We start from the raw sequence: 72,089 nt of genomic DNA, 5'->3' as shown, positions 1-72,089 counted from the left end.
GTCTTCCACGTGAATCCTTCTCCTCCAATCATTTCTATCCAATGCCATGTCCTCGGTGAGGTTCAAAGCATTCATATCCTTTCCTATCATCTCCATCCAAGTCTTTCTAGGCCTACCCCGACCTCTTTTAACTAATATATTTTCCCATTTCTCCATCCTTCTAACTGGAGCATCATTAGGCCTTCGCCGAATATGTCCAAACCACCGTAAACGATTCTCTCTCATCTTATTTTCAATGGGTGCAACGTTTACCTTCTTACGTATCTCCTCGTTCTGAATATTATCTTTTATTGTATTTCCACACATCCATCTAAGCATACGCATCTCAGCTACACTCATTTTTTGAATATGATGTCTCTTAGCAGCCCAACATTTTGTACCATATAGTAAAGCGGGTCTAATAGTCGTCCTATAAAACTTTCCCTTTTACCGCATTGGCATTCTACGATCGCACAGCACTCCAGTTGCACTTTTCCATTTCATCCACGATATATAGGATATATAAATTATTTCACTCGATAATAGATAATGAAACCTCATAAATGCATGAAATATTTTAAAAAATGGCTGACTGAATGAAGAACCACATAGATCAGAAAACCAAAGTTTGTGAAAAACTTGGGAATATATTTAATAAGGCTTCGTTTGGGAGCCGGAGATGGAAGGGAGGATGTTATTTAATGAGGGTTTAATTAATACCACCTACCCCCACAACCACAAGTGTTTGGGAACTCTGTTTTGGGAGATGAGAATGGTGTTGAGAGTGGAGAAGCGGGGTGGGGATGGGGCATTTTTAACTACATCCTCACAAGGAGGATGTTATTTAATGAGGGTTTAATTAATACCACCTACCCCCACAACCACAAGTGTTTGGGAACTCTGTTTTGGGAGATGAGAATGGTGTTGAGAGTGGAGAAGCGGGTGGGGATGGGGCATTTTTAACTACATCCTCACAAGGATGCAATTGACAACTCCAGCCTCATCTCCCATTTTCTTATCCACTCCCATCAGCCCTCTCATCTCCTTTGCAACACCGGCTCCCAAACAGAGTCTAAATGTGATACTGCAACAAGCATTTTCTCACACAAGTATCACAATATTCTTCATAAATTTCATAAGAAATATATGAAAAATGCTGCAATAATTAGGGATTTCTTTGCACACTTGTCAACACTCTTAAAGATCTTCATCTACAAATCCTATGCTAAAGAACTCGCTCACCTAAACTTACATTCAAAGTCTTAAGACAAAAATCCAAACAATGCAGTTCTTCCACTTAAAAGAATAACCAAAACCAACACTTTCTTATTTTAAAACCACATCAATGTTTATGAAACCTACTTCAAAAAAAACTTTTGTAGCCACATGAGCCAGCTAACATCCAACACTATAAAGTAACTTGAATGTCAGGGAACAGGTAGGCCTCTCAAGATTTACTCAAATCCTAACAATGAACATCTCACTCGTTGCAAGCTGACATCCCCCTTTTCTATCCTAAGCATGCATTTATTTAATGATGATGAAGGAAACATCTTCAGGAAAGAAAAAACAGAAATTTGTAATGGTGTTAGATAAGAATTAATGGCATTAGTATAACTGGCTCCATCAAGTTAGAATAAGAAAACATAAAACATCAATCAGGGAAATTAAATGCCACTCAATAAAGTTCAAAACTTTTGAGTTGATCGATTGGAATCTCGGAAATCAATCTACTTCAGTTATCATGATGGTAAGTTCAACTGGTTATTTGCAATCACTCTCCCATTATTTTACATAGCCTTGGACTGTGTATACCTTCGACTGGTTATCTGCAATCACTCTTACATTGTTTTACATGTAGTTAGACTCTGTACTTCTTTAATGATGTTTGCCAACTGTGATCAAATGACAAACCACACAAGAGGGGTGCTCTCTATTTCAAAGATCTTAGGTATCAAAAGCACATACGAAGTTGTTAACACAGTTAAGTTGCAGTTAAGAACAGCTCGGCTGATTAATACTTTTAATGAATCAATTTTGATTACATGTAATTTAAAGAGACCACATCGTGAAAAAGGCATACAGCAACATCTAAATTTCTACTCAACAAACTGGTGTTTCTAATACAAGTTCATCGAGGGAAAATGATCCATCAATCATCAAAGCGACCATTGATGTTTTGTGAAAGAAGGAACGAAGAATGCCCAATCTAGATGACAGATCCGAAGGATTCAAATTTTCCATAGCTCACCGGAAAAAAAAAGAAAGAAAACATCCAGTTCAACAGAAGACGGGTAGTTCTATACAATAAAACCCCATTGAATTGAAGTAAAAAAAAACAACAGAAAAAGGACAAAAAAAGGGACTAAATTCACACATCGCATTGTGCTAAATGAAAGAGATTAATAGCCACAATTGAACCAATTCCGTACATTTTAATCGATCTTCCCGTCACGCTTGCATCTCCTTGGCGAACGATTTCATCTGGACGTGGTTCGCATCCGCGGCCGCCGAGGTGGTCGGCAGCGCCTCGTAGGGTCCGAATCTCCTGATCCCGACCACCTTCACCACCAACGCGTAGGCCGCGACCACGACGACCAGAACGAAGATAATATGGAACACGAAGACGAGATCGAGCAGGGCGAGGGCGCGCAGCCTCGAGTCCTCGAGATCGCAGGTGGTCGAGCCCTCAACGCCGGGCGCAACATCCAGGAGGCGGTGGCACCCTTCAGGGATGAACGCCTCGACGTAGAGGGAGAGGCCGGTCTGGAGGACCCAGAGGCCCTGGAGGCAGAGGGAGGCGCCTAGGGCGAGGTCGGCGACGAAGAGCCTGGGGTTGCAGGCGAGGGCGAGGGAGAGGACGGCGGAGGCGGCGGAGACGTCGGAGGCGAGGGACTCGCACTTGCCCTGGATGCCGGACGTGAGGGAGGAGGAGCTTCGGAGGACGGAGGAGCGGAGGGCGAAGCCGGCGGCGGCGACGAGGAAGAAGAACTCGGGGGGGAAGGGGAAGAGGGAGGTGGCCTCAGAGAGGAGGAGGGAGAGGGATAGGACGAGGAAGAAGAGGAGGACGGCGGCGGACTGCAGAGAGGAGAAGCGGTAGACGGGGGTGCTTCCCTTCACGAGTGGGTCGGGGTCCGCGGAGGTGAGAAGGGCGTGGAGGATGGCGACGGAGAGGAAGGCGAGGAGGAGGTGCAGTTGGAGGAGGCGGATGCGAGGGGAGAAGGGGAAGGGGTGCCAGGGCCGGGAGACGAACTCACGAGGGGACCGCTGCTGGTTCCGGCAGGAGCAGACGAGGTGCCAGAGACCCAGAGAGAAGACCGACGACGACGACAGGATGTGGCTGAGCAGCGACGCCATCCTTCCGCTCCTCTCCTTCTTCCTTCTTGTTTTCTTGAATGCAGATTGCAGAGAGAGGGAGGGGGGTGGGGAAGAGAAGGGAAAGTCTTTTCCTTTAGGCTTCTGTCTGTTTCAAAGTCATAGGTCGTTTGGCCATTGGCTCCGGTCCATGAAAATTCAAGCTAAACGAGTCGAGCACTTGATCCACCCGAAGTCATCAGGGGCGACTCGATTAGGTTATTCGGGTCTCCTCGTGTGGGTTCAAATCCAATTGGCATTGATTCCTCAAGAGGGTTGGCGGCGTAGTGGGGCCTTGGCTGCTAGACAGAGTGAGTCAAGGTTCGATTTTCATGGGTGTTGCTCCTCTGCGCAAGCCAAAGCTTAGCCATAAGTCCCAGAAGCTTAAAATTTTATGCTGCCAGCACAACGACGGTACTGACCCAATGCCACCAGGTCTTCATGCCCGGTACGGTTTCTTCAGATTATAAATCCAGAAAACTGACATTGCCGACGCTGAGGAAATATATCATGAGACCTTGGATACGTGCTGAGCACTTGATCCACCCGAACTCATCTTATTTAAATGTGGATGCAATAAACGGTTGGGATTTGGTCCTGATGGGCGCCAGGATAGGTAAGTCCAATCTAATTTCATGTTGCATAAATGAATCTGGATTAGAGGCACCATTTCCAGCATTGGCGTCCGATGTTATCTGAATCGGTGAATCGTTTATATATATATATGTATATATTTGTTCCTTTTATGGACTTCATATTTGCCTATTCAACTATGTTTACCCAACTCCCTCCTTGGACGAGCACTTTGGATGTAGAACCGGGTTGTGCTGCTTGATGCTCCGATAAAAAACAAATCCATGGGGCTATGTCGGTATGACAAAATATGCGATAGAAAGGTCAATCCCTGTCCCCTACTACACCAAAAGACCGGGCCGAACTCCTCACCCGGCCGGTTCCATAGAACAATATGTGGCAACATAGACCTAGTTGGGATATTTGATCCTGGGGAACCATCACAAGTACGGCCCTCCTATATTTGAACTTAGAAGGTGACTCAGAGCTTATAAGAAGTTGCACTCGTGCAGTTAGCTGACTCCTTTTCAATAGAAAGGAATAGCCAAAGCAACCAGTTGGCTGGTCAATCTCAGTGAACTTATCAGCTGGCAAACCGGATACGGACGACCACGTTGTTCCCGACATTACCAGCATTGGAGGATTACTAATCAATGAACCCATATTTCTGAGGTGACATTCAAGAATTTAGAGTATTTTCATCAGTTTTTCTGGTCTCGTGTTTGATGCTGATTGTTATGTTTTGGCAGTCCAGTAGTGTTCGTAATGAAAGAAAGAAAAAATATAAGATGCCTTATGGGCTTACAAGAACACAATGACCACTTGTAGGTCAATACATAAGCTCGTGCACAAGCCACTAATGGGCTGAATCACAAGTAAAAAAATAAAGAATATTATTGAGTGAGAAGGTGCTTGAGAAAGCCTAAACCTTATATGGGGTAACACCCCTTTATATGCAAGTAGGAGCACACATATATAGAGCCGTTCCCAATGGCTATAAATATAGCTGTGCTTTTTATCAAAAAACCCAACTTGAAATCTTTAAAATACAAAACAGGAAAATAAAGAAAATGAAAAGTATAAAATGGTTGATGCGCCCTTAATAGGCAGTAGGTACAGCCTATTACTGATACATGAAAAGGCAAAAATACCCCTGATTGGTATTAGCTATATATATATATATATAACTTAACAATGTTCAGTATATGAATAAATGTTTGGTACATGAATAGAAAGTTTTGACATTTCAGAATCATCAATTGCTCAATTTAGCCTTTGCTACTAGTAGTTTTGCTGATTAACTGATGCAACATCTCCCCGCCCAGTTGGATGATTCATTGTCAAAACTCATTGATCTGTGCCATAGTATAAATTTTTTTTATGTTATCTCGGCTCCTTGAGGTGTTGCAATAAAGCTTCTGATAAAGCGTTTAGGTGCCTTCAATGTATTTTAACTATTATATTAATATTTCTGAAAAATTAGTGATGTAAGGAACAAGTCTTGTTGATTATTTTGGGTGCCTGAAAGGTAACATATTCTGGGTGTGGTTTTGTGGATTTCTTCAACCTCGATGAGAACTCTTTAATTCAAAGTAGTTATTTGGTTCCTATTCTCTTGTCATTTGTATCACGTTCATTCGTTCATTGTAAAGAGAGGCTGTAATAGGATTTTGCATGTGGATTCTCATCCTGAAAAAGAAGATTTTATTGAAATTTCAGAATTGCAATGCATTTGTGTAAGATGAAATTCGTGGAGGATTGTGTTGTTGGTTCCAAGTGTAGTGGTCGAATGTGTTCTGGTTACAGTCTAGGTCAAATTGTTTCAGGCAAACCTGAAGGTAGTGTTTTAACAATCCGATATCAACTTTGGATCTAAGATCTGAGGGTCAGAAATGTGTATTTGTAGCTCACGAAACTCTTCCCTTGAGATATGTTAATATTATGAATTTTGATTGAACATCTATAAGTCATCTACTTGATTTCTGTATTTTTCTTGTTTTAGACAAGTTTTTTGAATTTATTTTATTATTTTTAAAGTTTTTTAAAATAAAAAAATAAATAGATCTACTAAATCCTATTCAGACTGACCTTTTCAATTTTTTTTAAGAATGATTCGGATCCCAGAGCACCCCCCACGCCACGCACATGAACTACGGATCCAGTCCTTTGACATAAGATGGCTTTCATCTTACATTTAATCCTACTTCTCCAATCAACGGTTAGAATTGGTTCACATTTCACCTGAATGTGTACTAATTTTAGCCCTTCAGATCTTCAAATGGACCGTTAGGATCAACATCAAAGGACTGGATCCTTTGCTTTTTTAAAAGAATGATTAAAAACAAAAGGGGGTTTTATAAAACCAATGTTGTCAGTATCGGCCCTGAATGGTTGGGCCATGGATTCAGAATCCTTTTGTATCGTCTCTGAAACAATAAAAATATATTATATGTCAATCATAACTAGACATGTGTTACAATCATTAAAATAATATTTAAAATTTACTTTTTGATATTTTTTTTACATTTATTAAAAAATAACCTATTCAGGGCTTGCAGCAATACAATAAGATACACACCGATATTGATAACAATGGGTAGAACCAGAGAGAAATCTGAGACATGCACGTCACTTTTTATTGAATATTTCTTTTCATTGTTTTCACCGGCTCCTAGAGTTCTTGTAAGACTAGGGCTATCAATGGATCGGGTATAACCCAATTTTGACCTGTACCGGTTTCTATAATCTCAGGATTTGGTTACAAATAAGAGGTCTGATTAACTATCGGTGCCCAACCCATGAGGTTTGTTTATTAAATGGGTCAGGTATGGTTTATAAAATTTTAGTCTGACCCAAGTATCAATCAAGATCCACTATTTTTCAATATATTATTTTAGTAGGTGTAGGTGTGGACCGAGTCTGGTTTATGTAATTCTTTACGAATCCGGGTATGGGCTTTTATATAAAAAATCCGGTTAGACCTAAATCCAGATCCATCACTTAGTCAGATCTGGGTTTGGAGCCACCCATTTTACCCAGGGTTCAGCCTGTCGACACCCCTATAATATCAGACCACTAATTTTTTTATTTACATAGACCTGCCTCACTTTTGAGCTATTTACAAAGACTGTCTAACTTTTAAAGATTTTTACAAATTGACACCTAAGTTAACAAAATAATCTACAAAATCATGCCTAGGTTGTAAAAACAAGAAGTATCAAAAAGTCGTGATATAGGACAGTATATGCCTACACTATAAGAAATCTGTGAATTACACCGTCGTAAATTCGTCGTTGAACAATTTAGCAATGGATAACTTTCATCGCAATTTCCTAGTCGCTAATTAGCGATGGAAAATATATGCCCTACTTTTGTCGCTAATTTACGATGAATTAGCGAATGCCATGATTCATCGCAAGGTCGTCGTTAATCCACAGAGATTTGGTTTTGTGGCAGATACACATCTGTCGTTAATGTAGCGATAGAATTGCGACGGATTAAAATTCATCGCAAAACATCAACCGATTCAGTTTTCTGACAGACAAATATCCATCCCTAATCCATCGCTAAATTGGAGGACGATACTAATTAGCGACAGATATTATCCGTCGCTAATCCATCGCAAAAATTAAAAATTATTTGAAATATAAATATCGAGAAAAATTTTCTCATTATACAATTTATATATCATGTGTATAAAAAACAAAGTACATATAAAATATATATATATATACAAAGCAGCTTAAACAATTTATCGATCCACTATAATCCTTGCCAAGTTCTAATTATTTACAAGTGAATATTTACAAAGAGTTTCTTTTGAAACAACAAGAAGGTACAATAAATTCAACACATGAATCTAATCATCGCCAAGATTCTGAGCATCATCTTCTTCATTGTCTCGATCTGCCCCTTCATCCATACCTCCATCAGCTCCTCTACGTTGATTATCTTCAGCATCCTACAAGAGAAAAGAAAGGTTAGTATTGATAAACAAAATATAATGAAATAAATTATATGCAATGCACCTAATCTAAGGCAATCAATCTTCTTCATTGTCTCGATCTGCCCATTCATCCAAAACTCCATCAGCTCATCTACGTTGATTATCTTCAGCATCCTACAAGAGAAAAGAAAGGTTAGTATTGATAAACAAAATATAATGAAATAAATTATATGCAATGCACCTAATCTAAGGCAATCAAAGTAACATGAATGAATTACACATATACTAGCTAGCAATAAAGTGAAGGACATTAACAGAAATCAGATATGTGTTCTAAGGCTGACAAAAAAAATTATAATGATTCAATCATGCAGATATGTGTTTTAAGGTTGTCAAAAAAATATCATAATGATTCAAGCATGCATATATGTGTTATAAGGCTGTCAAATAAATGTCTTTTGTATTACAATCATGCTTATATGTGTTCTAATGTTGTCAAAAAACTCTCATAGTGATTCAATTATGCATATATGTGTTCTAAGGTTGTTAAAAAACTTTCATAGTGATTCAAGCATGCTTATATGTGTTCTAAGGCAGTCAAACAATTTTATAGTGATGAAATCATGCTTATATATGTGTTATAAGGCAGTCAAAAAACTTTCATAGTGATGAAATCATGCTTATATGTGCTCTAATGTTGTCAAAAAACTTTCATAGTGATTCAATCATGCATATATGTGTTATAAGGCAGTCAAAAACTTTGATAGTGATGAAATCATGCTTATATATGTTCTAATGTTGTGAAAAAACTTTCATAGTGATTCAATCATACATATATATGTTATAAGGCAGTCAAAAACTTTCATAGTGATGAAATCATGCTTATATGTGTTCTAATGTTGTCAAAAAACTCTCGTAGTGCTTCAAGCATGCATATATGTGTTCAAAGGTTGTCAAAAACTTTCATAGTGATGAAATCATGCATATATGTGTTATAAGGCAGTCAAATAACTTTCATAGTGATGGAATCATGCTTATATATGTTCTAATGTTGTGAAAAAACTTTCATAGTGATTCAATCATACATATATATGTTATAAGGCAGTCAAAAACTTTCATAGTGATGAAATCATGCTTATATGTGTTCTAATGTTGTCAAAAAACTCTCGTAGTGCTTCAAGCATGCATATTTGTGTTCTAAGGTTGTCAAAAACTTTTATAGTGATGAAATCATGCTTATATGTGTTCTAATGTTGTCAAAAAACTCTCATAGTGATTCAATCATGCATATATGTGTTTAAAGGTTGTCAAAAAACTTTCATAGTGATTCAATCATGCATATATGTGTTCTAATGTTGTCAAAAAACTTTCATAGTGATTCAATCATGCATATATGTGTTATAAGGTAGTCAAAAACTTTCATAGTGATGAAATCATGCCTATATGTGTTCTAATGTTGTCAAAAAAATCTCATAGTGCTTCAAGCATGCATATTTGTGTTCTAAGGTTGTCAAAAACTTTCATAGTGATGAAATCATGCTTATATGTGTTCTAATGTTGTCAAAAAACTCATAGTGATTCAATCATGCATATATGTGTTCAAAGGTGTCAAAAAACTTTCATAGTGATTCAATCATGCATATATGTGTTATAATATTGTCAAAAAACTTTTATAGTGATTCAGTCATGCGTATATGTATTATAAGGCAGTCAAAAACTTTCATAGTGATGAAATCATGCTCATATTTGATGAAATCATGCATATACTAGCTTGAAATCTAACGACATGAAACAAGTTACATGAAACTTTCATACCTGACAGGCAGTTGCAGATGAAGTTTCCTTGTCCCGAAAAAAGTTGCACAACTCATTACAAACAACATCAGAAATTGCTTCATGTAAATGGTCACGCATTATGTCCTTAATAAGCTGGCAGACATCATCCCAAGAATTAGTCGGGTCAATCAGATGCTTGGAGTTGATGCTGGTGGAAGAACTCTGAGAGCCCTGGCTGGAGGAAGCAAAAACTGGTGTGGTGTTCATATTACTCTCAAACCCAAACACGCGACCCTTTTTGGGTTCACCGGTTGCAGTCATCTATACTGCAGGATCAAAAGGCGGATGCTGAGTGAAGTCATCGCCATATCGCTCTACCATCTGTTGCTCGTATGACTCCTACAAAGTAATGATTACAGTATAAATTAATAATTAAGAATTACAATGTTCATGGCAACTTGTATATTACAATGTTTATTAATACAATAAATACATACCATTGTTGTTCTCGCCTTCTTTAATATGAACTCTCTCGTGCTCTTACGTTTATGTGTTTCAACAAACACATCCTCGTAAGGCACAATGCCTCCTTTTTCTGCTTTCTGTGAGGTTAAATGATAAAAAAATCATTTAATAAGTATGGAATAATACTTATATATATATATTGATGAGTTACCATTTTCTTCAGGTGGCTCCCAAAAGTCCTAGATACACCTATGTGTAGATGGGCATCGAGCATTTTTGCTTAGTTTTGTGCAGCCTTTGTTGAGCGGTTTCGAAATTCATGCCCCACCCAATTGTTGCACATTGCATCCCAAAAATCTGACCTGATAGTAGGAGGGTCATGGCTCTTCCACTACAGTGGACCATCTATCTCACCAGATGCTTTTATTGATGCAGTCTTCATATTGTGCAACATGTCTCCAAATCGATTGACAGCCACCTTCTGTCACACCCACCTCGCGTCCTGCTCCTCTATCGCAGTCGCGAAACGATTCGAAACCTACAAATAATTTCAGAAAGTAAGTAGACATGACTATAACAAAAAATTAAATATGAAACATATTAGCTATAATAAATGATTGTATACCATGAATGAGGACAGTAATCTGTCCAACACCTCATTCGAGTACTCTTTTCATTGAGCGACCGGTCCTGGTAGATATTGAACTAGTGACTGCCTAATCTCTCGTATTACTTCTTGTAGCTTGAACCTCTTGTTGTATATGAATTGGTACACATTAACTATCGATATACACTATTTATAAGATAAATATTGGATAAGTGAAAATGAAATATTTACGATCAATTATCGATATATACTATTTGAATGAGTCATCGTGTGTCAGACTGAGAAGACCCTGGATGCAGTGTTGTCTCGTGACGTGTATGAATAGCTGGTATAGGTGGGTCATGTGCAGACGAAACATCATCTATAGAAAAATGAGTTAGAAATTCACATAATGCATATTTAAACAAATCAAGTATACAATTAGTTAAATGATATACCTATTGAAGCAGCCCGTGAAGATGAAGGCTGAGACTGGCTACCACTGGGTGCTCGACCACTGTGACCTCCACGAACCATATTTTAACAAATAAAAATTTTATTTGGATCAGTTACACAACTCTATATTTTCATGGATACATAATCAAATAAAAAATAACTTCATGCAATACATTCAAACATTGCAATACATTCAAATCATTCAAATCATTGCAATACATTCAAATCATTCACATCAAACATTGCAATACATTAAAACATAAGATATGACATCACTTGCTAATCATGGATAACTTATCATTAACTTGCAATACAATTGGATCAGTTACACAACTCTAAAAAATTATAATACATTCAAATATAAGGTATGTATTACAAGATATATTTCACTAGCTCGAGTATGCTTCCTCATCACTTGTTTGACTTTCATGTTCTTCTTCTTTCTCCTCCTCCTCTTCGTCATCTTCTTTTTCTTTATTGGGCGCTCATTCACTTGGTATATCATTTGGATCACATTCTTTCATACGTGTGTCATCGGACAATGGAGATATGACATGCATACCATGTGCGATATCGTGACCATAAGAGAAGTCATATATATCATCTGATTGATAGTAATCACCATCTTGAGCAATCTTGTTTTTCTGTAACTGATCATACTCGGGGTATAGTTTAGACTTCACCTTGCAAACTGCTCACCATTCATTTCTATTTGACTTCCTTGTATTCGGATATGAAGTATAGTAAACTTGTTGAGCTTGTGAGGCTAATATGAATGGTTTATATGTTCCAAACCTTGATTTATGATTCATCTCTACAATGCCTGAGGTTTTGTTGACTCTTGTTGTTGTGGGATCAAACCAATGATACTTGAATAAAGTTACCCTATTATTTATGCCTAAGTAAATCAACTCCATTATTTTTGCTATAATATCGTAGTAGTCATGTTCATTTTCATCGTAGCTGCTATCCTTGACACACACACACCACTATTCATCGTTGAATTATTTACACAGTAGTCTTTTATATAAAATCGATAACCATTTACGATGTACCCATTGTAACATTGCACAACTTTGGTCAAACCATTTTATAAATCACATATTCCTTGGTCATTAACATCATCATGTCGGACCTACAAGCATAAACAATGACTGTGATCATGACTAATTAAGTAACTTATTGTTGTTTACACGGATAGAATGTATGTCATCGTCATTACCAACTCTTTCAACCATGCTACAAACTTATTTTAACATTCTTTCTGTACTTCTAAATCAGTGAGATGTAAAAGTTCTCTTCACAACTCCAGATCAAATCGTCTGTACTTAACAAATATTTATATTATCGAACCATGTACGCACGTATAGAACTTAGTGTTATATATTAAATATACTTACTCGATGTAGGGGTCGATCGTTGAGCAATTAAAAAGAATATAGATTTGTGTTGCTTCTTGATCTCGATCTTCCAAGAGTCTTGATCGACAACTACCAAAGGTAGGCCCAAGTGGTTAAAATATCGGCAGTTTGTCAACTACAGTAAATTGTTCTCCATCATCATTACGAGGTAGGCAAGTGTAACGTGTTGGAATATGAGGTTCAAAGTACATAGATGAGAAATTTGAAATCTCTTCTAAAGTGTATGCCTCACAAATAGAACTCTTCACTCTTGCTTTATTCTGAACCTTTTTTTTTAGGTCAAACAATCATCTGTCAATAATATACATCTCGTAATACAATAATTTTCCAATAGCATTGAAGAGAAAAATATAAAAAAAATATATACCCTTCAAATAGGTACATCCACCAATATCGCATAAGACCACCAACCCTAAGTTCATATGGCAAATATATGGTCACATGTTCCATAACATCAAAAAATGCTAGCAGAAATATCTTCTCTAGCTGACAAATAGTAGTGACGACAGAATCTACGGGATTCTTTACCTCAGTTACTACAACTCTCGATGCGCACAATGTTCTAAAAAATCTACTCAACTCGGATAATACCCCTCATATAGGTTTGTCTAACATATCATAGAATGCTAGGCGAATCAACTGTTGCATAATGACATGACAATCATGGCTCTTCAACCCATATAATTGTCCCTCGTCTATCTTCACAGCCCGAGCAATGTTAGAGACGTATCCATCTGGAAATCTCAATTGTCTCAACCATTGACATACATGTTTTACTTGATCTGGTCCAATCACGTACATTATCTTTGGTTTCACTACTTTGCTATTGTACTATTTGAGTTCAAATTCTAGTCTTTTACACAGTACTTTTAAATCCATACGGGCCTGCGGATTATCCTTCGTTTTCCTTTTGACATTCATTACCGTATTGAAGACGTTATCAAACACGTTTTTCTCCACAAACATCACATCCAAATTATATCATATCAATAAAGACGGACAATATGGTAGTTCCCAAAATATAGATTTTTGTCTAATTGTGATCCTTCCCAAATCCAAGGAAGGACGTTGAACTATAGGCATCTGTCAATTCATATGAAAAGTATCGCAATCGACTTAAAATTTCTATGCCAGACAACCTTATAGGTGGACCTTCCATTTCAGTTGTGCCTTCTCAGAACACATTCCTTTGTCGTCGGAACGGATGGTCGCTGGGTAGAAATCGACGGTGACAATCAAACCAGCATGGCTTCCTTTCATGTGTCAATCTAAAATATTTTGTATCCTCTATGCAGTACGGACATGCCAACCTCCAATGTGTGCTCCAACCAGATAATATATTAAATATAGGGAAGTCACTGATTGTCCATAGAACAACATCCTTCATATTGAAGTTTTATTTTTTGTGGGCATCGTATGTGAGAACACCGTTATCCTACAGTATTTTCAGTTCATCAATCAATGACCTTAAATATACATCAAGATTTTGGCCTAGAGAGGTCGGACCAAGGATTAATAGAGGCAAGAAAAGATTTTGACGCTTCATACACAAGCTTGGAGGAAATCATATCTCTTTTGGACACCACATTTCTTTCAAACAATTGATCGAACATTTGGTGTGCAATTCCAACTTTCCCTGCTTTCAGATACAAATCTAAAATGGCATTCCAGGAAATCACATCTCTCTGAGGCATTTCATCGAACAAACTACGTGCAGCTTCAATCTCCCCCAATTTGCTATAACCTGCAATAAGCATATTCCAGGAGCACACTATTCTCTCAGAACTCCGATCAAACACTTGGCGTGCAACACCCATATTTCCAACCGAAGCGTAAAAATGCATCAACGAATTCAGAACAAACACATCCTTATCGAGCCTCAGCTTAATCGCTCTACAATGAACGTGCATCCCTTCTTCCACCGCGTTGAGCTCAATGCAACTCTTCAACATAAGTGGGTACGTGTAATTATCACCCACCACACCACTGCCCAAAATTCTAAGAAAGAAATCGAAGGCTTCTTTAGGGAGGCCGTGCTTCACGAACCCTCCGAGCATGGCGTTCCAAATGAAGGAATTGGGCTCTTCGACGCCTGAGAATACGGACCTCGCGTAGTCGAGGCTGCCGGTGGTTGCAGAGAAAACGATGACCCTGCTGGCTGCAAAAGCGTCGCGTCCGAGGCCGGTTTTGATCATTCGGGCGTGCACCTGGCGAAGCTCCGCCATGGTGGTGCACATCTCCAAGAGGCAGAGGCTCGGGTTTCGACATATCGACCTGTTGCTCTCCTGCAGATTGGTGGTTGGACAGCAGTTCGAGCACGGAGATACTATGGCGGCCATGGGGCTGTCCCAGTGTGTGGGGAGCGATTGGATCCAGATGTGATGGTGAAGTAAGTGTCATTCTAAAATGATTCATCTCTTCGAACATAAGACATTTCTTTAGAAGATATTGTGATAAAATAACGATATTTTAAAAATATGACTTAACGAGTAGAAAACATTGGGACATGCCAAACGTTGCTGGTAGGTTACGATTTGGGGTTTAACCGGGTCGGGTTTTGTCAGACTCGATTCTGAATCGGGTCTAAAAGTAACACCCAAACCGAACTCATTCTAATTTGAGTTCGGGTACGAATAAAAATTTTGGACCCATATGGGTAAATGAGTTTGAGTGGGTCAGGTTTTTAGTAGACTCGTTTTGATTTGGATTGGGTTTGGTTATGAGTATGACTAAAAATGTAGATTTATATAGGTTGACGGGTTCGAGTTTCAGCTTGAGTCTTGATATGATGGGTGCCTAAGAAGGAGTTCATGAAGAAGATTATATTATAACAAAATAGAAGTTTAATAATTATTCTAAATAATGTCAAAATTTAATTATAAAAATAATATATCCACACCAACCAAACACTTTAAAACAAAAGAAAGAATGATACACAAGATGTATCAATGCCTTCTCCCATTGTATCAAAATCAAGACAATGATGGGCAATCCAATGAAAAATCCATACATGCTTTTAAGAAAACACATAGAAGAGAACATGACTACGTACGTCCACCTAAAAAAAAAGATGGAGCAGCGGAAGCCAAAGCCGAAGACGGTGAAGAAGAATTATTGTTGTTGTTGTTGATCTTCAGTTGAGAGTAGTAACTAAGGGTGCCATATACCGCCTAAACTATCGACAGTGTAAAACCACCCGATGAAAGCGTTGGGTGAGGAAAGTTAAAAAGAAAAAATTAAGGAAAGATGGTTCTTTCATTTTCGAGAACTTCCATTCTCATTATAGTACGAAGAGGATAAGGATAAACCTCACCCCCTCACGATTAGGGGTGGCAATCGGGTCGGGTTGGCGGGTTCGCGTGTCAGCATACCTCAACCCGAACCCGACCCGTTTATTAAACGGGTCGTCTGTGGCAAACACGAACCCGACCCGTTTAATAAACGGGTAACCCGACACGACCCGCCAACCCATTTAATAAATGGGTTGGGTCGGGTGAACGGGTTTTCAGGTTCGCGGGTCGGGTTGGCGGGTTGACCCACCCGCCTAACCCGTTTATTAAACGGGTCAGCCGGGTTGGCAAACCCCCAACCCGAACCCGACCTGTTTAATAAACGGGTTACACGGGTCGACCCGTTTATTAAACGGGTTGGCTTAAGCCCAACCCGAACCTGCCTAAGAGGCGGGTTGGCGGGTCGGGTTGGCGGATCGTGTCAGAAATTGCAACCCCTACTCATGATTGACGGGTGGAGTGAGGTTTATCCTCACCCACCGTGAGGGCCCTGTAAAGAACCCTTAGAGTGAGCCCTCTACCCCATCAATACATAAAGCGAGAGAGAGAAAGCGTGAAAAAAAGAATGAGAAGGAATGGCAGAGGGAGAGAGGCTTACTGGAATCACCGTCGGCGACACCACAGGTATCTCATCTTTTCTCTCCTTTTCCTTTTCCGGTCGATCAGATGGCTGATAGCCATGGCTGCCAGCAAGTTGCAAAAAACCCTCAAAAAATAAGCCGACAACCATGGTTGTTGGCCTTGTTGGAGCGTGCGAGCGCGCGCGCGCGCGCGCGCGAGAGAGAGAGAGAGAGAGAGAGAGAGAGAGAGAGAGAGAGAGAGAGAGAGAGGATCAACTCTAGTTGTCGGCCCCTCTCCAACAGAGAGGAATAATTGAAAGGGATTGTGCCTCTTTCGCCCTTTTTTTTAATGACAGACTTGTGTTGGTCTAGGTGTGACCCAGACTGAACCAGGCGGTATGGGTCGCACCCACACTGAACTAGGTAAACAAAAAAAAATTTGTACCAGACTAAATCAGTCCAAACTAGACCAGTCCAACTCGATCATATCGAATCAGACCGACTCAATCTGACCTAACTGGTCTAGGTGTGAACCAAATCGATTTGGATCTAATTGGGTCTCGGTTCTCCGTTTGGATCTGGTTTTATTTAGAGCAAACTGAATTTGTGTTCAATTCGATCCAGTCAATCAAGACCAATCTAAATTGAATTGGATCCAAACAAATTTGGGTCTGGATCCTGTTTGACAAATCTAAATTCAAATCAGAACTGGATTTGATTCGGATTAATGTTGGATCTAGATAAGAACTGAATTTGGTTCGGATTAGTGCTAGATCCGGATCAAAACTAGGTCGAGGTTGCACAATGAGTTCATTGTTCCAGATCCATTATGAAAAATATAGGTGCTACAACATATCGGTTGATATTACCCTCATCACTGTTCAGGATGCACAATGTATTTCATGTATCTATGTTAAGGAAATATCTGTCAGATCCTTCGCACATACTAGACACAGTCAAATCAGTGCTAGATATCGAAGAAGACTTAAGTATCAATGAAGAACCAATAGATATTTTAAAATTCAAGGATCATAAACTGAGAAAAAAGGTTATTCTGATGGTTCTGGTAAGATGAAAGCATCATAACAAGAATGAGGCTACGTAGGAGAGTAAGGCAGACATTTACGCACAATTTCTCCAGTTATTTTCAGGTAAGATTCAGGATGAATCCTCTTTTAAAGGAGGTGAAATTATAATGCCGACCAGGTAAGCGTAACCCCTACCTAGGTCGGTTATGGTGAGGAAAGGGTCAAACCCCTCTTTCTCGCTCTCCCATTAAATGGGTAATGGGGAGAAGAAGGAGCATGCCTTATCCTTATACCGACATTACACCTCTCTCTCTCCCATGTGGGGGAGACAAAAATGGGAAACACCTCTTAATGAGGCAAGAGCGGGGTGAAGGTAACACCCCTCACCATGGCTAAAAAAAGCTATGGGTCCCCTCTCTCACCCTGTCAATTTTGGCAAAGAGAGGAAGAGAGAGGGGTCACACAGAGAAAGATTGGAAGAGATTGAGAGAAAGAGGGAAGAGGAGAAGCAGGAGACGACAAGGAGCGCTACCGTCGATAGACTAGGTAAGGCTTCCCCTATCTTCTTAAAAACAATGTCAACTGTGTGGTTGCTGATGACTATAGAAGGGTAGGGATAGGGAGGCAATATCATCCCTACTGCCCAAAATGGTGAGGCATGGAAGGGGTTCCTTTATCCCCACAGCCGCCAACCTGCAGGTTGCCAGCGACAGAAAAAAAAAATTAGCGGGACGGACGTTAAACCTTACCTCCAGCAGCTTGAATGGGGGGAGACATAGAGGGGATCGTGCCCTTTGCCCTCACAGTTGGAAACTGCATTGTCGGCGGCTTGCAATTTAAAAAAAAAAAAGGAACGTCGGACATATAGCCGTTGGCGATCATCGATTGCCGACAGCATCGCCGCGCTCAAAGTGGAAGGCGGGGGAGGGGTTTGCCCTGCCCCAGCTGCCGAAAACCCTGAGGTTGCCGGAGGTAGTCGTAGCAAAGAAAAAGGGGAGAAAGAGAGTTTTGACTCTCTGTTTCGACCCCGAGTGACTAGGGCAGACTCAGTCTACACAAAATGGCAAACCAAGTCATCCAGGCCACTCAATCTTGGCAAGAACCAGACCAGGCTGGGCCAGCAGCAAACTAGATTGACTCGGTCTGGGCATGCCCAGACCAACTCAAAATGAATAGACCATCCAACTAGGTCTGGCAATGGTTCAGACCGACTCGGGCAAGAGAAAAAAAATGACAGACCGAGTTAGGTCTGTTTTTTGGCAGACCGAGTCTGCCTTGTTTTTGGCAAACTGACTTACTTTGGACAGATTGAGCCGGGTCTATTTTTTTTCGACAGACCGAGTCAAGTCTAGTTTTTTGGCAATCTGGCTCGGTATGAACAGTCCGAGTCGGGTCTGTTTTCGGTGAACTGACTCGATGCAGAATATAAAACTCTGACTGGTCTTGTATCTGAATTAACTTGGGTGAGCTATCTGTTGCAAGAATTTCACATTGAGCAACAAGAACCACCAATTATATGGTACGATAATCTTGGAGCTACTTATATGGCTGCTAACCTTGTTTTTCATGCTTCAAATGAAGTACATTGAAATAGATTTTTACTTTGTGCGGGTAAAAGACAAGAAAAAGAAGCTTGATGTCAGATTCATAAAATCATAATAACAACTTGTAAATATTCTAACTAAGCTTCTGCATACTGGATGTTTTGAAGCTATAAGAACCAAGCTTAATCTCACCTCCGGAGAGATGAACTTGCATGGGATGTTGAAAGACAAGACTCTAAGGTGACCAAGGACTCCTCCTAAGGGCTGGACAGTTCTGGAGAATCCAAGGAAGTCAAGGACTCCTCCCAAGGGCTGGATGATTCTAGAAAGTTCAAGATTGGCGTTCACAAAGGCTCTCGTTGCAAGAGTCCTATTGCTTCAAGAGTTCCTAATGAAAAGAAGATTGCATATCAAGGAAGAGCATTGTTTAAAAGAAGTTACTGTAAAACTGGAAAACAGTTAAAGATGTATTGCAACAGGAAACCTTAAGTTCCATAATTCCTATTGTATCCAATTAACAAAGGTTATGAATAAACATCTCCTCCTCTCTAAAAAAATAGTTGAAGAGAGAGAGAGAGAGTTACTAGTGGATGTAAGCAAGCCCCAGCCGAACCACCTTAAACCATGTCTTCCCTTTTATGATTGTGCATGTGTTCGTTCTCCCCACTCTCACGTCAAACCCAAATTTATCAATAACTAAATATTCTTAATGCCATTTTGATTGAATATGTGCACATCACCAGAAATCCAAGCATGAACAAGATCCACTCTTGAAATGGTGGAAGCGGCTTTGGTCTCTCACAACAATTTCTCTCTCATAAATTTCAGAGATTAGCTTCATCACGGAATGACAATCGCTACATATACGGAGATTCTTCACTATTCTCACAGTTGTATTTGGACTGGTGTTTATCAAAGTAAAAGCAAGTGCTAATCTCTCACTATGATAAGAAGTGATCTTTTCACCATTTATCTCTGGCTTGCGGCCAACCAACTTAAGTTTTGAGTCCATTTCTTCCAACATTGATGAGAGCTCCTTGTTTCGAAGGTTGGAGCTGCTCTTTGCAATAAACTCGTGAACCCCGCCATTCAATTCAACTGAACTACAACCGGGATCTTTCCTCACATTTCTCCTAATCATCTCCTTCCTTACCTTAATAGCATCCTTTGATAGGCCACAATCAGTATAAATGTTCGATAGAACCACGTAAGCAGCACTGTTACAAGGATCCAATTCAGTCAATCTTGTAGCTGCATATTTTCCCAATTCAAGATTTCCATGATTCCTACAAGAACCAAGCAAGGATCCCCATATAGCTACATCGACCTCCATGGGCATGCTATTTATAAGTTCCAATGCCTTGTCAAAGAGTCCTGCACGGCCTAGTAGATCAACCATACACCCATAGTGCTTAATATTTGGTGCCACACAAAATTCTTGATTCATCAGGTTAAAATATAGAAGGCCTTCATCCACTAGGCCTGAATGGCTGCAAGCACTTAAAACACCGATAAAAGTGTTTGCATCCGGCCTTAAGCCTAGCCTTTGCATTGACAGAAACACTTCAATTGCCTCCTTTCCACGTCCATGCATTGCCAGTCCAGCAATCTTGGCATTCCATGTGATGGTTGTAGGTTCTTGAATGCCCTCATATGTCTCGAGGGCTTTCTCTATATCCCCACATCGTGAATACATGTCGGCAAGAGCAGAAGCCAATACAGAATCCAATTCAACATTGTGCTTACGAATATAACCATGGATCCATCTCCCTTGATCAAGCGTTCCTAAATGCGCTACAGCAGGAAGAACACTCACCAATGCAACCTTGTTGGGATTCACCTTTGCATTTTGCATTGCATGAAACAACTGCAATGCCTCTTTATAATCTCCACACTGCACGTAACCTGATATCATGGAGGTCCAAGACACCACATTTCTTTCAGACATTTGATCGAACATTTGGCGTGCAATTCCAACTTTCCCTGCTTTCAGATACAAATCTAAAATGGCATTCCAGGAAATCACATCTCTCTGAGGCATTTCATCGAACAAACTACGTGCAGCTTCAATCTCCCCCAATTTGCTATAACCTGCAATAAGCGTATTCCAGGAGCTCACTATTCTCTCGGAACTCCGATCAAACATTTGGCGCGCAACACCCATATTTCCAACCGAAGCGTAAAAATGCATCAACGAATTCAGAACAAACACATCCTTATCGAGCCTCAGCTTAATCGCTCTACAATGAACCTGCCTCCCTTCTTCCACCGCGTTGAGCTCAATGCAACTCTTCAACATAAGTGGGTACGTGTAATTATCACCCACCACACCACTGCCCAAAATTCTAAGAAAGAAATCGAAGGCTTCTTCAGGGAGGCCGTGCTTCACGAACCCTCCGAGCATGGCGTTCCAAATGAAGGAATTGGGCTCTTCGACGCCTGAGAATACGGACCTCGCGTAGTCGAGGCTGCCGGTGGTTGCAGAGAAAACGATGACCCTGCTGGCTGCAAAAGCGTCGCGTCCGAGGCCGGTTTTGATCATTCGGGCGTGCACCTGGCGAAGCTCCGCCATGGTGGTGCACATCTCCAAGAGGCAGAGGCTCGGGTTTCGCCATATCGACCTGTTGCGCTCCTGCAGATTGGTAGTTGGACAGCAGTTCGAGCACGGAGATACTATGGCGGCCATGGGGCTGTCCCTGTGTGTGGGGAGCGATTGGATCCAGATGTGATGGTGAAGTGTCATTCTAAAATGATTCTTCTCTTCGAACATAAGACGTTTCTTTAGAAGATATTGTGATAAAATAACGATATTTTAAAAATATGACTTAACGAGTAGAAAACATTGGGACATGCCAAACGTTGCTGGTAGGTTATGATTTGGGGTTTAACCGGGTCGGGTTTTGTCAGACTCGATTCTGAATCGGGTCTAAAAGTAACACCCAAACCGAACTCATTCTAATTTGAGTTCGGGTACGAATAAAAATTTTGGACCCATATGGGTAAATGAGTTTGAGTGGGTCAGGTTTTTAGTAGACCCGTTTTGATTTGGATTGGGTTTGGTTATGAGTGACTAAAAATGTAGATTTATATAGGTTGACGGGTTCGAGTTTCAGCTCGAGTCTTGATATGATGGGTGCCTAAGAAGGAGTTCATGAAGAAGATTATATTATAACAAAATAGAAGTTTAATAATTATTCTAAATAATGTCAAAATTTAATTATAAAAATAATATATCCACACCAACCAAACACTTTAAAACAAAAGAAAGAATGATACACAAGATGTATCAATGCCTTCTCCCATTGTATCAAAATCAAGACAATGATGGGCAATCCAATGAAAAATCCATACATGCTTTTAAAAAAACACGTAGAACAGAACATGACTACGTACGTCCACCTAAAAAAAAAAGATGGAGCAGCGGAAGCCAAAGCCGAAGACGGTGAAGAAGAATTATTGCTGTTGTTGTTGATCTTCAGTTGAGAGTAGTAACTAAAGGTGCCATACACCGCCTAAACTATCGACAGTGTAAAACCACCCGATGAAAGAAAGCGTTGGGTGAGAAAAGTTAAAAAAAAAAGAAGAAAAAATTAAGGCAAGATGGTTCTTTCATTTTCGAGAACTTCCTTTCTCATTATCGTACGAAGAGGACAAGGATAAACCTCACCCCCTCACGATTGACGGGTGGAGTGAGGTTTATCCTCAACCACTGTGAGGGCCCTGTAAAGAACCCTCAGAGTGAGCCCTCTACCCCATCAATACACAAAGCGAGAGAGAAAGCATGAAAAAAAATGAGAAGGAATGGCAGAGGGAGAGAGGCTTACTGGAATCACCGTCGGCGACACCACAGGTATGTCATCTTTTCTCTCCTTTTCCTTTTCCGGTCGATCAGATGGCCGATAGCCATGGCTGCTAGCAAGTTGCAGAAAAACCCTCAAAAAATAAGCCGACAACCATGGTTGCTGGCCTTGTTGGAGCGTGCGCGCGCACGAGAGAGAGAGAGAGAGAGAGAGAGAGAGAGAGAGAGAGAGAGAGAGAGGATCAACTCTAGTTGTCGGCCCCTCTCCAACAGAGAGGAATAATTGAAAGGGATTGTGCCTCTTTCGCCCTTTTTTTTAATGACAGACTTGTGTTGGTCTAGGTGTGACCCAGACCGAACCAGGCGGTCTGGGTCGCACCCCGACCGAACCAGGTAAACAAAAAAAAAGTGTACCAGACTGAATCAGTCCAAACTAAACCAGTCCAACTCGATCATATCGAATCAGACCGACTCAATTTGACCTAACCGGTCTAGGTGTGAACCAAATCAATTTGGATCTAATTGGGTCTCAGTTCTCCGTTTGGATCTGGTTTTATTTGGAGCAAACTGAATCTGTGTTCAGTTCGATCCAGTCAATCAAGACCAATCTAAATTGAATTGGATCCAAACAAATTTGGGTCTGGATCCTATTTGACAAATCTAAATTCAAATTAGAACTGGATTTGGTTCAGATTAATGTTGGATCTAGATCAGAATTGAATCTGGTTCGGATCAGTGTTAAATTTGGATCAAAACTGGGTCTAGGTTGCAAAATGTGTTCATTGTTCCAAATCCATTATGAAAAATATAGGTGCTACAACATATCGGTTGATATTACCCTCATCAATGTTCAGGATGCACAATGTATTTCATGTATCTATATTAAGAAAGTATCTGTCAGATCCTTCGCACATACTAGACACAGTCGAATCAGTGCTAGATATCGAAGAAGACTTAAGTATCATGAAGAACCAATTGATATTTTAGAATTCAAGGATGATAAACTGGGAAATAAGGTTATTCTGATGGTTCTGGTAAGATGAAAACATCATAACAAGAATGAAGCTACGTAGGAGAGTAAGGCATACATTTATGCACAATTTCTCTAGTTATTTTCAGGTAAGATTCAGGATGAATCCTCTTTTAAAGGGGTGAAATTATAATGCCGACTAGGTAGGCGTAACCCCTACCTGGGTCGATTATGGTGAGGAAAGGGCCAAACCCCTCTTTCTCTCTCTCCCATTAAATGGGTAATGGGGAGAGGAAGGAGCATGCCTTATCCTTATACCAACATTACACCTCTCTCTCTCTCCCATGTATGGAAAGTGGGGGAGACAAAAATGGGAAACACCTCTTAATGAGGCAAGAGTGGGGTGAAGGTAACACCCCTCACCATGGCTAAAAAAAGCTATGGGTCCCCTCTCTCACCCTGTCAATTTTGGCAAAGAGAGGAAGAGAGAGGGGACACGCAGAGAAAGATTGGAAGAGATTGAGAGAAATAAGGAAGAGGAGGAGAGGAGAAGCAGGAGACGACAAGGAGTGCTACCGTCGATAGACTAGGTAAGGCTTCCCCTATCTTCTTAAAAACAATGTCAACTGTGTGGTTGCCGACGACTATAGAAGGGTAGGGATAGGGAGGCAATATCATCCCTACTACCCAAAATGGTGAGGCACGGAGGGGGTTCCTTTATCCCCACAGCTGCCAACCTGCGGGTTGCCAGCGACAGAAAAAAAAAATTGGCAGGACGGAGGTCAAACCTTACCTCCAGCAGCTTGAATGGGGGGAGACATAGAGGGGATCACGCCCTTTGCCCTCACAGTTGGAAACTGCATTGTCGGCGGCTTGCAATTTCAAAATAAAAAAAAGGAACGTCGGACATATAGCCGCTGGCGATCATCGATTGCCGACAGCATCGCCGTGCTCATAGTGCAAGGCGAGGGAGGGGTTTGCCCTGCCTCAGCTGCCGAAAACCCTGAAAGGTTGCAGGAGGTAGTCGTAGCAAAGAAAAGGGGGAGAAAGAGAGTTTTGACTCTCTGTCTCGACCCCGAGTGACTAGGGCAGACTCAGTCTACACAAAATGGCAGACCAAGTCATCCAGGCCACTCGATCTTGGCAAGACCCAGACTAGGTTGGGCCAGCAGCAAACCAGATTGACTCGGTCTGGGCATGCCCAAACCAACTCAAAATGAATAGACCATCCAACTAGGTCTGGCAATGGTCCAGACCGACTTGGTCAAGAGTCAAGTCTAGTTTTTTGGCAATCTGACTCGGTATGAATAGTCCGAGTTGGGTCTGTTTTCGGTAGACTGACTCGATGCAGACCGAATCAGGTGAGCTTTTGGACAGACCTACTCGGTTTAGATCAGGTCGGCCATGTTTTAGAAAAAATAAAAATATAAAATTTTTGTCTATATATATATAGTGCATAAGCGGAGCCAAAAACGAGATGGTGAAGACCTCGATTTTCCAAGACAAGTCAGATATGGGTTTGGATCTAAATTGGATCCAAACTCAAATCGGATCTTGTGTACATAAAATGGATCAAAAAAAAATTGGATCCAGTTAGGTTTAGTTCAAACTCATGTCCTTTCTATCATTGATGCCACACTTGTACCAAACTTATTACGGAAAGATTTGGATTAGTCTTACCGGATGCAGGATCCAATCAGGTTTATAGTTAAAAAAACTTGAAGCATCCGCTTTAGAATAAAAGTGGATATGGATTCGAAAATCAATCAATAGATCCATTTAAATTAAATTTGAACTATAGTGAATGCGAATTAGGTGTGGTATAAAGACAAAATGAATTTAGAAAAAATTACATGAACCCAGGGATGGTCAAAAAGTAAAAAGATCATTTGCCCTTGATATGCCTGATTAGTAAATGCGACATAACTTTTCACCTTGATATCAGATTCAAGTATTTTTTGGATCCTTGAATTCTTCTGTTTGAGTAGGATCCATGAGTAGGGAATATGATAACAAACTTTGAAAAAATGGAGTCAGTTTGGCATAAAAGCTTAGGGTATTTTTATAATTTTTTACAAAGACGAGACTTTAAATGATAATACGAGATTTTTGTCTATTTCATATCAGAATATGCATGAAGACTAAGGTTATTCCTTAGAATTTGAAAATTAAGCATTCTAGGTAAGTGAACATTTGCAAATTTCTTCTTAATTAAATAAAATACATGCTTATTAGTTTAGGCATATTGCAATGCAATTTTATGTATTATAAGTATGCTAGTTTTCTCTTATTTTGAATAGAACAATTGTTTAGCATGCTTAAGAATTCATAACCTTGATGTTCAGTATGATGCTTAAATATGATTATACATGTTACACGTTTCTTGATTTATGACATGATTTAAATTATGAATGTATCCTCTGCAGAGATAATCATGACATTAATGCATGTAAAATGTTGTTGAAGGTTGATGTATGACTTTAAGAAATGAGTGTAGAGTTTCAAGATAGGATCTGTCTTGAGAATATCATGCATATGTCTTGAGAGGGGCAGTATAAGTGTTATAACTTAATGAGTTGACTCTGTGGTGGGATGTTATCTTTAGATATACGACATGTGTCTACATGTTAAAAGTAGTTAGTGGACAAACATTAAAGATTGTATAAAACACTAACGTCAAGAAATGAAAGTTGAAACAATAACGTGCATAGGATAACAATACAAAGCATGATAAGGAACTCTACTAGGTGAAACATGGTCTAACACATTGTTTGAGATGTGTACCTTGTTCGTACATCAGAATTTGCTCAAAAATTTTTATGTGAACCTTAGAGGTTAAAAACATTTTTCACTAAATACATGTAGGATGTAGCATGAACTATAAAAGCTCGGAGGCAGGTATAGCTCATCGATACCTTGGAGGTAGGTATAGCTCTTTGAGTTTATTGGGTTGTCGTATAGCCTCTCGAGCTCTTCAGTTAGCTACCGATAAGCACTTTGTGGCTCCCAACGAGCAGTTGCAGCACTTGTGAGTCCATAGTCTGGGTCGATTTGGGCTATATTGCTGTAAGTGGTTCATATATCTAGCCAACACTATAGATTATGAGTTGTCTACATGGGTTGCTACGCCCAAAAAGGCTATATACTGAATAGTCGATTATAGTAGAATGTCAATGTCTACTTTAAGAATTATGATAGAAAAACAATAAAGAGGACAAAATCTATAAATAAAATATGTGTTTAGTTTACAAACTAAACTAAGATTAGGGGTTTAGAGTTCACTATAGTTATAACGATCGTATCTAATTTGTAAATGAAAATTTACTGAGCTCCCTCTTGGTTATAACTGTAGGTTCAGGGATGGCTGACAATCGAAGGAATTGACTGTAGACTTAGACTCGACTACTACCAGATTTCTCGACACTTGGACTATTTTTTCATCTTGCTTTTTTCTTTCATTCTGAATACGTAATTTGGATGGTAATAGTTGTTGATAGATGTAAGAACTTTTAATACTTATGAAAAAAAAATTGACATGGCTTTTGAGGTTATTTTTTGTAATTTCTCATTGAAAACCACTAACTCGGGCTCGAAAGGATCCGATTTGAGCCCTTACAGTATCAAAATCAAGACAAGACAATGATGGGCAATCCAATAAAAAAATAACCTGCCACACAAACTGAAGAAAACACACAGAACAAAGCAGGATTACGTACGTCCACCTAAAAAAAAGATGGGGCAGATGAAGCCAAAGCCGAAGACGATGAAGTAGAATTATTGCTGTTGTTGTTGGTGTTCAGTTGAGAGTAATAACTAAGGGCGCCGTATATCGCCTGAGCCACGGACAACCCCAGAAGGACAACGGCGGCAACCAGAGAGACGATGGCCCAGGGGTTCCTGAAGTAGGTGTGCATGAGATTGGCTCGCCACACGTGATGCCGCTTTATGGAGTACTCACCCACCCTCCTGTAAACCTCGCTAAGCTTGGACCGAGGGTCGATGGTCACGTCCCGGCACAGGTCGTTGAAAAGCTTGGCCACGGTCTTGTCGCTCCCGAGCGCGTTCACCACGATCCCCTTCCACTCCAGCATCGTCACGTCCTTGGCGCTATCGATGAGCATATGCATGAATGCAACGTACGAGCTCACCTCGCTTCCCGTGCTGTCATGCAGCCGCTCGAACGCCATCATGTTCAGCATCATCGACTCGGTGGTGTCGTCTATTTATGATGCAAGGAAGGCTCAGCACCCCGTCCTTGAAGTCGATGTCCCTCAAGCTACCCGTCTTGCTCTTCCTGAAGCGTATCCCTGCTTCGTACAGCTCCACCACGCTTCTCACGACCACGTTCGGCTTCTTCACCTTAACGACACTAAAGAGAGGCAGGTGGACCGGCCCTCGGGTGATGCTCTTCCTAAACACGTCCAGAACGTGCAGCCCAAGGTCGTCTTCGTCCATCATCATCGTGCCTTGGTTGGGAGAGAAGAAATCAACCACCAATTTGTTGATGTAACCATGAGCTTTGGGCTTGTCCGTCTCCACGGCCGCTAACCTGTCGAGCACGAGGAGGGGGATCTGGTTCTCCAGCATCAGCATGTCGCGTTGGATGTAAGGCAACGCGTACAGCATGCCGTGATCGCTGAAGACAGGGTCGTTTTTAGGGTAGTCCTCCGGCATCGTCTCCACCGTAGTGCGTAGGATCTCCAGCAAGAAGCAACCATCGACCATCATCATCTTGAGGAAAGAGCTGGGATCGCCTACCGACTCGTCGTAGTGGCCTACGAGTGTTTGCTCCACTTGTTTTAAGGAGTGTAGGATGGTCCGCAGGGACAGGGAGGTCCGCCTGAGAAAATGGAGGAGGGCTCTCTGCTTGTGCTCCTCCATGGGGATCAGGTGCCGTCGGCCGTGGTGATAAGGACCAAAGGAAACCATTTGGGGAGTGTAGGGTTTTGTCTTGATGAGCTCGCTCAGGTTGGAGGGCACTCGGTAGATCGATCGGCTCTTCCACGCCGTGGACAGTCGGGCTGGGTCGTAGCTCTCGAGTTTTGTTGCTATGTCCACAACCCAACTCGGTTCCTCCCCCATTTCCTTACCTTATTTGGTTCACACCGAATGGCTTCGTTGCCGTTTTGCAGGCCGATGTGTATCTTACAATTGTTCAAAGCAGTGATTTCAGTACATTTGGCAGATCCAAGGAAGGTGGTATTGAACGTCCTTCTTCTCAGCTTTCCGAACACGTATCCCATCATTTGAAATAAGAAGGGTTTCATTATACATTAAATCCTAGCCATCCAGTTGAACCATCTAACCTTTGATTGAATGGTGAGGATTGAATGTATGATTGGACCCATCTTATATTTCAAATGATGGGATCAGTGTTCCAGCTTTACTTGTTTAGGTTCTTGGTACTTTTGTCCGAGTTGTTAACGCTTGTAAAAGAAAAGAAAAGAAAAAAAAGTGCAACTTTTGCTTGAGAGAGAAGGCAGGTATCGGAGAGCAGTCACCGGCCGTTCGCATTGCATATGACGCTAAATTCCATCTCCTCAGCTTTCCTACTTTGATGATGCGGTTACGGCAGACCCAATAGAACCAGGTACCCACACTACAAAGTTAGATCCAGTGATAAAGGAGTACGTGGACCCCACTTTCACATATCTAAACTAAACTATTTATGCAAATTGGTTCCTCGATTCATGAAACTAAACTAAACTATATGAATTAACTATGAACTGAAAGTTCAATTAATCAAAAGAAATAATTGTAACAAAGAAGTAAGAGCAAGTAGGAAAAAGGAAAGGAAAAAGAGAAAGGGTTTATGGAAGAAAAACATAAAGACTGAGACCCAATCGAACCAGCTACCCACACTACAAAGTCGGATCCAGTGAGTCCAAACCAGATCTGACCCGTTGACACCCCTAGATAAAGGAGGAGTACTTGGACCCGGCTTTCACATATCTGATGGTTCTCATGTGAGATGTCCAGCAAGCTGTTATATTGATGCAAATTGGTTCCCCGATTCATGAAACTAAACTATATGAATTAACTATGAAACTGAAATTTCAATTAATCAAAAGAAATAACTGTAACAATTAAGTAATTTTGTGTAGAAAACCAAGAGAATGATCCAACTTCAGTTAGGCTCCGCTTGAAAACTGGTAGTTCGAGGGAGTTTATGCATTTGAAAGCCAAACCCTGGATTTTGATTGCTGATTACTAAATCCACAATTTGGTGCAAATAGGAAAAGGAGAGGTTCCATCTTCCTCTCCCCAAATGCATAAACTCCCATCCCATTCACCAATTCCTAAACATGGCCTTAATGAGACCATGACAACTGTAGCATTTGTCTAAGATCCAGCATCAAAGTTCCAGATTAACCAAAATCAGTGGGTTGGAGTCTAAAAAAATACTAGGCAAGAGATGGAGTTGGGAGTGTTTTCAGATAGAAACAACCGTGCCTATCGTGTCTTGTTGGACATGGATAAGGCCACTCACTGTTGATCTCAATTCACCTTGGACTGGTAGGCTATGAGTCAAGAAGACCGACGCCAAGTTCTTATTCACTCCCATACATTGGTCCATCAAATTAAAGAATAATTCAGGCTTTCACTAAGGAGACCGCTCTTATTTTTTCACACAGCCGGGCTGCTAAAACTCGCAAGAAACAATTGACAAATTCTAACAAGAGTTAGTTTTTTTTTTGTCGAAAGGCAAGCCGGGATTAGGCAGACCCCTACCAGTTATACAACTACTATACCATTGAGTTTTGAACCTGCAACGTCCCAACGCAAGGTGACGTGTATTAGCTGCTCCTACCAGACAAGCGGAGGCCCCTTTGGTACTAATAAGAATTAGTGATGCGCCACATGCCTAATATTGGAGCCAAGAAATTGATAATTGAGTCGTTGCAGGAAAGGGCAAATTAACCTGTAAAATTATCAGCGCATTTTTGGATTTTCTTTCATTAGAAAAGAGAATTAGCACCCAAATTTGTTTTCCTCATGTATATATAAATTATCCCAAGGCTGCAGGAAATTCTAAGCCCGACAAAAGAGAACATAGCTTGAAATACCACCACAAAACTCGCACTGGAGTTTCTGCAAAAGGAAAGAGAAACGTTCTGGTTGCTACCTTAAAATTTTATACAACGTTTGATGATTGATCATCATACTTTACAACTTGAATGCTGAATTCGATCCAATTTCATAATTCCAAAGGCTGACTGGAAACCGCTAGAATGCACAGACTGCACTCAAACCCTCAGTTCAACTAGAAATTGCTTATGTACAACAGAGCCAAATGATGGTTAGACATGAGTAGACTGCAAGAAGGCTTAACTCAACCTAGTGATCCGGAAATTTACAGGAATAACACTTTTTTTTCCTTTTTGGTTTTTGAGTTGGGGGTTGGTTTTGGTTGGATCAGTTGGGCAGGCAGGTATAGTTAGGCGAAGGCTGGAACAATGCAGTGAGACTTGGAATTGCCGGCAGCGAAGCCCTCGATCCTCACCATGGGCTTCCCTCCAAATGAGCCACCGCATGACGAGGAGCAGCTCTCCACTCTGGTTGAAGGTCTTCCAAGAGAACTTCCACATGGTGCGTGATATACTGATGCCTGGTTCGCAAATTGCACATCATGAACCATTGGGTTGTTTGTTCGGGCAGGAGGTGAACCACAGAAGTAGCTTGTCAAACTGCTCCCTTCATAATCATCTCGATCATTCTGAAAACGTAACAAAAATATCATTATAGAATTGATGCTTGGCATGATCGTGCAAACACACACACACACACACAAACACATACCTTAGTCAAGATTATATCAAGTATCTCAAAACTAGCATCATCTTTCAGGTCAGCCGAATTTCTGCAATGCAGGAAAACATGATTTCAGAAACTCATATTAACACAAAAACCAATCTGCTTACGTATATACTTGGAAGGTAGGGGAAGAAAGAAAAAAACAAATTAGTCTTTTTGGTCAAAGATAACAGTAAATAAACGAAACATCCAAGATGAAAGATGCAGCCTTATTGAAACTCAGGTAATGCTTGAGAGAACATGGGACAGAGAAGAACTTGAGCAAAATCTATTATTATTTCTGAAGGGCCATGTTCTCATTGTAGATCAGATTAAGAACAGACATAAAATCAAAGGCGAGACTAGTGGACCATGTGCAGGAACACAGTCAGGTATGACAGATTATATCAGAAACACGCCAATGGAGAAGAAAGAACGAAGAAATGGCTCCAACAAATTGGCAGAATATGTGAAGAAAAATAACTGGAAACCTTAAGTTTGGTAAAAGAACCTGTAAGCATATGTATATATTACATTAATATCTTCCAGCAAAATGTTCAAGGATTAAGTCTAATGCTCGGAGGAGTATTTACAGGACCCAAAGCATACATGCAGAATAGGAATTGCAGATGGAGATTCCCCACAAAAAGGCAGATTACAGGCGTGGAGGACCCAGTTTTTCTTCGGGGACCCTGTGACCAAAACTATGTATATGTTGCAGACAGAAGTTCAGCTGTAATAGAATGTGTTCTTCTCGTGAAAAGAAAGTGACTCATGCTCAACTGCCATTAAGTTCGTGGGAAATGCAAGCAGAAAGTGTGTTAAAAACATCATACAGCAGATAATTTTTCTCTTTTTTCTTTTTCTTGTGGAGTGCAAAGCTGCCTTCAGAATGTTAGTTGTATTGCACAGCAAACATAACCTCTTTTGGTTCCTTTAATATTTTTCCAATTGGATATTCACAAAACATGAGAGATGGCATAAGCATTAAACTCTATATCATGCTTTTTGAGATAGGTTCCCAATTGGACTAAGGTCAGATAAACGAGGATATGGTGGAACAAGACCCAAACCGGCCCTGGCTGGGGCCTTATGTGTGCCTGTTTTCTTGAGCTCTTTTCTGTCTGTATGTTAACAGACCGCAGTAAAAGTTGGGATCAATCTAACCTAGCCTTAGCTAGGGCCGTCAGCTACCACACGGGCATTCTTAATCGAGATTTTCATAATTAGAAGTCAAATGAGCTGAGAAAAGACAGTTATTTAAGAAAGGTAATGGGCTAGAGAGAGAGGATCAGGTAGTGCATCCTTTTTACCTGATCCACTCTCATCAGCTAGATGAGGGAAGGGGGGGGGGGGGGGGGAAACAAACTTACACCATTCACCTACTGCACATTTAGAAATACAAACATTGCGCACACAAATGAAATGGCTCAGGTCAAACCTTTGTGACTTGCAGCGATATCTATCATAATGATTCAAAATAAATGATGCAGGAGCAGCACGGCGAGGTTCTGGGCGGATAATTTGCTCCGGGCATGGATCAAGCTGAATTCCACTCTGTCTTCCCCTTGCACTCATATCTGATATACATTCCAGTGCATTTACTGTAGCAAACTGATGTACGCTAACATATCTCCTCGGGAAGCATTCCATCTTAACTGTTTCTGCACAACATGAAACAAAGGTTTTTACTTCTCCCATGTAGTTGATGCAAGACTTTTACTTAACAGTTTCAGCATGCACATTCATGCATACTCACACATGCCCCCATGTACACCCACACACAAACACACAAGAAATGAAGGAATAGAAAAATAGAAAGACAAGATAGAGAAGAATCTTGATATGGATAACAATCAAGTAAATAGAAAGTATTGATATCTAAAGACATAAGAAGAAGAAGCTTAGAGACCAGCACAATGAACAAAATAAACCACACAATCGTCCAATAAGGTGAATCTGCACTGCATGCCTATTCCTTAGAACCAAGTCCAAACCACTTAATTAGGCCAGTGTTGAAACGATTATCATCCAACTTGTTTTCTGCATTTCTCTAATATCTTGGAGGTAAGTACCACTAAATCTAACACCAACCACCTAGCAAGAAAGGAAGTAGGTGGCGCAGTGGAACTGGAATTCATTTTTTGTTTTGAAACAAGAGGCGGACAACTGAATAACAGCAATTCAACTGTCTGAGTTCATGAGTGGCTAGCAGTTCAGCCAGTTCCTATAGTCTTTAGCAGTGTTTTGCTTTTGTAACAAAAACCATAAGAATAACAACCGTCAGTGGTAAAGGACAAATATAAGATCATTTTCCTCCCCCAGCATTTATAGCTTATTTATCCTTTTACTTATTTAGATACAATCACAATGAGAAGCTTTATCCCACAAGCAAATGCATCATGTTTGCAAAATTCCATAATTTGAGAAACAGAAGAGTGAAGTTTCACATGTGTCACTTTACAAGCACAAGCATAATCAGGGAAGATCTACAAAAGTTTCCCATGTTGTGGCGCATGCAGAGGCCCACAACAAGGAAATAGTTCTTGATTATCGCAGATCTATATTGTTGATTAGACTTCCTACATGTAATTCTCCTGTGTCTAGTCTTCCAACGTTGATCAGAACATGCCTTAAAACCATTGACGCAGAAGTTACAAATCCCAAAACATATTACTTTCTATTGTTAAGAGACTATTACAACCCAAGAAGCCATGGTAAAGATCTAGTACTTTCTATTTGAATCCACAGCCATAACGCCCAACTAAGAGCTCCCAAACCCATTAGTTCCCTTTCTTTGTGGGGCGGACGGGATCTGAATCAGAGATGCTTTGTTTGCCACGTAAAATTCGTATAAAAGAACTTGTACATCCAACTAAATAATCTATTGTCCAAGAATTTCAAAGGTCGTCCAAAGCCAGAACAAAGTAAATCACAAATAAGGCCTTCTTTTCTACAACGGAGAAGAACGAGGGCAAGTGCACAATACATACACAAGCAAACGGGAAAAAAAAAAAAGGAAAGAGGGAAAAGAGAAAGCCCGTCTTTTCCTACATACGGATCCCCAGGGAAGGAAGTATAAGACGAAGCTCATAAGCTACACGTGCTCCCCAAAACAAATTTGGTCCAAATTATTTTTCAAACGAGGAATCACAGAAAAAAATTCAGTAGTAAACGCTAAGCAAACGGTCGCTGTTTTGCAAAAGAGGACTGCCAATTGTCATCTGTCATGACTCAACAACAGTCCAAACAAGAGATGTAATGATAGGATCCAGATGCATACCCTAAAGAAGGAGAGTTTAAAAAAGCCTTAGCAACGGGAAAATTCTCTTCACTAATGAACCCTAAGTGGTACGCCTCTCAACATTCAGTAATTCCTACAAGCGAAATCTCCAGAAATGCCCCAAAAATCGCCGAAACAAGAGAAGTAATGGCCGGATCTACATCTAAACCCTGATAACGAGGGAAGAAGCGTGCCTTCTGAACGCAAATCCTCTTGAAAGTTGCAAAACCTCGCCTTTTCCAGAAAGGCAGAAACTTCAACGTCGAACGAGAAAACTGGCACCAGAAAAAGGAAAAAAAAAACAAACAAACGATTTTACTTTGTTTTCATCCCAAAAAACTCATCAAAAAAAAGAAAAAAAAAACTACACGATTTTCTCATCCAGACCAAATCCGCCAACAAATCGGGCCAGGAAAAACCCCGACGTCAAGAAATAGTCTTTTTACACAGCACGTTTACATCCAAAAACTAGATCTCAGCAAAAAAAGAAGAAACTAAAAACAAAAACACCGATTTCTCACATACATACAGAAATCATCAGGAAAAACTAGTTAAACAAGACATATCCGCCTCGAACAACACAGGACAGAGAGGGGGGGGGGGAGAATATACATCGGACTCGAACAACGCAAGTCAGAGATAGAGAGAGAGAGAGATCTTACCGTGAGGATCAACAAGAAGGACGAAAAAATCAACCTTCTGGTTCAGCACGCTAGCAAGCGAGCGAGTGAGACGGGCGGAAAGGCAGGGGAAGCAGGTGAAAAAGAGAGTCTGGAAGAGATAAAAAAGAGAGAGGAGGAATCGAATTAGCAGAAGAAGCAGCAGCACGGTGATGTCCAAGAGTGATCAACGAACAGCGGGCTGCCTGCTGCCTCTCCCCTCCCTCTTCGCTCCTTCCCTCCTTTCCCTTCCCCCTTTCTTTTTCTCCCGATCCCTCCTCCTCGCAACTAACCGAGCGAGACGCGGCCCTTTTAACTCTCTCTCTCTCTCTCTCTCTCTCTCTCTCTTTCTCTCTCTCTCTCTCTCTAACGCTTGTCCGAAAAAACCCCTCTCTCTCTCTCTCTCTCTCTCTAACGCTTGTCCGAAAAAACCCCTCTCTCTCTCTCTCTCTCTCTCTCTCTCTCTAACGCTTGTCCGAAAAAACCCCTCTCTCTCTCTCTCTAACGCTTGTCCGAAAATAACACCATCCTCTCTCTCTCGGCCATTTAACTTATAGTCGTCGCCTTGATGACAAGACCATTAGTACGGATTAATGCAGATCTGATTAAATTCCCGTAATGCCGAAACTACCCCGATTAAATAGGCGGCTTCCTCAATGGATCGGATTCGATTATAAAACGGATTATCCATATCCAGTTAGCTCCGTACCACCATCAATAGTTTAGTCATCTTTTCGTTTGTTTTTTCCAAATTGCCAAACTGGGAGATCACTTCAAATTGGATCCCAAATTTCATCAACTTAGCCGATCGGATCACGATCCACCTGCAGCATTTTGGATGTAGACTTAAACCCAAGTCTGAGGCTGATTAGCCCATATTATCTGATTAGGTGATATTTATTAACGAGTACCTGAAGCGGGTGTGACCTGTTGGCTTCCCTACCAACCCCTCGTTTCTAACTAAACGGATTTGGTTCAACCGGCTCTTCCACTGAGTGCATCTAGAGAGCCGTGGACGGTAAAAAAAGTGCAGAGTAAGGGTGTTTTCGTTGATTGTATATATATATATATATATTCTTTTTTTACTTTGGACCGAACTACAGTGTGAACTAAGCATTTTTCATGTTTTTGATGCAAATTCAACCTTACTTATGTGTTTGGCATAGCTCATTGGTTTAGAATTGGGTGACGGATCTTGCAATTTTGACCAAAAAAAATTATATGATTTTTGGACACTTGAATATTTGCATCACAATTGGATGATTCAAAGGCAGTCGCCATTTTTAACAAGAATCAACGGTTGGAGCTTTGCATTTTTTACACGAATCATTATAAACTGTGTTTAAATTCATCAAGAAAGTCCCAACTAGGCCCATCTCCACAATACCTATATACATTATACTAAGGAAATTGGCTGGATTCAATTGATGCTACATATCCAGTTACAACCCAGATCCAAATGACATTGAACAGAGCAAATCAAGAAGGATTCAGGATTGGGTCCTCACTTGAAAGGACCCAGATCCAAGAAAGACATCAAAAGGCCAGCTAGCCCTAGGGGAGCTCACATCGAGGCCAACCTCCCCTTGGGCTGAGCCTTGGTAGGCATGTAGAGGAAGTGAAGAAGGTTAAAATTAGGTTCTTCTAAATTATAGTTAAGTCAACAAGGTAGTACCTAAGCTTGAAGGTCCTACCTATTCTTGGATAGGAGTTTGTAAGGTGTTACTTATATTTAAGTTTTGGTCAAGCATTCTCTTCTTATTTTTTAGAGTCTTTTATTATAAGATTGTAACTTGCTTAGAAGTTTTAATACCTCCCTACACTCTATATAAACCCCTCTTATAAGGTGCTTTGAAATTATGAAATGAATTGAAACTTGAATTTCTTCTTCTCTCAAAATTGTTTCTCTCTCATGTTTTTCTTTTGTTGGACCAACCTCAGACCTCTAATAGGTCAGGAAATTGGAAACTTTATCCAATCCAACTGTAGTGAACTTAAGCTCAACGGTGGACAAACCCTTATTGCACCATCTTGCATCCAAATGACCCCCGACCTGGAACTTTGTAGTAGAACTTCTTAAGAGTCTATTATGTTCCTATAAATTAAATCAACCATCACCTTATCCCAAACCCACGTCTATATTCACTTGACTCAAATTGATTTTAAAAAACCAACATATTTTGCATGTTGTGGATTGTAGAATCTAACCTAACTTTTCTGAGTCATATCTTTGATTTAAGCCTCAAATTTTAATCATAAGTGCTCTCACGTGTCCCCAATCAACCCTTCAAAAATCAGCCTCAAATCTTAAACTAGTAGAGACAATCAATTTTTTTAATGAACCCTACTTAATCCAAAACTCAATCCAGACCCAGTCTAAACCCACCTTCTGACAACCTGATGACCAGCTTCTAAACCCCGAAACGAAAAAAGTTTGGTACCAAGACCTACTTTCACGTTTCCTAAGCCTCTTTCTAAAATTGCAGCATTTTATCGATTGTATTTTGGGTGCTGTCTTTTTTCCTAAAACCTGTATGAACCCAAACATAAACTAACCCTATTTTTAACCTAAACCTACCCTTGAACCCAGACCTACCACTTGGTTCCGCGACCTTAACAATTTTTAACAAAACAAACATGTTTTTTGGATACTTGAATATTTATGAAAATTTTAAGCCATTGTCTTTCAAGACTTAAAAAATCCTACTTATGCATATCAATCGGATGATTCATGAACCAGACCCTATAAAACCAATCTTGTAAATCACATTTGTATGGTTATATTTAAGAAAAAATAAAAAGTAGATTCGTGTAAATCTTATTTCACAATATAGTTCTCATATTTCAATGATTCAAAAACTTTTTTATTGAGATTTTTATGGGTCGATAAAGGTCCGACCAGGTTCAATTAGCCCGACAGCAGTTTTCTTAGACACTAAGTCCACCACAGGTCACACTAGGCCTTAAAGATTGTATGACGACCAAAGCTGCAGCTTTCGGATGAAGAACCCAAATCCGAGCACCTAAGGGCCAAGACCGATCGCCCACAAGGTGTCAGACGATTCATTGCCAAAACGAGAATGCTTGTTCCCTCAGAGTGGTTGCCGAAAAGTTTACAGCTATGGAGGAGGAGACACAGAGGAAGCATCGCCATTAGCGTCTCCCCCCCTCTGTTTCAATCTTAGGTTGCAGAAGGAGCAGAGGGTCAAAACTCTATGCTCTCTCTCTCTCTCTCTCTCTTCCCAGCCATTCTCAAAGGAAGTGAAGCAGAGGGCACAATGTCCTTCTAATTTGTCGTTGTGCACCTCCACTGGCTAATATCCCACCCCTCACCGAAACCCAAATAAAAAAATGGATTACCTCTGAAAAAAAGGAGGTTTTGGTAGCTTTGAGCCACAGACGGCTGGATTTTTACCAATAAATGCCCGACAGATGCACCACCATCGGCTGGATGGGATGCCTCACTTTGGAGGGTCATTGTCGAAAAAGTTCGCAATAATGGAGGTGACAGTAGGAGACGTACCGATGAGTCATTACCGAAAAACCCTCGTCGCTGAAGCTATCGTTCCCTCTCCTTAGAAAAACGAAAAAGAAGAACCCTAATCAGGTTCTCCTTTTTCATTTCTTTCTTTATTTATAAAAGAAACACCTTTTCCAGGTTTGGTGCTCAAATTTTCAAGAAATTTTAGAATAGACATTGTATTTTTTTTTTAATTACAGAAAAGTAGTTCTCTATTTTCTAATAAACTCAAAAAAATTTAGAAAGTATCCTGCTTTATTAAATTTTTGCAGAATAGAGGGTCAAAACTTTTTGTTTAACTTAGAAAGTTGCATAAACAGGTTTTTATGATTTTTGCTTACACATAACCTCTCATTTTATTTTCTAAAATTATAGAAACGTGGTCCTGAGTTTTTGAAAACCGTTTAGTACTTATTTTTTGTCAATAGTACTTAAAAATTTAGCATTTTGTTGTACTTCTTGCATATTTAAAGATCTTGTTGCATATTAAACTAGTTTAGAAGAATTAAAACTAGTTGTATTCATAAATATTAGTTGAAATAGTTTTATTAATTATAATATTTATTTATAATTAGGATAATGGTAAAGCGAATATTCATGACTGAGTTGTCCAAAATTGAAAATTTCAATAGGACAAATTTTAGAATGTGGAGGAGGAAGATGAAATATTTATTAACACATAACAAGATCCTACATATATTGAATAATGTGAAATCTTTACTATCTGATAAATCTAGTGAAGAAGAGAAGAAAATTTATAATAAGTTTATCGAGGACGATTAACTTGCTCGAGCAACTCTTGTAACATTCATGCAAGATGACCTCATTCGAGTATTTGAAGACTTTGACACCATAAAGAAAATGATGAAAGCACTAAAAAAAGAAGTATGATATGATTTCAGAAACCCATATCTAACTTCTTTGAGAACAATACAACTCATGCAAGATGAAAGAGTTAGACAATGTAGTCGATCATGTGAATCATATGTTGGCAATGGCTAAGGAATTAGCCACAGCTAAAAATGTTATTCCTAAGAGAATGCAAATCTCCACCATACTAAAAATTCTTTCACCAACTTGGAAGATGGTGTCAATTACCATGAGATTGAGCCAAAAAAGTCACTCTCTCTAACTGAGCTCCCTCTGCAATTGCCTCTTGATCAAGAGTACATGTCAAAAGATATGAAGAGAGAAATCATGAATACCCATGAATTCTTCTCAACAACCTCTTATAGGTTCAAGCCTAAGGGCACATTATTCAAGAAATTTAAGAAGAATAAATTCAACACGAAGCGTCCAATACAAACTAAAAACTTTAAGATTGCAACCAAAGGAGCATGCTTTTCTTATAGAAAGGTTAGACATTTCAGGAAAAATTGCCCAAACAAAACCAATAAAGAAAATCTAGAAAAACAAGTAACTAGAGAGCGTGAAATAGTTTGCACTGTGTATGAATCATTGATCACAGATGATGATCTCTCAGGATGGTGGATTGATTCACGGATGACATGACATGTGGCTAAGTCAAAGCAAGGACTTATAAAAATGAACAAGCTGAAGCCTGAATATCACAAGGTGTATATAAAAAATAACATGTATAGTGATGTGGTCGGGATAGGGACCTACATGCTTCAAATAGAAGGAAGTAGTCGTCTACTAACAAATATAGTTTATATATCTTTTATGAGAAAGAATCTTTTAGCAGTATGAGACTTTGCTAAAAAAATGCTTCGAAATCTATTTTCAGAGTGACAAGGTCACTAATGAAAAAAATAAAAAAAGTGAAGCTCGGGGGTTGCTATGATGTTGACCATGGTCTCTTTCGTTTAAATGTAACTCCTTCTATAAATAATGTAATGAATATTTCTGATTATATTGATTGTGAATTTAATGTTTATGCATATTTATGGTACTTAAGGTTAAGACATGTAAATGTTAATAAAATAAAAAGAATAATTTGCATAAGATTATTACATTCTCTTAAAAATATAAATTTTAAAAGATGTAAACAAGGCATATCAGGTAAAATAACTAGACAACCATTTTCTAAGGATAGTAGGGCATGTGACTTACTAGTTCTAGTACATACATATATATATGTGGACCCTTAACAATAGAAACACATGAAAAGAAATCATATTTTATCACATTCATAGATGATTACTCGATGTATGAATATATTACCTAATTTCTAGGAAATCTGAAGCTCTAAAAAAGTTTAATGCATATATGAAGTTGAAGAATTATTAGGAAGAAAAATCCAAGTTATTAGATTTGATAGAGGAGGTGAAAATAAATTTGATGAGTTTATGTAATGATAATAGCATAACTCCTCATACAACTATACCTTATACAGATCGACAAAATGGTGCAACAGAAAGAAGGAATAAAACCCTAATGGATATGACAAGATCCATGTTGGCACATGCAAATCTTCCTAAGAAATTATGGGGAGAAGCAATATGCACTGCCATGTATATTCTAAATAAGATTCTTTCTAAGGCTGTAGAGCATGCACATCATGAGTTATGGATTGATAAAAATCCAGACTTGAGTCATTTGCGAATGTGGGGGTCACCTGCTCATGTGTTGATTCCTAATTAGATGAGAGACAAGTTAGATAGCAAGACTATTAAATGCATCTTCATATGATACCTAAAGAGATTAAAAGGATATGGTCTATACAATTATGAGAAATGATTTAAAGAGAGCATGGAGGTAAAATTCTTGAAAACCAAAGAAAATAATTTTGATCCTGAAGATAATGGTGTCTTTCTATATATCATAAATGATTTTGGGGTACTTACTTAAGAGTTAGAGCATAATGATCCAGTTGTTAATAATGAGCAGACTTAGCAACTAGTAATTGGATATAAAAGAATAAGAACTCCTGCATCTTATTTAAATTATTATTATATATTCTTGAGTGGGAAATTATGTTATTCCATGAACTTGGATAAAACTCTTGATAACTTGAGTTTTGAATATATAGTTGCTTCTATTAATGAATCTAAACTATGGAAGAAGAAAATCAAAGATAAGTTGGACTCCATAGAAAATAATAGAGTTTGGAAATTAACCACATTGCCTAATAGATATAGGTTAATTGGTAGTAAGTGGGTTCTCAAAAAAAAAAAAAAAACTCAAGACAAATATAACTATTGATAAATTTAAGGCAAGATTAGTACCAAAAGGCTATTATCAGCGAGAAGGGATTGATATAAAAAAACTTATTCTGTTGTGGCCAAACTGACATCTATTCGTATTATTTTGGCTTTGGTAGCTTATTTTGATCTTGAATTATATCAAATGGATATCAAAACAATCTTCTTAAATGGTGAACTAAATAAAATTATTTTCATGCAGCAATAAGAAGGTTTTGAAATTGAAAGTCAAGAGGATAAAGTTTACATGTTGAATAAATCCTTGTATAGGCTTAAGCAGTCATCAAGACAGTAGTATTTGACTTTTCATAATAATCTAACAAAGTTGGGTTATAAGGCAAATAATATGGACCACTATGTATATGCAAAAAATAGTGGAAGTAAGTTTATTGTGTTATCTCTCTATGTTGATGACATATTAATTACAGAAAATGGCATAGACATGATAAATATGACCAAGTCATGGTTAAGTTCTTTGTTTGAAATGAAGAATATGAGTGAAACTTCATATATCCTTAAAAATTAAATTATAATGAAATAGAAAATTGAGATTGCTATGTCTAAGTCAAAAAAAATATCTTGACCACATTCTCAAAAAATTTAGAATGAAAAGTACCAAGGCAAAAGGTATTCTCGTAGTACAAGGCTTAAAGTTAAGTAAGAATGATTGTCCAAAAGTTGAAAACGAAAAGTTGAATGATCCCTGTGCTTAGGGGATTGGAAGCTTGATATATGCAATGCTTTGCACTATACCTGATTTAAGTTTTGTTGTAAATCTAGTGAGTAGATATCAAAGTAATTCTTAGCTCCCACATTAAGAAGCAGTAAAAATGATTTTTCGATATCTAAAGAGAAGTAAGAAACTCAAGCTATGCTATCAGTCAAAGAGACTAAAGCTTGTAGGTTATTCAAATGCTGACTTTGCTGGTGATAAAGATGAAGCAAAGACCATCTATGGTTATGTATTTATGTTAGGAGGTGGGGCAATTGCATGGTCATGCAAAAACCAAGGGTGTGTGGCATAACATACCCAAGAAGCTATGTGTATTGCTTATAACATGGTAGCCACTTTTGGTGTGTAGATAAATTGCTTCCTAACACTACAAGAAATCTGTGAATTAGCGATGACCCTACTCTGTCACTAATCCGGCGCTAAAGTGTTTAGCGATGGATTAGCGTCAGAGTAACGACAGATAGCTTTCATCGCAAAATTATAGTCTCCAAGTAGTGACGGAAACTATCTGTCGCTAATTTACGATGACTTAGCGAACGACAAGTTTTGTCGCACAGTTGTTGTTACTATACAAAGATTTTTGTTTTGCGACAAATTAATATTCATCGCTAATGTCGTCGCTAATATAACGACGAACTAAGATCCGTCGTAAAAACATTGACTAGCTAGTAAATAGCGACGAATTAAATTTGTCCTTAATCCGTCGCTAAATTGCATGGCGGTACCAAATAGCGATAGATATTCTTGTATCCGTCGTAAAAAAGGAAAAAAATGTTTAAAACATAAATAGCAAGAAAAAAATTCTCGTAATACAATTTATATTTCCTATACAATTTATATTTTCTGTGAATAAAATACAAAGTATACATCAAAATACATATAAAAGGAAACTAAAATAATTAATTAATCCACTATAAAATTCGCAAGTTTTAATTATTTACAATTGAATATTTAAAATTTTTAAACAAAAAAAGGTACAACAAATGCAACACATGAATCTAATCAATGCCAAGATTATGTGTGTCCTCTTCTTCATTGTCTCGATCTGCGCCTTCAGCTCCACTACGCTGATTAGCGCCAGCAACCTATAAGAGAAAAGAAAGTTTAGTATTGATAAACAAAATATACTGAAATAAATTATATGCAATGCACCTAAGTTAAGGCAATCAAAGTAACATGAAATCTAACGACATACAATACATAACATGAAACTTTCATACCTAAGATTCACCTGCAGACGAAGTTCCCCTGTTTTGAAAAAAAATTGCTCAACTTATTACGAATAACGTCGAAAATTGCTTCATATAAATAGTCACACATTATGTCCTTAACGAGTTGGCGTACACCATCCCAAGAATTAGGCGGGTCAGTCGGATGCTTGGAACTGATGCTTATGGGAGAACTCTGTGAGTCGTGACTGGAGAAAGCAACGACTGGTGAGGTGTTCATATTACTCTCAAACTCGAACACACGACCCTTTTTGGATTCACCTGTTCCAGTCACCCATGCTGCAGGATCAAATAATGGATGCTGAGTGGAGTCATCGCCATATTGCTCTATCATTTGTTGCTCATATGACTCCTACAAAGTAATGATTACAATATGAATTAATAATTAAAAATTACAATGTTTATGATAACTTGTATATTACAATGATTATTAATACAATAAATATATACCATTGTCGTTCTTGCATTCTCTGATACAAACTCTCTTGTGGTCTTATGTTTATGTGTTTCAACAAACACATCCTTGTATGACACAATGCCTCATTTTTCTGCTTCATGCAAAGTTAAATGATAAAAGAATTATTTAACAGGTTTGCAACAATACTTATAAGAAAGTTAGTCATGTCTACTAACTTTCTGACAATATATATATTGATGAGTTGTCATTTTCTTCAGGTGGCTCCCAAAAGTCTTCGATTCACCTGTGTGTGTACATGGGCATCAGGCATTTTCGCTCGGTTTTGTGCAGCCTTCGCTGAGCGATTTCAAAATTCATGCCCCACCCACTTGTCACATATTGCATCCCAAACATCTGATCTGATAGTAGGAGGTCCATGACCCTTCCATTGCAGTGGATCATTTATCCCGCCAGATGTTTTTCTTGCTGCAGTCTTCATATTATGCAGCATGTCTGCAAATCGATTGACAGTCACATTTTGTCATACCTTTCTTGCATCATGTTCCTCCATCGTAGTCGCGAACCGATTTGAAGCTTACAAATATTTTCAGAAAGTTAGTAGACATGACTATAACAAAAAATTAAATATGAAACACATTAACTATAAGAAATAATTATATACCGTGAATGAGGACCATAATCTGTCCAACACCTCCTTCGGGTACTCTTTCCATTGAGCAACTAGTCCTGGTAGATGTTGAAGTAGTGAATTTCTAATATCTCATATTACTTCTTGTGGCTCGAACCTCGCACTGCACATGAATTGGTACACATTAACTATCAATATACAATATTTATAAGATAAGTAATAAGTGAAAATGAAATACTTACGGTCGATTATCGATATACACTATTTGAACGAGTTTTCTTGTATCAGATTGAGAAGACCCTGCATCCTGTGTTAGCTTGTGACTTGTATGAACAACTAGTGTAGGTGGGTCATATATAGGCGAAACATCATCTGTAGAAAAATGCGTTATAAATTCTCAGAATACGCATTTAAACTAATCAAGTATACAATTAGTTAAATGATATACTTATCAAAGCAGCCCGTGAAGATGAAGGCTGAGACTGACTAACACTAGATGAACGACCACTGTAACCTCCACAAACCATATTCTAACAAATAAAAAATGTCATGCAACACATTCAAATAATTTGAAATCATTCACATCAAGTATTGCAATACATTAAAATCATTCAAACATGTTACAATACATTCAAATCATAACTCGATACGTATCGAAGATACATAATCAAAGAATAAAAAATAATTTTGTATAACATTCAAACATTGAAATACCTTTGAATCATTCACATGATTGTAATACATTTCAATACATTCAAAGTGGTTCATCAGCATCTCTAAGTAAATCATAAAATCTACTAGCTGCATCGTTTGGTGCTTCTTCCTCTACCCAAATTGTTACATCACTAGGACCCATAACAGAACCCGGTTCTGTTCCTACGACATCAAATATCAAATCCATATATAAATTATCGTGCATCACATCCACCCATGCGTCAAAATTGTTCTTAAATTCTTCACCATGAAAGGTCCAATTCTGATAATCACTTACAAAACCCTTCCTCTATAGGTGATGTCTAACGCCATGAGGTTCTACAAATCGATTGTTCCTACAAATCGATTGTTTCTATAAATCTTGCAGGGACACCTAATTCGACCTGTGTGATCCACTGTACTGACACTTGCCATTGCAAATTCAATAAAACTTTCAACACCATTCATATATTCATGCGATACCTCATTGTCAAATATCCTACGGTACATTCATTCACGGTTTGCAGTCATTTTATCGTATAATGTTACGAATAGTATCCTAACCTATTAAAAGAGAATCATTAGAATGCTATGATAAAGAAAATATCAAATTTATCATGCAATATATGATGCATGCTATATATTTGATATCTCTCTCTCTCTCTCTCTCACACACACACACACACACACACATATATATATATATATATATATATATATATATATATATATATATATATATAATGTCATACAATCACAAGAACTATGATGCATGCATTGATAACTTAATATTTTCATGTGCAAACTATTCATAACACAATACATTCATTTAAAACATGTTTTCATTATATAATTTCACATGAAAGGCATAATCAAATTGAAAGTAACTACATGCAAGCATGGATACAATCACATCAAACATTGCAATACATCCAAATCATTCATATAAAAAAAAAAGACAAACATGTACCTGCAGCAAACACACTCCAATATCCTGCTAACTACTACCATGCCTAGCATGAAATCCGTACTCCAAAAATAAGAACACTTTTATTCACATACATTAAAATCATGCTCAACATGATCTTCAAACTCCATCAAAATAGTCCTAGATATCAACAACTAAGTGAGTGTGTGAACAAAAAAATGTTGCATCCAAAAAATTAAATAACATGTGATGCCCTTGCATCACTTACTCACCACGGGTATTTACCCGATTTGAATTGTTTTTGCCTTTCAATTTTTTTCTTATTTCTTTTTGCATTGCATTTTTTACAGCATGCGATGCTTAGCAATAAGCATCGCACAATTTGCTCAGCAACGTACCTACAAAAAAGATATATACAAAACAATACAGGGAGGATGTTTGACCCCTCCCTGGCAAAAAAATAACAGGTAGGGGGCTCGGCCCCTCCCTTGCAAAAAAAGGGGGGGGGGGGAAGCAGCCTCCTGAAACTCGAAAGAGAGAGAGGGGGGCAAGAGATGTGGCAGGGGGGCACCGACCTTCTGCCGACCTCCCAGCAACGAAACAAAGAGAGGGGAGGGTACAACAGGGGTTGTGGGCCCTCTAACAATCCGAAACAGAGAGAAAATAGGGCACCACAGGGGTTACCGACCCTCCAACAACCTGAAACAAAGAGAGGGGAGAACACAACATGGGTTGCTGACCCTCCGAGAACCTGAAAGAGAGAGAGGGGGGCGAGAGACGCGGCAGGGGGGCACCAACCTCCTGTCGGCCTCCCAGCAACCAAACAAAGAAAGGATAGGGCACGATAGGGGTTGCCAGAGGGCCGAAAACCCAAAATAGAGAGAGGGGAGGGCACGACAGGGGTTGTCGGCCCTCCGACAACCCCAAACAGAGAGAGAGGAGGGCACAACAGGGGTTGCTGGCCCTCCGGGAACCCAAAAAAGTGAGAGGGGGACGAGAAAAGTGGCAGGGGGCCACCGGCCTCCTGTCGACCTCCCGACAACAAAACAAAGAGAGGGGAGGGCACAACAGAGGTTGCTTACCCTTTGGCAACCTGAAATAGAGAGAGGGGAGGGCACATCAGGGGTTGTTGGCCATCCGGGAACCCGAAAGATAGAGAGGGGGAGAGAGAGATGCGACAGGGGGCCACCGGCTTCCTGGCAACAAAACAGAGAGAGGGGAGGGCCCAACAGGGGTTGCCGGCCCTCCGGCAACCCGAAACAGAGAAAGGGGAGGGCATGATAGGGTTGTCGGCCCTCCGGCAACCCAAAAGAGAGTGAGGGGGGTGGGACCAAGAAGAAGGTGAAGAAGAGGGGTGCGGGGTCACCTCCGGTTGTCGGACGAGAGGGCAGCGGTTGACGGGAGGACGCGGGGCGGCAGGTGGTTGACGGGAGGTCATGGGGCAGCGGGCAGTCGACGGTAGGTCGATGGGAGCTCGACGACCGGCAACAAAGAAAAGAAAGGGGAAAGTGACTCGAATTAGTGATTTACGGGAAATTTAGCGACGGATTAGCGACGGCCAAATGTTGTCGCCTATTCTGTCGCAATTGTGTGACAAAATAGCGACAAAATTTGTATGTCGCTAATCCGTCATTAGGTAGCGTCAGAGTAATTTTCGTCGCTAATTCCACAAATAATTCGAATGATAGCGACAAATAGTTTGCTCTCGCTAAGCCGTCGCTAATGGGCGATGGAAAAAATCCGTCGCCAATATCCATCGCTATTTGGAGTTTTTCTTGTTATGTAAATGAGTTGAAATTGATTATTTCAAAAGATCTAGTTCAACTTTATTGTGATAATAAAGTTGTTACAAGACTGATACAAATAGGAGTTGATAGCTCTAAAAGTAAGTATATTGAAGTTCAATATCAAAATATTCATGATATAAAAATAAAATAGTAGTGAACTATATTCTTCCCACAATCCTCTCTCCTCCACCCTCAACTATATGAACTACTGAAGTCAGGTAGGCAAATATCATTTGTTGAACAAAATGATGTTACCTCTTGAAGGAATTCTTCCTAACCATCTTCTCTCAAAGCTTGAAGCACAGACTTTGTAGTGTAGACAAATCTCATAGCAGTAAAGATATCTTAATTTTTCTTCTGAAGGGTCTGACATAGAATATCAGTAACTGCAAATATTTGATTCATCAAATGCAAGACAAATACAAATTTGAAACTTGTAATGCAAGTGTATGCACTATCAGCTTCAGCCTGAGATCTAGCACTTGAAGAATTTTCAATCAGGCACTCAAATACTTTATATGTTGCAACGTACATATCCATCAATCTTTTTACAGATTCATAATGAGAACTCCAATGAGTAGCTCCAGCTCTATGTAAGTTCCCAATCTGATTAGCCCCACTTCCTGTCGATCGTTCCCTAGTTTCTAACAAATGCTCAATTTCTTTTCTATGTGCAACTTTCAACTCACCAACACACTTAGACAAATAAGTAATAATGTTAACAACATTATCCAAATGAGAAAAAATTTGCCAAATGTCACGAACATCCTTAGCTGTAGAAACCAATGTTAATTGCAAATGATGCACAAAACAATGAACATAATATGCATGAGGATAATCCTTCAGAAATAAAGCTTAGAGCCCATTCCAAGCACCGTGCATATTACTAGCACCATCGTATCCTTGTCCTCACACATTCTGAATTTGAAGGTTGTGACTACTAAGAATATCATAAATTTGATTTTTCAGATTCAACGAGGTAGTATCACTAACACATTTAATTGCAAAAAATTGTTCTCTTAAAATTCTCCCTTCATTGACAAACCTCAATACAATGCACATTTGTTCTCGTTTAGATGCATCTCATGCTTTATCAACAAAAATACAATACAGTGCATCTCCAACTTCATTACGAATCATACCTTGTACTCGGTTTGCCATAATGTGCAAAATCTCCCTCTAGATATACAGAGAAGTGTATATGGCATTTCTTGGAGCATTAGCCAAAACAACTTTACCAACATCTGCATTCATTTTTCCAGAATAATCAACCAGTTCAATAAAATTTTTACGATTCAATAAAGATAAAGATTCATCATGGCCCCTAAATGCGCAACCTTGGAGCGCTAACCACTAAAGAGCTAACATTGAGATTCTTACTCTTAAACGAGCTTTCTGACATTCCTCTTAGGATACAACATTCATCACTTTGTCAATGTGATGACCCGGTCTCATCAAAATCTCTGCATTTCTTACACATATATTATGATATGAAGATGGTGAAGAACCGACATTTGTAAGAAAAGCACATTTTCTACTTGATTAACCCTCTTCCAATTATTAAACCCAACCATTGCCAATGTTGAGAGATTCGAAGAAGGGCTATTATCAAGAAAAAAAACAATAAAAACAATATGCTTTATCTTTTGTCGAAGAATACTCTAGCCAACGAAACTTATCATACCAATGTTTTTGATATCGACATACTTGTTTACCACATTGTCTACTTGGGCATTGTACAAGTTTTGGTTGAAAATGTCCCGCCCTCAGATAAGCTCATCTAATTTGATCTATTTCATTAACAGGGTGATCACACATACACTTTCTTTTACCCGGATCACTTTCAATATAAAAATCAGATTCTGAAGTTGGATTCGGAGATGGAATATGCTTAGGTGATGAAGGAATGGTTGGAGTAGGACTTGGAGTTTCCTTGACTTATCCATCTGAAGAGTTGTCTAACTTCAAAAAAAATGATAACAAGTTTTTTCTTTTCTTAGTGCTCGAAGATTGTTCTCTTTCCATTTCAAATTCTACAAATAAATAAGATACTACATGAGCATAACTTTGACTGTTTCAATTTACAGAAGTATTACTTTAACTGTTCAACATAACAATTATACATAAGTGCACTGAATCAGATACAATTATTGATTGATAATAAATAATAATAAAATAATTGAATAACATCATGTTAAGGTAGTGAAAAAAACTAGAGAAAAGCAAGTATAATTTTTTTACCAAATTAATCAATAATCTACATAATTAATCATTACAATTCTACATAAGTACACTGAATCAGATACAGTTACTGATTGGTGACAAAATTATTAATCAAAAATATAAACTTTCAATAATTTATATAATTAATCATTATAATTTTACACAAGTACATTGAATCAGATACAAATATTGATTGGTGATAAAATTATTAATCAAACATGTAAACTATCAATAATCTACACAATTAATCATTATAATTCTATACAATTACACCAAATCTGATACAGTTACTGATTGATGATAAATGACAAAAAAATACCAATATAACACTATAAGTCTATACCAATTAACAAATTAACACTATAACAATTAATAATTAACACTTAACAACTATAACGAACTAATAATCGTGCATAGGGTATGTATCAAGACAAATAACAACAATAAATTTGTAAATTGCAACTAGATAAGAGTTAAACATATACTCACAAGTCACTAGGAGAGTAAGTAGATAAGAGTTAGCACCGCTGAAACGATATTCACTAATTCACAACCTCCAAATATATTTTCTTTTCCTTCAAATAAATTCACTAATTCACAACCTTCTCCTATTGTCCAAAGATAATTAATTTGGATATCAGAACATTAAAACACAAGTTAGAAGTCAAGACTTTTCTATAATTCTATATAATTTGAGTAGATAAAGTAGATAATTGATTCTATAATTCAGAAATCAGGACTTATTCTAAAATTCAGAAGTCACTGTTTCACAACATTCTCCTAGCTCTATTCCAACTAAAATGAGTAGATAAAGTAGAATTATTGCACCAAAAAACATAAATTACCATCAACAGTCAACATTCATCTTCCACTTTAATTTAATTTGTGAGTCAAACAATTAACATGAGATAAAAGATTAAGATACATCTGCATATATGTATATAATATGTACATATATACATAGGAATATATGCATAGGAGCACATTCAGGAACAAAAAATAGGATTTATCCCTAAAATAGGTAAATTATTATTTTTTTATTTTAAATAAAATTTGATAAAAAATAAATACAGTGAATTGTTTCAGGTCAGGATCAACTCTACTTTGAAGTTGATTTGATTAAATTCACTCTAATCTACCTATAGTTTGATTAAATCAAACAAGCACATATTTGATTAGTCAAATTACCTAAAAGATTGGTGTCTCGTCGTCATGCTCGGTCGATGCCTCGTCATCTCGCTCACTCAGGAGCATAGGAGCAGCGTTAGAGGCTTAGAGGAGAAGCATGGGTGGCTGGCGTCGGAGGAGAAGCTCGACCGACGTCGGAGAAGAAGCTGGGCGACGTTGGATCGATCGTCGGGAGTGGGGCGATTTGGGGAAGACGAGGGCAAGGGCAAGGTCACTCAAAATCAAGATCGAAGAAGAAGATGGGTTGAGGGGTACTAACTTAAACGGGTCGGATCCAGCACGGGTAGGTGCCCGCCCTCGCCCGGTGCTGGATCCTACCCGAGAATCAGGATTGGGCTAGGACTGGGCTTTAATTATTTTTTTTTTTAACTGGGCTGTAGCCCAGTCTTGCCCCCCTCCCCCTGCTCCGCCTTTGGTGTCATCCAAACATACACCAAATATAGTTTTTATCTGAAAATCAGGTTTACAGCCAAAACCAAGTTTAAAACCCAAACACACCATTTGGGTTTACTACTTTAGGGTGTACCATTTTTAAGGCATGATACAATGAAGTATAAACTAGATGCCACCAATTACGGGGGCTCCACTTGTCAGGTAGGATCAGCTAGTGTGTGTTGGGGCGTTGCAGGTTCAAAACCCAAAGGTAAAGGTAGGGGTCGGCCTAACCCCAGCTTGCCTTTCAAGAAAAAACAAACTGAGTCAGAACTTGGAACTTAGTAGTGGCTATTGAGTCCAGCTAGCTGACTTATTTATCATGGTGGATCATAATCTCTCTAAATTATTAGTTGCTTTATTGACAAGTTTTCATGAATATCAAGTGGTTCTTAGTAAGTTTTTCATTTACATTTGGAGAGGCTGAACCATCAAATGTTAGGTGCCCATCTATGTATTTTTCATTTAATAATAGTATAAGAGGGTAAGCTGAAGTATCCATGTGACATAGGTGACCATCATAAGTTCACCAAACTTATCCGTTTTTTTGTGTAAACAATTTTATGGTAATGTGGTATACCAAATTTACCGACTACTTTTTTTTTTTACACAGAGAAACCGCCCCCAGGATCAGAGGCCTAGCCCAATCGGTTCTGCCTGCCCGTGCAAAATGTAGAATTAAGGTCTCCATTTTTATCTAGCATATTTCTACGTCAACAAATCCTTGTGCTCTTTTAAAAAAAAAAATCAAAAGTAAAGTGTATTTTGAATTATGCCAAAAAGTTATGTACCGTTATGATATTTTTTTTTTATGAGCTCATAACTCAAACCGCACTGGCTTACGGGTGAATGTAGCTTTCATATGAATGCTTTCCCACACGTAAACACATACATTTGGGATTTCTGGTTCTGCCTATCACTCAGGAAAAAAAAAAACACAGAAAAACCTTTTAAAGGTTACGATTATTCTAAAAGTTTTCGATTATCGACAGGAGCTCAAGGCACATGAAAAAAAAAAAAGGGACCGAAACGTAATATGTTTGAACCAATAGAACAATAGATGGGTCCCATCCATACGAAATTTGAAAATACGTTGTGGAGTAGGGAAAGTATATACATAATACATTGGTTCCAACACGAGACCGCGGGCCCCACCTCAAACATTGCACGGTCTCCAAATTTAATAATGTCACAAGAGCCAAGACGAATTGAATAAAGTGAAATCTTTAAAAATCTTTTAATGCAAGAAAAAAATAAAAACTTTGAATACTTTTTCTTTCTCTCTCTACACCCAAAGTTGTTGAAAGACTTCGGTATTATTGAATTGAAATCGGTCAAATTATGTTAGACTCGTGATGGACGGTGGGATGCTTAGCGTGAGTTTTAAAACCGAATCCTTCCATATTATATTTATTATGCACATTTTTATATTTATATTAGCTGTTTGTTTATGGCTAATCATATGGTTCCCCTCGTGCTTCCATGGAGAAAGATGGCGTGCTAATATTAAAAAAAAAAAGTTATTTAAAAATAATTGTGTTCTTACGTGTATTCGTGGAGTTAATTATATTACATAATTTGTTATTAGATTATTGGTTAACTAAAATATGTACATGAGCCAAATATGTAAACTAGGGAGATTTTTATAATTTTTTTTTTCTAAAATTTCAGCTTACCTACATGCATGGTAAACAATCTCTTTGATCGTTCAATAGCTTGAAAATCAATGGCTCAATATTTTGAAAGCATAAAAAATCACATTTCTTGATCCTATTATGATGATTCAATAGTCAATTCTAAGCAAATGGACCACACCCAATGCAGAGTTAGATTTACAAAAAACCTATGAAATCTCGGTTTATACAAGTTTACATTTTTAGTTAATTTACATATTCTGGTTTCAGTTAGATTATTATAACAAAAGAATATATAAAAATGATTCTGTTTAATTGTACTAAAAAATAAGAAAATAAAGTTTAAGGGGAGAATCATAAAAGGATAAGGTCGCGAAAAGGAATGCGATCGAAAGAGAATGAGATTGATGCTGAGCTGGACAATCTCAGCCGTACGATGCAAACTTGAGGGAGAGGCTGCCGACTATTTTCCTTTTTCAGAGGTCAACTTCTCTCTCTCTCTTGATCCTATGGGCAGCAAGAGGGTCGGATCAGACTCGTTTAACCGGGTTTAGGCCCCAACTTTCCGTCACACTCGGTTCTGGACCTGTGTCTTCTAAAGTTCATTGTGAAACCATTGCTGACAATGCCAGGTTGGACGTGGGATGAGGTCATGCATCCCCCTTTGGTGGACCATCAATTGGATCGGATTGGATGAATATACCGGGTCCAACTCAATGAAAGAGGTCGGCCGGATTGGAACTTTCAAACCAGCCCCATTCACTTACGTCTCTCTCTCTCTGGTCCCCACCATTATATCCAGGACGACCCTTATCCGGTGTCAGATTGCAACGTCTCTGACCTTACTTTTTTCAATGGATCCATCACTCAATTTTGATTCGTCTTATCTCTTAGCTTTACTCAATTCACCCGACCGCTGATCAGGGGGATTCAGGGAGCGGCTAAGTGCCATAGCCAATCACGTGACAACATTTTATGTGGACCCCCATGCAATTTTGGCATGTGTGTCACTTAACCACTGCTTTGATCTCAACTCCCCGACCACTAAGATATATGGCTTCACTCCTGAATCAGCTATTTTTCAATAAATATAAAAAAAAAAATACTTAATTTTTTTTTTTAATATTTTTTTATGGCTTGAATGAAAACAAATTCGGTATCAGTCCGACCATGATTGACCCGATACTATGTCCTAATTTTAAGAGTGGTTTAGATCAGAATGTGGTCCTGGCCGTGTCTTTTATATGGAAATCTGAGGCCAGTGAGAAATTTTATTCTGAAAGGCAAGCTGGGGTTAGGCAAACCCCTACCAATTATACCATTGGGTTTCATGCAATGGCGGTAGAGATAAGAAAATGTAATCGGAATGGACAAGATCCCACCCGCTCCAGATAAGTGAAGCCCCCGACCACTAACAAATAAACTTTTCGAATTTGGATCGGATGTTGCCAATACATACCATATTTTACTAATCGGATGTTGCCTAAACTCATTCAAATTCAGATGGTGAAAAGCTCATATCAGATTCACTTTTTTTTTTTTTTTAACATATAAACGGATAGAGATATCCATGAAATTCAGATATAATTTGTTGGATTTGGTTGCTACAAAGATCAAAACTATATCCTCATCCGATTATAATCGAATATGGTTTGGGCTTACCACATGCAACTAAATGCAATCAAATTTCGATTGCTTCTTTTTGCCTAACATTTGGTGATGTGAGTTTCAATCCCTTGCCAAGGCATTTGATTTGAATCCATCAAATCCCACAAGTGAGGGATCAATGGATCTCTCTAGTCTGACACCTCCCCTCCTTCCTGTTAGACTTTAAATCTATGGATTTGGAGAGGTTTTGGGCTGTTGTGAGGATCCACCAGTTGAGTGAGGGCCAGATCAAAGCATTGAACCCATGTTTTGATCCGTGTGTTCATGGACCTCCTCGGAGATCCACAGCAACCTAAATCCGATTTTCAATGAGTAAAATCTATGTGATAAAGGTTGAACAGGTAGGGGTGGGTCTGCCTAACCCCAGCTTTCTCTGTCTAAAAAAAAAAAAAAAGGTAGAACAGGTAGATTGTGACTCTGCCGAGTTCGGACTGGATCAACTTTACTTGTTTCAAGAACTAAACCAAATTTGGATATGCACTACCTGGATTCTCCATGGTCCCAACACATTGTACAAATTGGATTAAATCCAAGTCAGATTCTGCAATTTACACATAATTGCCTTGTTATCATTCTAAATATGGCAAGGCTGTAAGTGGTTCTGATTCAGGTTGGATCCACCCTTTATCAAATCCAACATAATCGGATTTTGGCTATTCCAATTCAGATAGAAAATGGCGGTACCAAATCCAACTTTGTACATGTAATCAGATTCGGATGTTCATGCAATTCGAATATCCATAAGATTCAGAAATAAAATCTCAAACCAGGTCGGAATAAAAAATCAGAATATTAATTAATGGGATTCAATTTGGCTCACTGAATTCAACCAATTGGAGTCGGATTTGGGTTTGATATCGGATAACATCTGACCTATTGACCTCATAAAATACCGGTGCCAATACAAATCTGGGTTTTGGATTTGGGTCAGGTGGCCCAAAAGGAGGAAAAAACAAATTTGTTAATAACTGTGTAACTGGGTCGGGTTAATTTGGGTCATTTCTTATCAGACATGATTCCGAATCGAGTCTGAAAGTAAGACACAAACCCAACCCAATCTCATTTGGGTTCGGGTACACCTAAAAACTATGGACTCATATGGGTTAACGGGTTCGGGTATGCATCGGGTCAGTATAATCGCTCTGGGTCTTTAATTCACCCGCTTTGATTCAGGTCAGGTTGGGTCTGGTTATGGCTGAAAAAGTACTCATATGGGTTAACGGGCTTGGGTATTATTGGTTTGGATCTTAGCGGGTTTGGATTTCAATTAGGGCCTTGATAAAATTGGTATTCTAGACCTAATTACTTGTAAATAAAAAAAATGCAAATTAATGAAATAAACTATTTATTAAAATTATATGCTAACAAATCAAAAGCTTATTAACTATTCTCAATTTTTTACTTCTTTTTTTTTTTAAAAAAAGGCAAAATCTGAACATAGAAAGAATATTTTGAAACAAAAACACTAATGATTGTCTTGAGTATTATTTTGGGATTCACTTCAACTCAACAATTTCTATAAGTGGACTGCAAATAAATGAATTTAAAGTATTGATTACTAAAATGTAATGCAGATTAATCCTAAATTTATGAACATCTTTAAATGTTTAATTGAATATATAACATGATATTTATCAATTATTCTAGTTATTTCCTTATAGTCAGTTTAGGTATATAGTGCGGATCAAGTACAGGTTGGTTTGTGTTTGGATGTGTAATCAATTCGAGTACAAAGTGGGTTCCGGGCCGGTTACCGGTCAATTTGAGTTAGGGTATAATCAGTTCAGGACAAAGGGTCGGTTCAAGTATACCCGACCCAGTTACACCCCTATTTGTTAAAATTATTGATTCCAAAACGTTCATCCCCCATCCCACTACAATAATTTATCCAGGCAATTGGCGTGACCCACCTTCCATGATGCCGACTGCCTAGTGAGAGAGGATCACCTTAGAGGCAGCTCACAATCATAGTAGCTTTGGATGTCGTTCATCTTAAAAATGAATGACACCCATCGAAACAGTAAGCTCATTGTTAGCCGTTCATTTTAAACCATTCCGATGCTGTCCATCGAAATACTAAAAACATCAAAAAAAAGAAAAGAAAAAGTGGAGCCCATCCGGGCATCTCTTTTGTACAGGTTTCGAATGTCGTTCATCTTGAGATCAATGTTATCTATAAGCGGTCAGACGTACGTAGTCAGTTGGAGCACACTCTTACCGATCCCATCTCCATGGTGAGCGACCTTTAATGGTAAACCGTCACAGGTAACTTTGATGCAGTTCATTCATGTGACGAGCGGCATTCCAAATACTATGGTTGAACTCTATGTTCTCAGCCGTTCATTCTGCAAACTCTAGATGCTGTTCAATTAGAGCATCAATCGACTATGACAAAAATGTGAAATCCATCAAAGAAATGCAGAGGAGGTCACTCTGACCGGATTGGCATTCATTATGGAGAGAGGATCAGGTCAGAGGTGCCTTGGATGTTGTTCAGGTAGTGCAAGTCACATTGTGTTGGGACTTTGCAAGTTCAAACGTACTAATTTGGATGAATGATGAATGAAAGAGGCCACTCTGACATGATCCACACTTACTGAGAGATGATTGTTCAAAAAAATAGCGTGGGCATGTTGTTTATGGTTTATGCTCTCTTTATGTGATTTAATTCGGTTGGATCATGTGATATCTCGTATGGTGTAGCGTTATTATGTAAAGAGAATCTTATGCCGTTTGTGTTAATTTTCAATTTTATAATGAGTTGAATTGAAAATAAACTTTTAAGTGGTTACAATTAAGTCATGTTTACAATCAAACCTTATATAGTGGCCTTCTCTTCAAGCTCTCCATCATCATCAAGAGAAATCAGTCTTTATTTTATAAGGTTTAAAGAAAGGCAAAGCCACGTATAGAGGTTCTGAAAGATTATACGCATCAAAGATCTATCAGAGCACTAATGGATTCGGGTATGCTTCCACATTAAGATTTGGTTTTAGTCTTTCTTTTAATGATTTAGCGTGAACATGTTTGACGGTTCTTTTAGTTTTTCGGTGGATTTAAAATCTAATAATTAGTATCAAAGAAGCTTGTTCTCGATAAATCATTGAAATATTTGATTTCAATATATATTTCTTTTCTTTTGTTTTTGTGGCAATGATCCATTATGATCAGATTTGGGGCGTAAGAGGGGGAGGGCTAATCGGCCTTTTGTTGTGCCATTCGGTTTTGCCTGAATCCAAGGAGGTCGATCGGCCCTCCCCTTAGGGTTTTGCAGATGAGCGGGAGGGCCGATCGACCCTCCCACTTGTGTGTGCCGAATCTCCGTCGGCTGACAAAGGGGGCTTACCCCTATTCTCGTTGTCGGACTGAAAGAGCCATCAGGCCCTTCCCTTTTCTTAATAATCAGACGAAAGGGTCATTCGACCCTTCCACGATTTTTTGGGGTTCGTCGGACGACGTGCGGCACAGAGCCCCTTATTTTTCAGATCGTCGAATAGTGAAAGAGGGCCCTTTGTCACCTTGGTTGTCGAACGCCGGATAGAGGACTGACACCATTCAGATCTAGATGTCGGTGAAGTGTCGCCATTCGGATTGTCGGTCGATGAGGCGTGTTGCCATTAAGGATCGATCAGTCCAGACGTTCTCAGTTTCGATTGCATATCAAAGATGTTTTCGGCCATCACCGGTGACCTTCACAGACCAACGACTGCTGCAATCTGATTTGTCCCTCCACCCAGCAGACATCGGTCTCCAGATCGGTTGTCCACCTGCGGGATTCAGCATTGGGGTCAGTGTTCAGGAGCTTCAGTCGACCGGTGGTAAGGGCCCGATTTGATCGACACTCAGGGTTAGGTTTTTGACCGACATTCAGTGATGGGTTTGACAGACAACCGAGGTCATTTTTGGCTCTTCAGTTGGTGTTGAGCAATGACCGGTGTATGTAGGGATGCCAAGCCATTTCTGCCATTCAAGTGGTTCCAGTTAATTTTTTAGCCCATCAATAGGGATCAGTTTGGTCCTCTATCGACCGAGTCAACGACCCTTTCAACACCCATTGCCAACTTTCTCAGTTAGGATGGTTCAGGTATCGGTCTCGAGCCTGGTCAAGTTTTTTGGTTTAAGGCCGGTTTGACCGTTTGGTCTTGGCCGATTTGGCCCCTATGCACAAGACCGATTCACTCCTATGTTTTACCGAGTATGGGCCTCATAAATGACCAGATTCGGGTTCGACATCCAGTCTGGGGTCGGGCCGGCTTGAGTCACATTCGGGGTGGGGAGGCTGGTTGACCCAGTTCAGTCCCATTCAGGTTTTTTTTGGGTTGAATCGAGTTGGGCGGCACTGTTGTGTGAGTCAGGCTAGGTTAGACCCAACCTAACTGCACGAGCTCACATCCAACTGCAAATTACTGGGTCTGACTTGATCTGGGTTAGACTAGTTTTTTACCCACACAGGTAGGTCCAACCAGATCTGATGGGCCGGACCCATGCACATACCTTGAAATAAATTTTTTTTTGAGGATTTTATTATTTTTAAAACTATTAGGTGTGCATTAAGGGTCCTTTCAAAGGGTCATATTCAGTTATTTTTGGGCCCTATATAGATTGTGATTGTGTTTGCTTTTGTTCATATGTATGTATTGATGTATTTGAATAATGGTATTTTTTTCATAATTAATGGTCCGATATTCTAAATTGAATTGATTGAAATAATATATTACCAAAGTAACCTCTATTGTTTAGATTAGCTCATTTTGGAATATTGTAATGTTTATATGTTTGTGGTTTATGCGAATACTGATAGACCCAAAAGAAGATTACTATTTGACCAAGCCCAAATATATAATTTTTTCAGTAATAAATATGAGACAATTGTACGGTTTTTCATGTGAATAACGAGTCAGTTCAAAGAAAGACTCGTTGTTTGACAAGATTAATTGTCCATGTTTGATTACTGTATTGAGAGTACCACATACAAGTTGACATTTCTGTCCAAAGACTAAATGTGAATGTTGTGTTGAGTATCTTGTGATGAGGTTCACCACAGTTTAAATATGTTATTTTATGATAATGCATGTAAAAATGTATGTTAATCGTGGGCTTATTTTATTCTTGATTCAGTTAATACTTTTGCTTCTTCAATGTCTGCAAACATTAATTTCGTCCATGTTTTGAGTGGTTCTAATTTCAAAAACTAGAAAGAGAACATTATGATTGTTCTCAGATATATGGATTTGGATCTTGTATTACAAGAGGATCAACTACCTGCTCTTACGGGTAAGAGTTTTGTTGAGAATAAAAGAAACTCTAAGCGGTGGAATCAATCTAATCACATGAGTCTCATAAATATAAAACATGTAATTCCTGAATCTTTCAAGGGCATTATGTCTGAAGAAGTTAATGCCAAAGGGTTCCTTAAAGAAATTGAAAAATGTTTTGATAAAAACTAAAAAGCTAATACAAACACCTTTCTTTTGAGTATTATCTCAATGAGGTATAAATGAAAAAGGAACATTATAGAGTACATTATGAAAATATTTCATCTTGTTTCGAAACTAATGACACTAAAGTTACAGTTGTCAGAGTACTTACTCGTGCACTTAGTTTTGATATCCCTTCCTTTACAATACAATCAATTTAAGGTGAGTTATAATTGCCAGAAGGATAAATAGACTCTTAATGAGCTCATTTCACACTGTGTGCAAGAAGAGGATATGATGAAGCAAGAGAAGACAAAAAAATGCTTATTTGTCAGTAGCTTCTAAGGACAAGTTTAAGAAAAAGAAAATGACGAAGGAAGCTACAATGGACCCTCAATCGCAGAAGAAATAGAAAAGACATTAAAATCCAAAGTTAGGTTATTTTTTTTATAAAGGGGAGGGTCACATGAAGAAGGTCTGTATCAAATATCATGCTTGGCGTAAAAAAAAAAGGTACCCGCCTTGCTTTAGTCTGTTCTAAGGTTAATTTAACTTTTGTACCCAAACATACTTGATGAATGGATCCTGGTGCTACTACTCACATAAGTGTGTCTATGCAGGGTTGCCTAAATTGTCGAACTCCAATTGATGTTGAAAGGTCCATCTATGTGAGCAATGGCAAATCAGTTAAAGTTGAGGTAATTGGTACATTTAAGTTACTTTAAAGACTGAAAATTATTTAGATTTGAAAGAAACATTTATTATGTCGTCTTTTAGACAGAGTTTGGTTTCTATTTTCACTTTAGACAAATATGGTTATTCTTGTTTATTTAAAAATAATGAATTTAAATTATTTTTTTGTTCAAATCTTATTAAGGCTGATTCTTTATCTATGGTTGATAACCTATATTTGCTTAATAGTGTTGCCTCATATAATGAAAACTTGCATTTAAGTTCTCGTGGTACAAAATGAAAATTAACAAATGAGAATTTTGTGTTATTATGACACAAGTGCTTATGTCATATTTCTAAATAAAGAATCGAAAGGCTTGTGACTAGTGAACTTTTTGATTTTCTTGATTTCACTGACTTTCAGGTTTGTATTGGGTGTATAAAAGGAAAAAGAACAAACATAAGAAAATTGGAGGCCGAAAGGAGAACAAACGTCTTAGAACTAATTTATAAAGATATTTATGGGTCATTCTCTATGGCTTCTTTTAATGGTCAATAATATTTTATTGTGTTCATAGAAGACTATTCTCGTTATGGGTACCTATGTTTAATTTATGAAAAGTCCCAGTCCCTAGATGTATTCAAAACTTTTAAGGTTGAAGTTGAAAACCAACTTGGCAAAAGAATTAAGGCTGTCAGATCTGACCGTGGTGGTGAGTATTATGGTATATATGATGAATTAGGTGAGCAACGCCCATAGCTCTTTGCTAAATTTTTAGAGGAACATGAGATCATTCCTAAGTATTATATGTCAGACACTTCTAGCATAAATGGTGTTACTGAGAGATGAAACATGACCCTTAAGGACATGATAAGGAGTATGATTTCTTATTCTACTTTACCAGTGTCCGTATGGAGAGTGGCATTAAAGAGTGCAACTTATGTATTGAACAGGGTACCATCTAAAGCAGTAACCAAGACCCCATATGAATTGTGGACAGACAAAAGGCTTAGTATGAAGCATTTTCATATTTGGGGATGCCCAGCTGAGGCTAGGCCCTACAGACCACATGAAAATAAATTGGATTCTAGAACGGTTAGTTGCTACTTTGTTGAGCATTCTGAAAGATCCAGAGGCTATAAGTTTTATGATCCTTTGAATAAGTCCTTTTTTGAAATGAAAAATACTTGTTTCTTTAAAGATGTTGAGTTTCATGGGAGTAATAAAGTAAAAAAATATTGCTTTTAAAGAAGAGTCTCTTTCTCTTTCTACAGTTATGATTGACAACGATCAAATTTCTATTCCTAACATTATTTTCACATATCTATATCACGACAATGCTTTAGATCTCTCCATCTAAAAGCAAGTTTTTACTCCTAGAATACAAATTCAACAACTTTAAATAACTCAAGAACAAGTGTCATTAAGGAAATCCATTAAAGATAGAAGAAGAACAATTTTGGATGATTATATTATCTTCCTAAAGGAACATGAGGTTGATACTAGCTGAAGGGAAGATGATCCAATCAATTTTCATCAAGCTGTATAGAGTTCTAACTTTCAAAAGTGGATTAATGTAATGTATGAGGAGATTAAATCCATAAATGACAATGATGTGTAGGATCATGTCCCATTACCTAAAGGTATAAAACTCATTGGTTGCAAATGGATATTTAAAACCAGAAGAGATTCAAAGGGTAATATGAAAAGATATAAGGCTTGTTGCAAAAGGGTTTACTCAAAGGGAAGACATTGACTATTCAGAGACTTTCTCTCCCGTTTCTATGAAAGACTTTTAAAATTATGATGGCACTTGTGGCTCATTATAATTTAGAGTTGCATTAGATGGATGTTAAAACTGCATTCTTTAATGCTGACATTGATGAGATAATATATATGGCACAACCAGAATATTTTATTTCAGGTGATACCAAGGAAATGATTTGCAAATTAAAGAAATTCATCTATGGACTTAAGTAGACTTCCCGTCAGTGGTATCATAAATTTTATCAAGTTGTTATCTTATTTGGTTTTGAGATGAATGTGGTTGATGAATGCATATACCATAAGTTCAGTGAGAGTAAATATATTTTTCTGGTTTTATATATCGATGACATATTGCTTGCCAGTAATGATATAAGCATACTATACGAAACCAAGAGATTTCTGACAAAGAAATTTGCAATAAAAGATCTTGGTGATGCCTCTTTTGTATTAGAGATTCAAATACATCGAGACCATTGTCAGGGTATTCTTGGATTATTGCAAAAGAGCTATATCGAAAGGATTCTGGATAGATATGGTATGAAAGATTATAAACCAGGTGATACTTCTGTTACTAAGAGAAACACATTTAGTCTCGCTTAGTGCCCCAAACACCAACCTGAAATTAAGGATATGAAACAGATTCTCTATGCATCTGTTGTAGGAAGTATTATGTATGCTCAAGTGTGTACTCATCCGAATTTAGCATACATTGTTGGGATATTAGACAGATATCTTAGTAACCCAGGTATGAATCATTGGAAAGCAGCCAAACATGTTATGTGGTATTTATAGAGAACAAAATGTTATATGCTCACATACAAGAAGTCAGATCAGTTGGAGATCATTGGATACACTGATTCTGACATTGCTGGATGCCAGGACAGTTGCAGATCTACTTCAAGTTATATTTTTTTGTTAGCCATGGGAACTATTTTCTAGAGGAGTGTGAAGCTGATACTCATTGCTTCTTTCACCATGGCAGCATAATTCGTAGCCTGTTATGAGACATCCAATCGTAGAATATGGTTACGTAATTTTGTCATAGGACTGCAGATTTTAGATAATGTTGAGCGAGCATTATAATTATTTTGTGAGAATAATTCAACATTGTTACATTTCAATAATAATAGGAGCTCATCAAAATCAATGCATATGCAGGTTTAGTGGGAGTTTGTATTTGGACATTCTATGATATAATAAAGTTCCTTTTACCACTTTAGAATAAAGTTAAAGTTTTGGTTTCATTTTGTACTTATATATTGTGATCTCACTAAAGTTTAAGGAAGGACTAGTTGAAAATATGCATATTTGGATCACATTACATGTAATTTTTATGCTTTAAATTCATACTTGATCTCTGTCACTTGGTTATGTCAATATACATGATCATTGATTGGTCTAATTACGTTATTTGTAATGAAGACCGCTTTGGTTCTATGTTGACATGATCAATGGACTAGATTGATAGAAATATCAATTGATAAGACATTGTTTTTGAGCTCATAAGGATATAATGCATGATTATAAGATGACATATATGGTCCAAGTGAGAGATTATTGAAAAAAATCATGTGGGCCTACATATGATAAGTCCCACATTATATGTTGTCTATGATTTAGGCCCTTTTTATGTGATCTAATTCAGTTGGGCTATGGGATATCTCATATGGTACAATGTTATGACGTAAAGAGACCTCTTAGGATTTTTTTTTTATCAATTTACGATTCTATGATGGGCTGAATTGAAAATAGACTTTCAAGTGATTACAATTAGGTTATGGTCCCCAAACTTTATATAGTGACATTTTCTTTAGGCTCTTCATTATCAATAAGATAAATCAGTCCCTCTCTCATAAGGTTTAGAGAAAAGTAGGAGCTACGTATACAGGTTTTGGAAGATCATGCCCGTCAAAGATTTATCGGATCACCAATAGATTTCGGTATACTTTCGCATTAAGATTTGGTTTTGATCTTACGTTCAACAATTTAGCAGAAACATATTTGACGATCCTTTTAGTTTTTCGATAAATTTAAAATCCAACAAGGATAAAGTGTAAGCTGCCTAGCTCCAAGAGTAACACCGTTAGAGGTGCCTTGGATGTTCATTTAAAAAATAAAAACAAAAACCAAACAGTGAATCCGTTCATCTAAACACAAACTACAGGAGACCGAAAAAAAAAGTGGGCATATTACCAACGGGGCTCAACTTGTGTGGTAAGAGCATCTAGTGCAAGTCACCTTGTGTTGGGGTGAATCCCAATGGTATCGTTGTATAAACAGTTAAGGGTCTGTCTAAAGCCAGCTTGCCTTAAAAAAAAAACGGGCCTATCTTAGTAACGAACATCTGATTCTTACACGTTTGATGTCGTTCATCTTGATTTGGGACAAACAAACTCTGACGGTATTACAGCAGCCAGAGAGCATGCTTTTCCGTACGTCAAGACTGACATGGCAACATAAGTGATTGGGACAATCGGTGACATAGATTCGCAGCGTGAACATGGGCCAGTTGGCCACTCACAATTCTGTACAATATGATTTTGTAATGCCGATGACGTCATCATCGACCCCATAACTAGTGCCATCGTTCAAAAGCGATGTCACCGTCTTATCATGACTCCCACAGTCTCATTGATGAGTCCACGTGCTTGACGATGGGGGAGCCAAATTGTGAAAACCAAGTTTTCAAACTGAGTATACTGTGGGCAACAGTTCAGCCCACTGAGTTTTACGCTGACTAGAGGTCTTCGGTCATAATCACGAGGGCAAAGGGATGACAGGCGGAGATCCATCACAACCCACTTTCATTTGAACAAAGGATGGATGACCTAAAATGAAGAATGAACCCGAAAAGAACTTACTCTTGCTACGCTCTGACCCAGATCTTTGTTAATGAAATATATTCATGACCCTAAACCTTTTCTCTCCTTTTTTTTATTTTCTCTTAAAAACTTAACAAATTTGACTGCTTAACTTTTAAATCTACGACAAAGATGTTTGTTTTAAGTGAACTCTTTATTTAATATGTTTTTTCAAACATTTCATGACAAAATCCATCGATAATTACACTAAATAATTTCCCTATATCATCTCTACAGGGGGAAAGATTTTGAATTAGGGCAGGGCACGAAGGTCCAAAGTTCCCCCGCTAAGGGGATGAACCGGGAATGCAAATCAAAATTTTAAGATGGTGCAGGGGGGTGAAAACCTTGTCGCCCTCCCCCGCCCCGGTTCACTGCCATGCCTATGAGGGCAGTATAAAAAAACTGCAGATACTGTGTGTGGGGAGGTGTGCTTGTGCATGCGTTCGTTTTTTGTTTCTCATGGAGCCATCATCATCAAGTTATATCCCACTTACATGGTTCATCATATATCTCAATTCCCCTTTACAAGTACTTGCACTTGTGTCACTTTAGATTCCTTAGTATCACCTCTCAATGTTTCTTCTATAACTTCAATGGTCTTTTTTCTTCTTTGTTTCATGATTTTTTAATGCACATGTCAAACAAAGATTGGTAGAAAGGAAAATAAAAATGAAAAATATATTTGGAAATGAAAACAGAGAAGGAGATCTTTTAAGTGCATGTGAAACGAGAAGCAATAAACGACCACGAAACGAATAACAAAACAAACCGAAAAAACGAATGGCAAAACTAAGAATGAGAAACAATTAGGAAGAAAAACATTAATACAATAATGACTAAATTAAACAAAGCATGACAAACCTGTATCTCAAGAAAACCAATGATCTCAAATCCATAGATTTTCTAGTCCAATCTTCCTTCCTCCTAAATTGGACCAGGAATAATTAGATGTTAGTGCATTTTAAGGATCTCAAATCCTTAGATCTAAAGTCCTTATTTTGAGGGGGACGTCAAATCAGATTCCACCTTGATAGGCATGTGCATGGATCTGTAAACATTCATGGTGTTGAAACATGCCCCAATAGAACCATCTTGCCAACCAAATAATGCAAGCGGGTTTTATTTTATTGCAGTTGGTTATGCGAACAAGGGCGGGGGGGGGGGGGGATTTAATGAGGGTGTAATCTATCACCACAAGTGTTTAAAAAAGCCTGTTTTGGGAGATGATAATGGTGTTAGTAGTGGAAATAGGCCATTTCCATCTACATCCTCAAAAGAATGCTTCATCTTCCATTTTCATCTCCAATCCCATCACCTCTATCATCTAGGCTCCCACAATAAAACCCAAATGTTTTTCAAAATATTGCATTTTAAACTTCTGATTAAGCTGCCACTGGAAAATAGAATAAGTGTCAATTGTCAACCAGACCCATGTAAGCAAATGTTTTATTTCTTCATGGTTGTTAATTGTATGGGCAATGTTTCTCCGTGTATTGCATTTTTTTAACTTTTCAATTGAGCTGTCACTCAAAATCAATATCAACCATCTCCATGTAATCAATGTAAGACAACCTTTTAGGTACGGTCACACAAACCTGCCAACCGTAGCATTTTTTTTAGATGCATACAAACATGAAAGCAACTTCTTTATTTGATATGTTTACGAAAAATCCATATTTAAATATATATGATAGAGCACTACTGACCAAGAGTTTGCTGCATGTGATCCCAGTTGTGTTTATCACATGCATGTGTTATTATTATATGGAGGTACAGATAGCTCATGTAGTTGGAGAAATATAAAGTAAAGGAGAAAACAGAAATAGGAAAGTGGAAACATCATGAACCTAAATTCGGTCAGATGGCCCACATCCCAGGAAGCAGATCAGGTCATGCTTAACATGAGCGTTTTTGCTCATGCCTACATCGTGGCCGTCTGTTTGCATTTTGGATGAATGCCACGTGGTTTTGTTGACTTTTGAGCTTTTTAAAATGCAAATCGGATGGCCACAATGTGGGCATGAGCAAAAACGCTCATATGTTCAGCATGACCTGATCTGCTTCCCACATCCCAAGGGCGTTCAAGGTACATTGAGCACTGCAGTGAGTCTCATGTGACCATAATTATATATTGGAGACAGGATCAGGTCAGAGGTGCCTGTGATGCAGGCAACCTAAACACCATTATTGGACTTGGATAATTTACCTCTCAGATGGGTCCCACAAAAATTTTCAGAGACATTCATCTTGTAGATGAACGGAATCTAAAGCACAAAAACTAAACGGCTGAACAACAAGAAAAAATGGCGTTTGTGTTGCCGCTCATCTCATGGATGAACGGCATCCAATATCATCAGAGGTGCCTTTGACTTGATACGGTCTCATTATATTGTGTCAAGAGAGCGGCTTAAAAAAGTCCACCATGTCTGGTATGAATGAGCAATGACCAGTTGATATAAAATAGAACGGCAAGTAAAGCCCCCCACTGTTAGAAAATTGATGCTTACTTTTGGAGCTCACAGTCACAGCAAAGGTGAAGGAAAACCATAACTTAACACAAACAACAATACGATTGAAGACTTGCTTTTTAAAACCCACTAAGACTGTCCCAGACCGAGCCTTTGGAATGGGGCATATGACAAAGACACCTTGTTGCCTTAATTAAAATATGAAGCGTTAAAAAGTAGCATGAACAGTGAAGGTGAGATACGTTTTGGAAGTGATTGCGAGGCGTATGAGAAGTGAAAAAGGTGTAAGACCATTGGGGAATGCTATTCGAGAAGCAAATGGGAAGCACATTTTCCATAATAGGACTGTGGAAGTACACTTCCACAACCCTAAGGGTGCTTTCAGTAACTATAGTACCACCATATATGCACTTGACTTATATAGATCTAAGCTCCAAAAGCAAAATCTAACCTTTGAACCATGTTCAGCATGCTCTTTTACTATTTTCATGTGTTAAAGTTGACCCAAACATGATCCTCAATCCCATTTTCAAACCACCTTTATTTTCATGAATTGTGAGCCACTAATTTTTTATCATCTCAAAAATAGCATTTGTGATGTATTAAACATGATAAGACCTTTTAACACAGAAAATAAACCATGCTAAACACATCCATAATGTAAGATCTCACATTTAGTGTATACCACCATATGGTACCATGGTACAGAACTAGGGATGGCAGTGGACCGGGGGAAAGCGGGGCCCCGCCCCGCCTCGCCCCGTTTGGACTGGGGATGAAGGGTATGAAACGGGGATGGAGGCGGGGGTGGAGGATAAAATCCATCCCCGCCGCGGAGGCGGGGCGGGGGTGGACGTGCACTTTTCCCCGCCCCGCCACGATCCCCGCCCCAACCCCGCCCCGACCACTTTTCCCCGCAATATCCCCGCCCCGCCCCGCCTCCGCCCCGTTTGGACCGGGGATGAAGGGTATGAAACGGGGATGGAGGCGGGGGTGGAGGATAAAATCCATCCCCGCCGCGGAGGCGGGGCGGGGGTGGAGGATAAAATTTTGAGGCGGGGCGGGGGTGGAGGATAAAATTTGGAGGCGGGGCGGGGGTGGAAACCTTGTCCCCCGCCCCGCCCCACTGCCATCCCTATACAGAACCACCATATATTCTCTCTCTCTCTCTCTCTCTCTATCTATCTATCTATATATATATATATATGTGTGTGTGTGTGTGTGGTCATCACTCACATAATGCTGGGTGAGATGATGTGATGAAATCGTTAAGAAAGCATTTTGTTAGGCAGCTTGATGTAAGATATATTTTTACTTCTATAAATAGGAAGAGATCCAGAAGACTGATGGGGCTTATTCGTTCCTAGATCTCATGACATGCTATAAGCCATGTGAACTGTGCAGCTCATAGCATGCATATATAAGTTTGTTTCTCAATCTAGTATAATAATGTGCAGAGCTTGTAAGGAATTTTGAGTAACAATGACTTCATCTGAATGGTTCAACAATTATTTTACCCATAAAGGCTTGCCCTATTATTTGTCTCTAATTTGAGTTTCGGTCATGTCTCCAGTGCATTCAAGGACATACTTAAAAGTTTTGATAATAAGAATTGAAAGAGTTTCTCAACAAAGGCATCCATCCATTTTTTCTAAATGACAAATAATGGTAAATTCTTAAAGACTTCCTGATAAACCTCCACAGTGTGTTCAATCAAAGCAATTTCATGCAAATACAAGATCAAATTAGCTTCATAACTATGTGCGCTGAGTACAAAATAAAGTTGAGAATAATTGTGCAGTCATTTACATCCAATAATAACAAGAATACATGAAAATTTTATCTTACAATATTTGGGAAATTTTATAGACAGTAAATGGTGATCATCATTTTCATGCCCAAATTTGGGAAGAAATATACAATATGAAGCCTTATGGGGATGTAATATATAGCATACAGAATCGGAGAATTATGTGTACTATTTTTTTCCCCATAAAGTGCTTTCTAGTTTCTACTACACTATAGTTTGCTGTATACTTAGTAATGAGCTGCTAGATATTTTTGGTATGACTCCTTGGGTCACAGTATGTGCTGACAAGCACTAATATAACAAGAAAAAGCTACATGCACACTGGGGAAAGAAGAGGCAGCCGGATGCAACAAAAACAACCACCTCCAACTTAAGAATCTCAAAGGAGGCCATAAGTGGCGTAGCTAGGATTTATGTGAGGGGGGGGGGGGCAAACAAGGGTGTAGCAAAAAAGAAAAATTTGTGTGATAGTCGGGGGTTCGAGGGCAGCGTCCCCGAATTTTTTTTTTGAGATAAAATAAAAAATGGCTATAATTATTAATAAAAATCTATTTCATATGGACGAATCAAACTATTTGCTGCAGTCAAGTCAGGGCTGGGCTACAAAAATGGATAAAAATCTATTTCATATGGAATCAGGGCTGGGCTAGGACTGGGCTTTAAAAAAAAAAAAAATTAACTGTTTCGGGAGGAAGGACTGGGCTACAGCCCAGTCCTCCCCCCCCCCCCCCCCCTAGCTACGCCTTTGGCCATACCATTTGTATACAACAAGGTAAACATTGGTTCATCCATATCTTCTGCTTCTCTAAGCAAGCTTGCACGGCCTAATACATCAGCTATGCATCCATATAATGCTTTAACTCTGGAACCACCTGGTTCACAGAGGCATAGTATAGACAAGCAAAACCAACCAAAGCAGCATGATTGCAGGCCACTGAAACACCAAGACAAGCGATGCCATCAGGTTTAATTTCTACCCTTCTCATCTCAATAAAGAGTTTCAATGGCGGCGTTGGGTGACAGTTTAACTACCATACACATGATCATGGCATTCCAACTGACCAAGTGCCTGTCAGGACTCTTTAGGAATGCAGTATCTACCCCACCACACTTGGAATACAGGTCAATCAACCTGTCTGTAAGAAGAACCCTCCAAACCTATGCCCCTACGTTTTGTGTATGAACAGACAGGGTGCCCCTTGCTTAAGAGTCCCCTATTGTCCGCATCCAGATAGCGCTGTGACCAACGAGACATTATCTGGATTTACGCAGAAGCGAGAATCTGATCAAACCATGCGAGCACTTCTCCATACCGATCATTTTCCGCACCGCCCACTAAAATGATACCTGACGATATAACAT

General features: G+C 38.7%; 3 protein-coding genes and 1 pseudogene across 3 annotated transcripts; all 4 read right to left on the bottom strand.

Annotated features, from left to right (window-relative positions):
• Positions 1-2,026: 2,026 nt before the first annotated feature.
• LOC149833546 (uncharacterized) lies at positions 2,027-3,364 on the bottom strand. Its single transcript, XM_090012885.1, has one exon. It carries the CDS (start codon positions 3,334-3,336, stop codon positions 2,431-2,433), a length of 906 nt encoding a protein of 301 aa, XP_089869011.1. The 5' UTR covers positions 3,337-3,364; the 3' UTR covers positions 2,027-2,430.
• Positions 3,365-19,714: 16,350 nt separating this feature from the next.
• On the bottom strand, positions 19,715-21,550 carry LOC149833545 (pentatricopeptide repeat-containing protein At5g48910 pseudogene; annotated as a pseudogene).
• Positions 21,551-27,911: 6,361 nt separating this feature from the next.
• LOC149833544 (UPF0481 protein At3g47200-like) lies at positions 27,912-28,829 on the bottom strand. The gene has a single exon (XM_090013453.1). The coding sequence runs from the start codon at positions 28,827-28,829 to the stop codon at positions 27,912-27,914; it is 918 nt and encodes a 305-aa protein (XP_089869579.1).
• Positions 28,830-30,836: 2,007 nt separating this feature from the next.
• On the bottom strand, positions 30,837-35,783 carry LOC149833543 (uncharacterized). Its single transcript, XM_090015194.1, has 4 exons — positions 35,487-35,783; positions 32,983-33,205; positions 31,548-31,608; positions 30,837-31,464 (listed from the first exon to the last, which is right to left on the bottom strand). Exons 2-4 carry the CDS (start codon positions 33,192-33,194, stop codon positions 31,186-31,188), a joined length of 552 nt encoding a protein of 183 aa, XP_089871320.1. The 5' UTR covers positions 33,195-33,205; positions 35,487-35,783; the 3' UTR covers positions 30,837-31,185.
• Positions 35,784-72,089: the final 36,306 nt, after the last annotated feature.

Source organism: Nuphar pumila, chromosome 7, assembly GCF_984573655.1.
Source record: "Nuphar pumila chromosome 7, dmNupPumi1.hap1.1, whole genome shotgun sequence".
NCBI classification, from domain to species: domain Eukaryota; kingdom Viridiplantae; phylum Streptophyta; class Magnoliopsida; order Nymphaeales; family Nymphaeaceae; genus Nuphar; species Nuphar pumila.
The sequence above is the reverse complement of the archived record's forward strand: the minus strand, read 5'-3'. Positions and strand labels throughout refer to the sequence as shown.

What these genes read in the sequence shown, in the direction of transcription:
- LOC149833543 (XM_090015194.1), bottom strand. Translation starts at nt 33,194, where the DNA reads ATGGAATGCTTCCCGAGGAGATATGTTAGCGTACATCAGTTTGCTACA. An exon ending in TATCGCTGCAAGTCACAAAG is followed by an intron (nt 31,609 to 32,982) that starts GTTTGACCTGAG and finishes CCTGCATTGCAG; the next exon opens with AAATTCGGCTGACCTGAAAG. An exon ending in TTGATATAATCTTGACTAAG is followed by an intron (nt 31,465 to 31,547) that starts GTATGTGTTTGT and finishes TTACGTTTTCAG; the next exon opens with AATGATCGAGATGATTATGA.
- LOC149833546 (XM_090012885.1), bottom strand. Translation starts at nt 3,336, where the DNA reads ATGGCGTCGCTGCTCAGCCACATCCTGTCGTCGTCGTCGGTCTTCTCT.
- LOC149833544 (XM_090013453.1), bottom strand. Translation starts at nt 28,829, where the DNA reads ATGGGGGAGGAACCGAGTTGGGTTGTGGACATAGCAACAAAACTCGAG.